At 36.4% G+C, this 72,089-nt stretch overlaps 4 protein-coding genes, 1 long non-coding RNA gene and 1 pseudogene across 5 annotated transcripts; 2 read left to right on the top strand and 4 right to left on the bottom strand.

Annotated features, from left to right (window-relative positions):
- Nucleotides 1–1,043: 1,043 nt before the first annotated feature.
- On the top strand, nt 1,044–6,402 carry LOC122279118 (annotated as a pseudogene).
- A 34,927-nt stretch (nt 6,403–41,329) lies between these two features.
- LOC122279121 lies at nt 41,330–42,714 on the bottom strand. The gene is made up of 3 exons (XR_006229481.1): nt 42,667–42,714; nt 42,043–42,585; nt 41,330–41,671 (listed from the first exon to the last, which is right to left on the bottom strand). It is a non-coding gene; the product is annotated as an uncharacterized LOC122279121 (long non-coding RNA).
- Nucleotides 42,715–45,766, bottom strand: LOC122278371. The gene is made up of 6 exons (XM_043088565.1): nt 45,311–45,766; nt 44,282–44,525; nt 43,926–44,173; nt 43,625–43,834; nt 42,856–42,948; nt 42,715–42,762 (listed from the first exon to the last, which is right to left on the bottom strand). Exons 2-6 carry the CDS (start codon nt 44,490–44,492, stop codon nt 42,715–42,717), a joined length of 810 nt encoding a protein of 269 aa, XP_042944499.1. The 5' UTR covers nt 44,493–44,525; nt 45,311–45,766.
- Nucleotides 45,767–47,622: 1,856 nt separating this feature from the next.
- Nucleotides 47,623–48,738, bottom strand: LOC122278370. Its single transcript, XM_043088564.1, has 2 exons — nt 48,158–48,738; nt 47,623–47,939 (listed from the first exon to the last, which is right to left on the bottom strand). Exon 1 carries the CDS (start codon nt 48,736–48,738, stop codon nt 48,181–48,183), a length of 558 nt encoding a protein of 185 aa, XP_042944498.1. The 3' UTR covers nt 47,623–47,939; nt 48,158–48,180.
- Nucleotides 48,739–49,539: 801 nt separating this feature from the next.
- On the bottom strand, nt 49,540–51,182 carry LOC122278369. The gene is made up of 2 exons (XM_043088563.1): nt 49,605–51,182; nt 49,540–49,554 (listed from the first exon to the last, which is right to left on the bottom strand). The coding sequence occupies exons 1-2, from the start codon at nt 51,180–51,182 to the stop codon at nt 49,540–49,542; spliced, it is 1,593 nt and encodes a 530-aa protein (XP_042944497.1).
- A 10,192-nt stretch (nt 51,183–61,374) lies between these two features.
- Nucleotides 61,375–62,185, top strand: LOC122278368 (VQ motif-containing protein 4-like). Its single transcript, XM_043088562.1, has one exon. The coding sequence runs from the start codon at nt 61,375–61,377 to the stop codon at nt 62,083–62,085; it is 711 nt and encodes a 236-aa protein (XP_042944496.1). The 3' UTR covers nt 62,086–62,185.
- Nucleotides 62,186–72,089: the final 9,904 nt, after the last annotated feature.

The raw sequence follows: 72,089 nt of genomic DNA, 5'->3' as shown, positions 1-72,089 counted from the left end.
ATTAAATTTAAAAATAAATTTAACCAAACAAATGCTCTTACACGCGTACTCTGACTTTTACTTCTTTTTTCTCATCCTTCGATTGCTTAGAAAGTGTTCATTCCCCTCCACTCCCATCCATTCTCCTTGCCCCACGTGACTATCCCCTCCATCTCCCCGACTTCCAGCTCCAACAAACAGGAAAAATGCTCAGACCGTCTCCTCTCCCCTTACCCAGTTTGACTTCTTCAAAGGCCAAACCAGCCCGTCGTTATCAAGGCCAAACTCGCCTCCAAGATTACCGAGAAGAAGATCAAGGATTTGTGGGTTCAAATGCTTGCGATTTGTGGATATCTCTTTGTTTTTGGAATTTGTTTGTGGCCGTTTTGGAAACAAAGTAAAAATTGTTTCGAAAACAATGATAAAAAATAAAAAAAATAAAAAAAAAATTGTAGATTTACCTGGAAAAAACCCTTTCCAAGTACTTTGAAGTAGCCGAACTGGGTGATGGGAGTGGAGACGGTCGGAGATGTAGCAGTAGTGCTCGGAGCTGGAGGTCGGGGAGATGGAGGGAATCGGTGGGGTAGTCATGCGGGGTAGGGAAAATGAATGAGAGGGCCGAACACACCGTTTGTAAATGAAGGAGAAAAAAAATAAATAAATAAAAGTTCTTGTACATGCTGTTAGCAATTGAAGAACAAAAAAATAGAAATGAAAATGATAGGCATCCCATTCTCTTCATTTTTCTCACTTTAATTTTTAATTTTTTGTTTTTTTTTTTTTTTACATAGTGATTAAGAAAATATTATTTAATAATATTTTAAATTTTTTTCATTTTTTAAAAATATTTAAAAGTATTAAAAAAATAATTTGAAAAAAAAATATTTAAAAGTGTTTTTTTTTTATATTTTTCATATCATTTTTAATACTTTTAAATATTTTTAAAAAATAATAAAATTTACAATATTATTAAACAATATTTTCTTAATCATAATATAAATAAAAAAATAATAATTAAGTAAGTCTAGCATCACCGAAAGGAAAATAGAGAAAATAAAAGTCAGAATAGAAATGTACCTGCGGAATCATTCAGCGGGAACCCAAAAGCAGGCTCCTGGCATTTTCCTTTAAAAAATGGGACCCGCACGAGCGTAACAGTCAGTACGTCCCGTAGTTCACGCTTCTCAACAAATAAAATGCGTGTATATTATTTCTTGAAATCGAAAAATGAAAGCTTCAAGTTGCCATTCCACGAAACACAAGGCACAGCATTCATTATGGTTTCTTCGAGATGGCTTTTCTTCCTCTCCGCCATTTTCATGCTCACTAATCTAGCCGTCGCTCAGTCTGATGAACCCTTGTACCATTTTTGTTTATATGAAAAGGGTAACTATACGGCTAACAGTACCTACGAGTCAAATCTCAATCAACTCCTCTCCTCCGATGTTTCCTCCGACACCGGTAGTAACTCTGGCTTCTACAATTTCTCGTATGGCCAAAACCCCAACCAAGTACATGCAATCGGGCTTTGTAGAGGCGATGTTGACTCAGAAGTCTGCCGCGATTGTCTCAACAGAACTAAGTCTCTTTTCCCAAAGCTCTGTCCCAATCAAAAGGAGGCAATTGTTGGGTACGACTACTGTATGTTTCGCTACTCAAATCGCTCAATTTATGGAGTCATGGAAACTTCTCCTCCATTCTTTCTGTGGAACCCGAATACTGTATTGGACAATTATGTGGAGAAATTCAATGGTGTTCTTTGGACCTTGATGGAAAACCTGACTAGTCAAGCTAAAGATGGTGGTTCTCTTCGCAAGTTTGCTGCAAATAACGCAAGCGCACCACAGTTTAAAACGTTATATGCACTTGTGCAGTGCACACCTGATTTGTCTATGGATGACTGCGAAGATTGCTTACGCGGGGCTAAGGAAGCCATCCCACAATGTTGTGATAGGAAGAGGGGTGGGAGAGTAGTTTGGCCCAGCTGTAATATCAGGTTTGAGACGTATCCCTTCTTGGACTTCACAACTGATGCGTCAGCACCACCAGCCAATAACGCTACTCCAACAGGTAATACAGAACTAGTTTTTCATATATATATATATATATTATACACACACAGATGAGCGGTTACCTCAATAAAATTGGTAAACCTTACTTGGGGTCAAGGGGTTATAATAGAAATCCCAAAACCAGGTTATTCAAGTACTATTAAAAAACATCAGCCGGAACATGCAATAGAGTACTTCTTAAAGTTAAAAATATTACAAATTAAAGTGTCAGAAGTTAATAATACTTGTACGATCTAAAGCAAAAAAGCTAACTATATGATTAACAACACTGTTTGTAATGCATTTCCTTCTTTATAGATATTATAAATATGATTAATACTAAACATAATATCATTTTTGAAGGATATGATGGATATCATCGCAAATATCAGCATAAACTCAAGGAGGTTGGAAATTATTATTAAATCAATTCACAACAAGAAGAGAATTAGTTTCCACAATAATCTACTAGTAGCATAAATAAGCTCCATCCTTAAAGCTGGTAATTTTGTAAAAATGTTAGTATCCAAACCAAGATAGCAGGAAAACTAGCTAGAATGGAACAATTATAAGACCGAATGACGCCCCCACAACCAGCAGGTGCAAGATTACCTTTAAAAATACCATTAGTGTTGAGCTTAAGGGACTCTATGGGAGGGGGCAACCATTTAACAAGGAAAATGTCTCTTAGACCGTACGATGGAAGGGGAGATGTGAAGATTAATAAGGATAGAACATTTAGAAGAAGAAATAAAAATATAAGGTTTTAGGAGCAAAGTTTTTAATTTCATTTCATTTTAATTGGAATGGCCAAAATTTTTAGTGCTAGAATAGTAACCGACATGGTTTACTCTGTTCCGTTTGGAGTCCAATTCTGATCGTTCTGAATCTTGTGGTCCATTTCGGCCGGATTCTAATATTTCGGCCAAAATCTAAATTTTGATCCGAAATTAATTAATATGAAAAGTCGATAAATATCTGAAAATAAGAGCAAACTTACAAAACCAATATCTTTTTTTCTTCTTCCTGCAAGACGCCGACATGTCACATCTCTAGTCTCTCAATTTCTACCCAACGCCTTCAGTAGTTCAGCCTGCCAAATCCAAATACATTGCGGAAAAAGCTAATCGGTATTAATTTTATATTTTTTAAAATTAATTATATATTATTTATTTTTTAAATTAATTTTTAAAAAATAAAATTAATATTAAATCGAATCAAACTCGAGACTGAGTCGATTCTACTAATTTGATTTAGTCCGATTTAATTTACCCATTTATGAGTTAGTTTTTTTTTTTTTTACACCCTAAGTACCTCCACTTGAATTGTTGACCAGATTTTTTCATTTTTGACGAGACATTGACTGGACTTACCGACTTACCGACTCACCCAAAACAAACTTGACCCCGTCCTCAATCATGTCCATCATTTTTTTTTTTTTTTTGGATGATTTTTATTAAATACCGTGTTACGTCCACCACTCTCAGTTATGGTTAGGTATAAGTGAATTTTTTTTTTATTATTTTTTATACATATCTTTTAATATTTTTAAATATGTTTTGAAAGAAATAAATTGTTAATATTATTATAAAATAATTCTTTAATTACGAAGTAAAAGATAAAATAAAATAAAAAAATATGAGCAGTAGCTCCCGTAGATCTACGTACAATTTTACTTTTATTAATTACATCAACAAAAGAAATTGCCCACTGTTTTTTTTTTCTTTTTCTTTACTCGATGTATTCTATATAACTTATAATACTTATATTATTATTTCTCGATGAATTTTCTAATTCAATATTGTTCAAAAATTCATATAATTTCGATTTGTACTTGTTCATTTTTTTTCAAATCCAAATATGCAACATACTTTAATTAAACAAAATAATAAAAAAATCAACTCTAGTCATTCATTTTAACAAAAATTAATATCAATTATATTTCCATTTCTTAAAAAAAAAAATCTTAAAAGTTACATAATTTTTAATTACCAAGCATGCCCAACAACTGTCACGCTTGCAACTATGAACTCCCTTCATCTATCTAGAAAAGAAGGCCACCGGTGATCCGATGTCATACTCTGCATGTTTGGTTTTAGAATTGTTGGTGCCTTAAGCTTTTCCCTCTTCTTTTCTTCCACTTCTATCATCCTTCATCACCCACGCACCTAGTCCAAACGCCCCCTTTGGGGCACATCTTCTTACATTCCAAAACTTTATTACTAATAACGTTTCTTTTCACAATTCAGCCTCGAAATCATTGAGTCAGAATTGATTGAAATTTGGTTTCTGCAGGAAAAGGGAGTAACTCTTCTCGAACTATCATTATAGTCGTGGCGATTGTTGTTTCCGTGGTGTTAATTTTCTGGATCTGCACCTGTATCTATTTAAGGATGAGGAAGCAAAGGAAGAAAGTTGAAAATAAGTTGAAAATTGGTTCGTTGTTTCCTAATTGTTGAGTATTTGGTTTGTCTTAAATATGGAAATCATAAGAAAACTTAAACACTAAGGAAACTAAGACACGTTTCACTTTTTGGCATATATATTCTGGTTTAGTTCTAGGCACTGCTGGTGAGAACAAGAATAACATCAAATTCTCTATTGTAACAATGAATTAAGCTAATGTTTTATGCACATAAATTGCTCATTGATCATTAAGCTATGGACTTATCTTTTCACAGTGGATGAAATTAACGATACTAAATCTTTGCAAATCGACTTCAACACGATTAGAGTTGCTACTAACAACTTTTCTGATGTAAACAAACTTGGACAAGGTGGATTTGGTACTGTTTACAAGGTAATTGAACAAGATGATCATATGATAAACTTGCTATGTCATGAATCTGTAACTTGAATTACTGGAGGACAGGGGTCATTTGACATGAACACATCTATTCAGGGCAAGTTTCCAAATGGACAAGAAATAGCTGTGAAAAGGCTTTCTAGGAGTTCGGAACAAGGCAATCAAGAATTTAAGAACGAGATCTTATTAGTTGCCAAGCTTCAGCACAGGAATTTAGTAAGGCTCCTAGGTTTCTGCTTTGAAGGAAATGAAAGGCTTCTTGTCTATGAGCTTATGCCGAATGCAAGCCTTGACCACTTCATATTTGGTATGATTACATTTTTTCAAGTTGCATGTATGTTCCAACATACTTGGATATATATTTATATGTATATATATTTGACCTACAAACTCCTATATATATATGCTTAATTGAATGTGTAGATCTAAGCAAGCGTTTACATTTGGATTGGAAAATTCGATACAAAATCATAATGGGCATTGCTCGAGGGCTTCAATATCTTCATGAAGATTCTCAATTTCGCATTATTCATCGTGATCTCAAAACTAGTAATATTTTGTTAGATGAAGAAATGAACTCGAAAATTTCAGATTTCGGTATGGCTAGACTGTTTACACTAGATCAAACTCAGGCTAATACAAGGAGAATTGTGGGGACCTAGTAAGTATATATGCTAATATTTTTTAAATATTTCTGTCTCCTATAAATTAATAGAAGGATTAATTACGAAGATTTTCAATCAATATCAACATTACCAATGTACGTCCTCATGTAGTGGATATATGGCTCCGGAGTATGCAATGCATGGACACTTTTCAGTGAAGTCTGATGTCTTTAGCTACGGTGTGTTAGTTTTGGAGATGGTGTGTGGGCAAAAGAACAATTATTTCCAAAATGGAGAGAATACAGAGAATCTTCTTAGCCATGTAAGCACTGTAATGTATTTTTTTTAGAATATTTCACTTTTGCATTAAACCGATTTTCTTTGTAATATATATTGTCTATGCCTCTGTAATATTATCTTATAGGCATGGAAAAACTGGAGAGACGGAACAGCTTCAAATCTTATAGATTCAACATTGAGGGTTTGTTCAACGACTGAAATAATGCGATGCATCCACATAGGATTGCTATGTGTTCAAGAGAACATGGCTGAGAGACCAACAATGGCTTTAGTCCTCCTAATGCTTAACAGTTATTCTACGGCTCTGTCCATACCCTCGCGACCTGCATTCTTAATGCATAGCATCGTTGAATCAGACATGTCGTTAAACCTATCATTCCAAGCTTCACAAAATGAGGGTTCAATGACTGACCCATATCCTCGCTAGGTAATTCTTGATCATGCCTTCAGAAAATAAGATCAATATTTGTTGTGTTGCTAGCTTGTAGTTAATTTCTATGTACAGGCTTAATTGAGATGTATGTACGTCAAATGAGAGATGCGGAGGCACCTTTGTCGAAGCTTCAGTAGATGCATGAGGACTCAATTATTGTTTTCTAGCTATCCTTGTTAGGATTTTACAGAAGTTGTAATTTAGAACGCAACTAAGATCTTTGATACTTCTATGATACACATGATTTGATCTAGATATTTAATTCCACGGTTACAAGCGCGTAAACATAGTTTGATCGATCAATGCATGTTAATGTAAACAGATAGGGGCAAAATTCTCTTTGGAGCAATAGTGGAACAAACGATGTTTGTGCATGCAATGTACTCATGATATCAATTGCAATTCATGAAGAGATAATGTTTTCTTCTACATTTCGATGAAGGAAGCCGAACAACATTGCAGAGTGAAGACATATTTCTTGGATATGTGTGCGTATATATATATATGAAATAATTCTATTTAAAACCTTTACTCCACACACTATCCAAATGACGTTATAATTTAATTTGAAAGATAACACACCAATATGTGATGTATCAATTTTGTCATTCTTTTTAACACCAATAGTGATTTGTCATCTTTGTCTTTCTATTTAAATAGAATGACAAAAATGACAAATCATATATTGATATGTCGTGTATGGGATTATAAGTAGCATTTCTCATTTTAAAATTTGAATTATTTAAATCAAACTATGTCACGTAGATGGTGTATAGTGTAAAAGCTCTCAAATTGCATTACGTACTGATTATATATATATATATATATTTGTCTAATTACTAATCAGTTTTTGTATCATTCATCGTAACTTCAAGTCTACTAATCATGCTTTGTTGGATGTGTTAGCCACTATGATGCAATTATGCTAGACAAGGAAAAAAAGAAAAGAAAAGAGATCTGCCACTCAAGACCAAGCTGGAATTGCTGAAATCATGGGATCTACTAAATGCGACATAATTAAGATTTAAGGGAAAAGATTGTACAATTTTCATTTATGTCTTGATATTGTAATCTTGTATTTAATTACCCATTACACAACAAGATGTATATATAACGATATTTAAATATGAAATGATATATAGTCTTTTTCTTCCAACTCTTCTCTATATGTTCTTATTCTTTCATGATCCAGAGCCACAAAGGCTAATATCACTATTCAAAATGTCAGATACATCCTCTATTGCCTCCTTTGTCATTCCTAATCTCACTCAGCTCATTTCCATTAAACTAGAGAACAACAACTATCGATTATGGGTTTCATAGTTCCTACCAGTGTTAAGAACCCATGATCTTATAGGAATTATAGATGGATATGAGCCATGTTCCACACAATTTCTTCCTTTTCAAGAAGGGTCTACACCCCTTCAAACCCAGCATATATTCTTTGGAATAAGACGGATCTATACCTTTTGAGTTGGATTAATGCAACACTAACTGAGAGTGTTCTTTCCACGATGTTTGGACTCAACACCTCACGCCAAGTTTGGATTTCCTTTACTTTTTTGTTTGCTTGTCACTCTAGGTCTCGAGTTACTCATTTAAAGAGACAACTTCAAACACTAAAACATGATTCTAAGTCCTGCACTCAATATCTGTAATTAACCAAATCTTGGGCAGATCAACTTGCAGCTGTTGGCAAGCCTGTGGATGATGAAGATTTAATCTCCTTCATCATTAGTGGTCTATGTCTATCATACACCCCTTTTGTTACCTCCTTTTCTTTTGCCACTCATACCAATCCGATGACTTTTGATGATTTTCAAGTAGAATTACTGAAATTTAGTAATCCTGCTTGAATCTCAATAAAAAAAATATACCACCCGAAACTAGTACCTTTGCTCTCTTTAGCAACAAAGCAACAAAAACTTCAATCCTCACAAATTTAAACAACCTACCAATTCAAAATCTTTCCCTCCAAAGCAATCAACCCAATAGCTTTCTAACAACCCTTCTAGCCAAGTTTCTACAACCAAATTTGCCTTCATATTTCAAAACAATACTCATACCCCTTATCAAATTTGTGGCAAAACTAATCATCAAGATTTTGACTGTTTTCACAGTATGGATTACTCTTTTCAAGAAAGACACTCTCCTTACTAAGCTAGCTGCCATGGTTGCCCAAACAAATGCCCAGTTTAAAGGAAATGACTATTGGTTTGTAGACAATGAAGAAAACCAACATATCATATAAAAGCCAAAATTCTAATCTCTCCCACACCATCTCTATCAAATTAACCCCAAAAAATTATTTGTTATGGAAAGTGCATCTTGTCCCTCATCTGTGATGACCCGCTTTTGAGTGTATTTTCGCTGAAATAATTGTTTTTATTTTAATTAATATATCAGTTATTTATTTTAATTTATTTGCGTTTTAAAATTGATTTTTAATTTAATTTAATTTATTTGAGGTTGTGTTTTATTTCTTTTAGTTGTTTTGTGGTTTTAATCTTTTTTGGTGGTTTGTTTCGTTTTCCCGGAGTGAGGACTGGACCTCATTTCTTTTCACATCTTTTTCCTTTTTTCTTTTTCCCTTCTCTTCTTTTTCCTTTCTTTTTCTTTTTTTCTTCTTTTTCTTTTTTCTTTTCTTTCTTCCTCGCGTCCGAACCCCCCCCCCCCCCGAGCTCTCTCTCTCTCCTCCCTCTCCCTCATGCCGGCGTCCCTTCAACAGCCCAGACCGCCGCCGTCCGGCCACCGTTTGACCCCCCACCGGTCCCATTCTCTTCCCCTCCCTCCGGTGCACCACCCCTCCAAAGCCCACCCCCAACCGGCCGGCCGTTTGGCCTGAAAAGCTCCAAGAAGGGCGCACGGATTTTGCTCCGATCTGCCGCCGTCGCTCCACCTCCGGCCACCACTTCTTCACCACTTCATCACCGACTCCTTGCCGTCCTAACCCACCCATTTCCGGCCCCCAACGACCACCGGAACAGCTCCTACGAGCTAGCTTTCCGTTTTGGGTAATCCGGCCATTTCCGGCAATTCCGCCGCCACCCACGGCCAACCACCACTTCCAATAGCTTCACAACCATCCCTAGACCATTCCCTATCAATCTCGTGTCCTAGTTTGTCCCCGTTCAAAAGTGGGTTTTTCAAACTCACGGCCACAGTGAATTTTCACTGTGACGTTGCTTTTCCGGCGCCGTTTGCGACGCCGCTTGTTTTCTAAAATTGCCATATAGCGCTGTAAGTATTTTTCAAACCCTATTTTCAGATTTTAATATATATTGTTCATTCAATTATTTACTGTTGTTGGTTGTTGATTCTGGACTGAGTCCGAGGAGTTTCGGGGGTCGGATGGATGGAGGACGGAGTTGCCTGTTTATTTGATTTATGATTGTTGGATTACTTTATTATGCATTGTTATGGCATTACATGGTGCATGCACGTGTGTTTGTGGATTTATGTGAAAAGCCTGTGTATTGGCGTAAGTGTATTGCGGGTGCGTGTGTATCACGAGCCCAAGCCGGGATGAGTTATTATCTCGGTGGAGCTCCTCTGGTCACTCGGGAGCGGAATAAACTGAGTGATGTCCCCTGAGTTGTCGAGAGCGATGACGGGAGCGGGGCTAGGGGATGCTTGGCTACGAACGCGCCGGGCGCGGAACCGGGCATCGCCCTACTCACCGACTCCGTGGCCCTTCGCTGGCGAGGGCTAGAGGATGCTTGGCTACGCACGCGCGGGGCGCAGAACTGGGCATCGCTTGTTAGGTGTCACATGCGTGGTGGTACTCTACGGTGTGACACTGGAGCCAGGGTGTGCGGATGACCCCTAGGGGAGGTCATGGTGCATACGGTTAAAATTGGATAATGGCTTGAGAGGCCAAATGGGACTTTTGGCGTGGTATTGGGCCAGATGGACTTCTGGCGAGATATTGGGCCGGATGGACTTCTGGCGAGATATTGGGCCAAATGGACTTTTGGCGGCCAAATGTGACTTTTGGCGTGTTTTTCGGAAAGGATATGTTTTTGGGCCAAATGGGTTTTTGGCGTGTGTGGAAAACTGGTGTTTTACGGGCTTTGTGCATTGGGCATGTTTCATGCATCTTGTTTGAGTTTTATGTGTTTTTATCTGGTAGTGTTTGGGTTTTACTTACCTGCGGTACCATTTGTGGTTCCGTAGCTTTTGGTGCAGAGTTAGAGGACGAAGAGGGGGAGGCTGAGCCCGAGGATGCGGCTCCGCCGGGTTGCTGATGCTATCCTTTATATTTGTTGAAACTGTATTTGTGTTTTGTAAGATTTTATCTATGTACGTTTTAAACAGCTTGTATTACGTTAAGAAAAATTCTGGTACTTAGTTATGACTTTCGTTATCCGCTGCGTGTTTCTCTGTACACATCTGTTGCCTTGCACACACTCGGCACCCGTCGATGGGATGGTGACCCGGGTTGTCACCATCCGGACGTCTCAATTTTCCCGTGTTCGGGCGTGGGGATTTGGGGACGTCACATCATCTTTGTGGCCAATTACTATACAAATACGTTGATGACTCCTGTCCTTCCTCTAACCCCGAGCTTGATGATGGCACCCCTAACCCAGATTATGATGCTTGGCTATAACAAGATCAACTAGTGATGTCTTCCCTTATCTCCTCTCTATTTGAACCTCTTGACATTTTTATCACATTCAAAAATCACGTTGAACTTCAATTCCAAGCAAAAATAAAACAATTTCAATCGGATTGGGTTGGCGAATTCCAAGCAAAGATCTCACAGCATTATTCATCGTATAACGTACCCCCATACACCTACTCAAAATGGCATCATCGAAAAAAAAAACATCGTCACATTGTAGACACCGGCTTAGCCCTGCTTGCTCATGCTTTGGTTCCTCTTCATTTTTGGCCATTTGCTTTAACTCATGCAATTTATTTAATAAACATTTTGCCATCTCCATCACTCAATAATTTTTCTCCCTATTTTCTACTTCACCACAAACATCCAGATTACAAAGCCTTACGAGTTTTCGTCTTTGAATGTTGGCCTCTCACAGCACCATACAACACTCACAAATTTAATTACCGCTCCCTTGCTCTCAGCCTAGCTCACAAGGGCTTTACATGTCACCACATTCCTACGGGCTGCTCTTATATGCCCAATGATGTGTAGTTTAATGAATTACACTTTCTATTTGCTCACACACTTAAGCCCAGGCCCACTCTCTTAACCACTCACATGGCCCCTCCTCTATTTCATCTAAACTCTCTAGTGGAAACCACTTCATCTCCTTCCTCTATCTTGGGCCCACCACCTTCTCCTACCTCCTTGCCAACGCCAATTACATAGAGTTCTCTCTTGTCTGATTCTCCACATCCTGCAGATCCAATGGTGACAAGGTCAAGCATAAAATCCCTTCGACCTCGCCATTTCACTAATGGTACAATATTAAAGTTTCCTCCTCCTCATGCACTCATCAGCGACATTACTAATATCCCTAAAACACCCTCAAGCTATACCATTTCACAATAGCACCCTAAATGGCGTTAGGCTATAGAAAATGAGTTTAATGCACTCCTTGCTAATCATACATGGTCCTTAGTTCCATCTTCACAAGCCTCCAACATTGTTATGTGTAAATGGGTGTTTTGCACCACACGGTTCGCCAATGGTTCAATTGAATGACAGAAAGCCCACCTCATTGCTAAAGGATTCCTTCAATAGTCCAGAATTGATTTTGAGGAGACATTTTGTCCCGTCGTGAAGACCACAACTATGTGCTTTGTTCTTGCACTTGCCGTACACTACAAGAGATATGATTTTTTGAGACAAAAAATTTTGTCTCAAAAAATGGAAATTTCATCCCTAAAAGTTTTAGGAGACGAAAAAATTTCGTCTCTATTTTGTGTCAAAAAGGCTATCTCAGAAAGTTTTCAGGGACGAAAATCAATTTTCATCTCCAAAAAGTATTTTTAGGGACGAAATTGGGCGGAACCGGTCGAAACCGTTCGAACGTAAAATTTTTTCTGAGACAAAAAAATGTCGTCTCAGAATCAAGTTCGAACGAAAATATTTTTGTTCGAACAACATGAAATGTTAATTTGAACCAATAACCATATCTGACCAAGTTCGCTCAAACAAACAATTTCGTAAGTGACTTTAGTTCGAAGAAAAATATTAACTGTTCGAACAAATAATCTATTTACATAAATCTTCTGTTCGAACGGACTATTAGAAATGAATTTATTCGAATGAGTATTTAATTGTTTGAACGAACGCATGGATTGTATTTCCCGGTAAGTTCGAATGGGTATATTTTTGTTCGAATGAAAATTTTTTGGTTTGAATGGATATTTTTTTGTTCGAATGGGAATTTTTTTGTTCGAATGGATATGTTTTTGTTCGAATGTATGCATAAATGGTAATTTACCATTCGAACGGTATTGATCAAACAAAATAAAATTGATACTAATACAAATTGTAATCTATATACATCAATTGTTCAAATGTTTACAAACATCATAAATATTAAAGACAATTAAAAAAACCAAATGAATTATGATTGTGGTGGTAGTGGTGATATAGGGTTTTGGGACATCATTAATTGAAATTGTTCAAACATTTTTTGGTTATTTAATTGTAGCCTTTCTTCTAATCTTGCTTCTAAATCTGCTGCTTGATCTAATCGGGTCAGCAACTCTTTTTCCTTCGATCTCAATCGTTATATGTCAAGTGCAGCTTCCTCTAATTTTTTAGTCTTGTCGTCATTCGATCTGGCTTTAGAAGATGATGAAGATGTTGAGGATGATTTCACGCAACGTCCTAAGCCCCTCAAATATCCAAATGTGATCCAAGAACTTGAGAAAAGATTTGAGCATCGTTGACAGATGATTCATCAGATGGATCCGCAATAGTGTCTTTAAGAGATATCATCTTGTCCTGGAAAAAGAAAAACATTAAAATTAGTATATGTAACAAAAATATATTTAGACAATGAAATTAAATAAACTTAAACTTACATAATTTGCCTCTGCCTCAGGATTGCTCCAAACACCATCACGATTTTTATGTGCTTTAGCATACAATTGGGTCAGATCATAATCAGTAGGATTTTCTTCTTGCTACAAAATGAAAATTAATATCATAATTTATACGAAAAAAGTGTATATATTAAGATTTAATGGAGACAATACGAAAAAATAATATCATATTTTATTTAAAAGATATGCAGTGATAAAATACCTTGTTCTGGCTCTGGTGATGTTGGCCCACCATTGTTGACAGGTGAATCACACGGGAGTTAGTAAGTGGTGGGAATGGCTCACGTGTTCTTTTGCGTTTAGGAGGCGTTTCTGTTTGAAATTATAATAAATGTATAAAATGAAGTATTAATCTATTTAATTAGACTACTTAAATATTTTTAATTATACATTATAATTCTTTAATTAAATATTATATAAGTGTATTCCATCATGTTAATCATCTTAATTAGAGTACTTAAATATTTTTAAATATTTAATTATAATTTTTTAATTAATTATTTTATAATTATATTTTAACTAATTAATATTTTGAATGTCGTCTCAGAATCATATATTTTAATTATATTTTATTAGAGTACATAAATATTTTCAATAATTCATTATAATTATTTAATTAAATATTTTATAAGAGTATTTAGAGTATTAATCTATTTAATTAGAGCATTTAAATATTTTCAAATATTTAATTATAATTTTTAATTAATTATTTTATAATTATATTTTAACTAATTAACATATTTAATTAGAGTACTTAAATATTTTCAATAATTCATTATAATTACTTAATTAAATATTTTATAAGAATATTTTGAGTATTAATCTATTTAATTAGAGTACTTGTGACGCCCCCAAAATCCCCACGCCCGAACACGGGAAAATTGAGACGTCCGGATGGTGACAACCCGGGTCACCATCCCATCGACGGGTGCCGAGTGTGTACAAGGCAACAGATGTGTACAGAGAAACACGCAGTGGATAACGAAAGTCATAACTAAGTACCAGAATTTTTCTTAACGTAATACAAGCTGTTTAAAACATACATAGATAAAATATTACAAAATACAAATACAGCTTTAACAAATATAAAAGATAGCATCAGCAACCCGGCGGAGCCGCATCCTCGGGCTCAGCCTCCTCCTCTTCGTCCTCTAACTCTGCACCAAAAGCTACGGAACCACGAATGGTACCGCAGGTAAGTAAAACCCAAACACTACCAGATAAAAACACATAAAACTCAAACAAGATGCATGAACCATGCCCAATGCACAAAGCCCATAAAACACCAGTTTTCCACACACGCCAAAAACCCATTTGGCCCAAAACATATCCTTTCCGAAAAACACGCCAAAAGTCACATTTGGCCGCCAGAAGTCCATTTGGCCCAATATCTCGCCAGAAGTCCATCTGGCCCACGCCAAAAGTCTCATTTGGCCTCATAAACCATTATCCAATTTTAACCGTATGCACCATGACCTCCCCTAGGAGTCATCCGCACACCCTGGCTCCAGTGTCACACCGTAGAGTACCACCACGCATGTGACACCTAACGAGCGATGCCCAGTTCCGTGCCCCGCGCGTGCGTAGCCAACCATCCTCTAGCCCTCGCCAGCGAAGGGCCACGGAGTCGGTGAGTAGGGCGATGCCCGGTTCCGCGCCCGGTGCGTTCGTAGCCAAGCATCCCCTAGCCCCGCTCCCGTCATCTCTCTCGACAACTCAGGGGACATCACTCAGTTTATTCCGCTCCCGAGTGACCAGAGGAGCTCCACCGAGATAATAACCCATCCCGGCTTGGGCTCGTGATACACACGCACCCGCAATACACTTACGCCAGTACACAGGCTTTTCACATAAAACCACAAACACACGTGAATGCACCATGTAATGCCATAACAATGCATAATAAAATAATCCAACAATCATAAATCAAATAAACAGGCAACTCCGTCCTCCATCCATCCGACCCCCGAAACTCCTCGGACTCAGTCCGGAATCAACAACCAACAACAGTAAATAATTGAATGAGCAATATATATTAAAATCTGAAAATAGAGTTTGGAAAATACTTACAGCGCTATATGGCAATTTTAGAAAACAAGCGGCGTTGCAAACGGCGGAAAAACAGCAACGTCACAGTGAAAATTCACTGTGGCCGTGGGTTTGAAAAACCCACTTTTGAACGGGGACAAACTAGGACACGAGATTGATAGGGAATGGTCTAGGGATGGTTGTGAAGCTATTGGAAGTGGTGGTTGGCCGTGGGTGGCGGCGGAATCGCCGGAAATGGCCGGATTACCCAAAACGGAAACTAAGCTCGTAGGAGCTGTTCCGGTGGTCGTTGGAGGCCGGAAATGGGTGGGTTAGGACGGCAAGGAGTCGGTGATGAAGTGGTGAAGAAGTGGTGGCCGGAGGTGGAGCGACGGCGGCGGATCGGAGCCAAAACCGTGCGGCTTTGTTGAGCTTTTTCCGGCCAAATGGCCGGCCGGTTGGGGGTGGGCTTTGGAGGGGTGGTGCACCGGAGGGAGAGGAAGAGAATGGGACCGGTGGGAGGCCGAACGGTGGCCGGACGGCGGCGGTAGGGGCTGGAGAAGGGGACGCCGGCGTGAGGGAGAGGGAGGAGAGAGAGAGAGCACAGGGGGGTTCAGGATCGGGGAGAGAGAAGAGAGAAAAAGAAAAAAAAGAAAAAAAAGAAAAAGAAGGAAAAAAGAAAAGAAGGGAAAAAGAAAAAAGGAAAAAGAGAAAAAAAAGGAAAATGATGTGAAAAGAGATGAGGTCCAATCCTCACTCCGGGAAAACGAAACAAACCGCCGAAAAAGATTAAAACCACAAAACAACTAAAAGAAATAAAACACAACCTCAAATAAATTAAATTAAATTAAAACCCAATTTTAAAACGCAAATAAATTAAAATAAAAACAATTATTTCAGCGAAAATACACTTAAAAGCGGGTCATCACAGTACTTAAATATTTTCACTAATACATTATAATTCTTTAATTAAATAATGTATAATTAGATTTTAAGTATTAATCTATTTAATTATAGTACTTAAATATTTACAATTATACATTATAATTACATTTTATAATTACATTATAAATATCTACGTAATTGGTACTGTTCGAACAAACACTCAAACTGTTCGAACGAAATTCTGGTTAAGTTAGATTCCGTTCGAACGGAGAAAATTCAATTTGAACGGTATTCACAGTGTTCGAATGGGACCAAGCCAGAAACCATTCACGAAACAGAACAAAAAACTAAACCACAAAACACAATTTTCCCATACACTACAGCATATTTCAATATAATACATTGAAAACTAAATTATTATCCCTAAATATGATTATTAAATAACTTAGAAAACTATAAAAACTTACCTCTAATTTTTACAATCTAATAAAAATATTAATCCACAATACCTATATGTATAAAACACATTAAACCGTTGTTCTATCCCAACAAATAAATGCAGCAAATATCAAGATACTTGTAAAAGAAAATCGGAATGAAAAATAACAAAAAAAAAAAAAACATATTGCCTCTTGTCCTTGTCTTTTCTCCCTCAAGAATCTCTTTTCTCTCACTTCTTTAAGCTCTCTCTCTATACAACACTCTCTCAAAGCCTCTGTCGCTCTCTCTCCCTCTCTCAAACTTCAATCCTAGTGAAAATGAAGTGAAATGATCGGTTTAATAATATGTAAATTTATGTTCGAACAGATTTTTTAGCAGTTCGAACGCGAAAATTCAAAAAGACCGCTAATTTTTCCACAATATTTTCCCATTCGAACTAATAATATAAGCGTTCGAACAAAAAAATAGAATATTCTCCAGCATATACCAATAATTTGGTGCGAATTTTCCCTCCAAACAAAAAAAATTCATTCGAACATATTTTATCTCTATTCAAACTCTTTTATATTCGTTCGAATAGATAATTCTAGAAATATATAAATATACACATAATATTTTCAATATTATTATTAGTATTTGTAAAAAATATATACACTATATAATATTAAGTGTCATTAATAGCATAATACTAAGTTTCTTACCAATCTATAATATTAAGTATTACTAACAGTATAATATTTTATTTAGTATCACTTATAGTGTTATACTTATAATTAGTATCACTATAAGTATAATAATAAGTATCACTAATAGTATAATACTAAGTGATATTATAGTATAGATAGCATAAATATATGAAAACTAATAGTACTATAATATTTTATAATATATTCTAAGTACTTGGTTTATTACTAATATACAAACTAAATATATTAGATATATGTATTTTGTACTTATATTTAATGCAATGTTTTACTATATACTTAGTATATTACTTTATAATGCAATGCTTTACACAATACTATTTTATACTCATCTAATGCATAATATATATACTATTATATATATACTAGTTACTTACAATATATATAAGTAACTAATTAAATACTCTATACTATATAATATAGATATCTAATATATATTATATATACTAGTCCAGAAATTTTTTATTAGTACTAATATTAGTATTATATACTAGTATTAGTAATATAAAACGTATTGTTTTACCTCTTGTACTTATATATATATATATATATATATATATATATATATATATTTTTATGAATTATTATATAATTCATTCAAACTTATACCCTTTTCGTTCGAACTTATACCATTTTCGTTCAAACGAAATTATGTTATATATACCGAGATAAAGTTTTTTCTCTGACCCCATTTTGTTGTTTTGGGGCTAAATGACACAAAAGTAGTCGGTAGAAATGATGGGGCTTTACTCCTAAATCATTTCTACCAATTAAAATCTTGGATTATGATGAAAAACTAGTTTGTAGATTCGGGACTGAGTCGACTCAACCATGTCTGTTTGGCTTAGTTCCGTTCGAATGAGCCTAAATTCCATTCGAATGAAATTCAAGACCATTCAAATGGAATATAAGTTCATTCGAATAGACTTTAACGTCATTCGAATGAAATTTTCGGCCATTCGAATTGAATTTTAATCATTCGAGTTAAAGATAATATTTGGCAACCCTTATTGTTATTTATATTGAGGGAATTCATTCAGCCTATCATGGAAAAGTTAAAGGACCTGGAAGGATGCTTACATACCTTACATGAGGATTTTGATTTACTTAATAAATAGATATTGTTAATTATTATTTTACTATTTTTATGTTATATAGAACGTCTAACTCTTTTTGGGATATAATTAATGTATGGTTTTTATTTTTAGTGTTTGCTAGCCTCTTTATTATTAATTATATTTTCTTCTCATTAAACTTAATGTTCACGATAATTAAAAAAAGAACAATATCTTTAAAATAATATTTATTTAACTAAAATATTTTTAAATTAATTATGACATATTTTTATATTTTTTAATATAAAAATATGTATTATTACAATTTTAACAATATATATTTTCAATTAAATAATACCGTTCAAACAAGGTAATACTCATTCGAACCAATTATTTTACATTCGAATAGATTAATTATCTGTTCGAATTAAATTTTATTAGTTCGAACGGTTAAGACTTTTGGAGACGGTCTAATTCGTCCCAGAATCTCCGGTTCGAACTAATATATATTAGTTCGAACGGATTTATAAGGTACTCCATATTTTGAGACATTTCGTCTCTGAAAAGTATTTTTAGGGAGGAAATTTATTCCGTCCCTAACAAATTTCGTTTCTAAAAATTAAATTTCTTGTAGTGGTAACCCATTGGTGGCCGATTCACCAATATGACGTGCAAAATGCTTTCCTGCATGGGCCATTACATGAGACTGTGTTCATGAGTAACCTCTTGGGTTTTCTCACCCTCAGTTTCCATCTCATGTTTGCATGTTGCATAAAGCTGTCTATGGGCTTCGACAATCACCTCGTGCATGGTACTCCCATCTAAGCTGTTGCTTGGTTGATCTTGGGATCCAAATCTCATTAGTTGATCCCTTACTATTATTACGCACAACTAAGTCCAGCAAAAGTGTTGTCCTTGTTTACGTCAATGACCAACTGATCACAGGTTCTTCAACTCACCATATATATGAGCTTATCACATATTTGCGAAGTGATTTTCCTATTACTGATCTCGGTAACTTACATTATTTTTTAGTGTTGAGGTAAGACCAAACTCTAATGGTTTGCTCCTAACATAGCAAAAGTATATACTTGATCTGCTCACGAGGACTAACATGCAACTGGCAAAACCCATTAAGTCCCCAATGGCTACAACAAAAAAATTGAGTGTATTCAGAGGCAATATTTTCGAAGACCCTAATCTGTATCGTAGCACTGTCGGCTCACTCCAATACCTCTCATTCACACGGTCTGATCTAGCTTATGTTGTTGGCAAGGTGTGCCAATATATGCATGTCCCTTGTGTACCTCACTGGCGAGCCGTTAAGTGCATTTTAAGGTACCTCAAAAATACATCAAACATTGGCTTACAAATTTCACTATCTTCTAGTTTTAATCTCATGGTTTTTCAGTTGCCAACTGGGTTGGGCGTCCCGAAGATTGGTGTTCCACAAGTGGTTTTTGTGTCTTCATTGGTGACAACTTAGTTTCTTGGTCTTCAAAGAAACAACCTATTATAGCCTGTTCTTTCACTGAGGTAGAATTTAAAGTTGTTGCCAACGCTACAACATAGGTAATTTGGCTTCAATGTCTTTGTCGTGATCTGGATGTTCATCTCAATTGTCCCCCTTTGATCTATTGTGATAATAAGGCTGCTACTTACCTCTCTTCAAATCTGGTTTTTCATGCCCGAAAAAAACATGTTGAGATTGATTTTCATTTCGTGTGTGATCAAGTTATCAATAAGTCTCTGCAAGTGGCTTTTATCTTCAGCAAATATTAAGTAGCCGATGTCCTCACAAAGCCATTCTCGACATCATGGTTTGCTACTATGTGTTTAAGTTTGGGCCTTCAACAAATGTCGCTTGACTTGAGGGGGGATGTTAAGGATAAAATTATCACAGTAGCAAAATCTAGCTTACAAGTACAGCCGAATAACTATAGTAAAATCATGTAACCAACCTCTACTGCATGAGCAGCATGCATCATTTGTAACAAACCACACCCTAGGTCTCGACACTACAAAAAAAGGCAAAATTGGTGGTGTTTATATGCGCGGCCGGTAGATATATAAATTTACTAGCACTTAATGTTTCCGCCGGTAAATTATTGAAATTCCTGACGTTTAAATTTTTACGCCGGTAATAATATATAGCTTTGGCGGTGTTTATAACAACGTGTCAATGCCGCCAATATGGTAATGATGCGCTGAAAATTAGTAGTTTCCCAGCATTTATATTGTTATGCCAGTAATAATATATGTTTTTGGTAGCGTTTAAACAAACGTCAATAATTTATTAATTATATGCTGTTATATTAACCGTGTTTGTCATCGTTTATAATTTACTGCCGGTAATAATATATAGCATCAGCGGCATTTCACCAAATGCCGACAATTAATAGAGTTTACGCCAGTAAAATATTAAGTTTTTCAACATTTATATCGTTTAAACAAATGCCGGCTATTGATTAATTTTACACTGGTAAATTAGTAGTTTCCCGGCGTTTATATTATTACGTTGGAAATAATTATATACATTGACGGCGTTTATAAAAGGGCAAAAATTGATCAATGAAATGCCAGTAATTTATAAATGCGCCGGTGTATATATTGTTACACCAGTATTAATAAATAACGTCAACGGTGAAAACTATTACAAATTTATTGGTAGTAAAATAAATAAAATAAAATAAAATAACTTACTTAAATGATATGAAAATACCCCCAAAATTGTGCATGTGTCGTACAATATTATTTTTGAAAAAAATAGAGTTTATTATTTAAAAATTAATCTTTTAATATGGATCTCATATTAATTCTTTTTTAAAAAAGAATGTGGTGTTTGGGAACTTTATGACAAAATATATTAAACATCATACTAAGATTCACAACTTCTAAAAAGAGTCGTAAAACTAATGCATAATCCAGTACTTCTCATTTTATAATCCATACTAATTCCAACTTAGCAAAACATAGCAAACGTCGATATATGGCAAAACCATAAATATAGTCTCAATTAAGGAAAAACGTGAATACCACCAGAATAGAGCAAATGTCGATATATGGCAAATACCATAAATATAGTCTCAATTATAGTCTCACTTATAATCCTGACTCTCAATCTTCGTCCTCGTCATTCTCTTCCTCTTCTTTATCTTCCTCTTGATCTTCTTCCTCTTCAACATTTTCCTTTTCTTCATCTTTCTCTTCCTCTTTATTCTCTTTTCGATTTTGTCCTGAAGCCTAAATATAAATTCAAATGAGGATCCAAAAATGTCAAAATAAAGTTGATTGATATCAACTAAACATATGTGGGGTGCTCACCTATGCATGCACAAATATGTTTACTAAGTTCTGTAATTCAGTTAATTCGTTCTGCATTTTCTCAAACTCTTCCTTTGATATACCATATTCTTGGTTTGAAGTCGATAGTAAATGTTGACAAGTTTGCCTTGTAGGAGTTGGCCCAAACCCCAAACTGCGCACACGTCCAGGCAGTTTTGGGCCCATAACTTTCGAATAAACATCATCTGCTACTCAAGTCAAGGTTCCTCTAGACCCCATTTCTATAGAATTTGTGTCATGTGTTAAAAGTTCCTCCATCTCAACCTGTAATAGATAACAAATAATACACATTATTCTTCATCTTATAAATCCTTTAAAATTAAAAAAGTAATAAATTTGAAAAGAAACATACCACTTTCTTTCTCGTGTCATCGTTGTAGTGTGTGCCATCCTTTTTCTTATGGGTCTTGACAAACAACTGAGCTCGAGTTAGCATTGCCCCCATTGATTTTTTCTACGTCCAATATTTTAAATTAAACACATATATCGAAAACAAAGAACTAACAAATATTCAACAATAAATAAATATTAATTAAATAAATACCACATCATGGGCATATCTTGCTAAACTTTTTGATCCTCCACTATGAACAACCACCTGCTTCTTACGACACTACTTGTTTTTATTACATTTTGACTACAACATCACAAATATTATGAGAATTATAATTAAAATAACTAGTTAGTTGACTTTATAAATCTATAATAGAAATGCATGCATTGTTACCATATATTCTGGATCGAACCAAAAATTGGCTAACTCTGCTGGTTGCTCTAAGGCCACTATATCGGGACTTGCCCTTGCCACAACTTGTGCTACAGAGGTGTCTTTTTCATTAAGTAACTTTTTCTTCAATTTATGCTTGTAGTCCTTCCATTTCTTCCCCAAGTCCTGTAGTATCCATTTTTTGAATACATCCAATTTGTCATCAGGAACTTTAAACTTGCCCTACAGTCAAAATAAATTTACACAAGTGAGTAAGTAGCTTTCTAACAAAATTTTCAAAATATACATTTTTAATTAATAATAATGTTTTAATATAAAAAATCATTCCTTTATAAGACCCCGCGCTTCCTCCTTTATGGTTTTAGGCACCGACCTTCAATTTTTGTAAATTATTAGAACCAACTTATTACTTCTCACTATCAGACCACCAAACCTTACCACCTTTGAGTCTTGCTTTTTGATGGGCTGACCAAGATTATTGAGCTCCATTTCAATTCGCTCCCCTTCTGGAAGATGCCAAATGTCATGAATAGAGTGCAATAGTCTCTTTACTCAATCTCCATTACTATCTGCAAAAATGGATTTAATTATATTGTTAGTATTTTGTAAATCTGCATTCATAGTGAAATAAATAATAAGTAAGAAAAATAAAAACATATCAACGACGACGAGAAAGCGATCTCCAATGTCAAAACACAAATCGACATTTTCTGCTTCGGAACTAGGTGCTATTGGTACAGATGTGCATGGCTCGATCTCTCTGCTCATCTCCGTATGTGTGGATAGTTGGCCTCCCATTTGGCATGATGTAGAAGGTTGGGTCCCTTGCTGTGAAGATAATGATGGTTGGGAAGAACAATCTATAGAAGGTGATGACTCCACCATCCTATCAATGGAAAGGGGTGGCCCATTGACAGAGGGTAATGAATGGGCTGCCCTATCAGATTGTGGCTCACGATGGACAGCTTGTAGTCTTGTAGATTGTCTTCGCAACTATGGTATGGTAGTCTTTGCCTTTTTTTTGACCCATTATACCTATACAAAAACAAATTTACAAATATGCAAATCAATATAAATAATAATATTTAGAGCGTGATATGAGATAGATTTATGTGATACGAAATATCATGTTAAATAGTCTAACATTATATATTTCTTAATCAACACTATTGAGGAGTTTCGATCATCATTCCATCTATGTCATTTCGTGTCCACACAACATCATCAATACCAGGTTCAATAGCTTCATGGTTGGAAGTGTTAATACAATATCCGTTGACTAAATATTTATCCTCATTGTTGTCAGTCACTTCCTCTTCACCAGTGTCATATATGTCTCTTGGTTTTGTCTTAACAACAACAACCCAATTTGGGCATCTTTCGTCTGCCACATAAAATACTTGAGATACTTGGGAAGATGAAACAAACAGATCATCAGTTATCTGACTATCAATGTGTACTAAATGAGAAAAATTTACAAGAGTAAAGTCAAACTCGTCCACCTTGAAACCTCTACCCGAGCAATGTCCTCCCAATCACATTTGAATAACACATATCGGGACCTATCATAATACATAACCTCAATTATGAGTGTTAATTGGCCATACCAAGTAGGGCCATCTTGATCAGTACACACACTAACACCACAATTCTGAGTTTTCTTCCAATTTTCATGATTCCTAGTGTGAAATTTTGTGCCATTAATGACAATTCGCTTAAATTCTTTGGCAACTTGCATGAGACCTTTAGAATGCATTACAACTCTATGGCCCAATTCACTTCTTCCATTGTCATCCATTTTCATTACCTCAAAGGTTGGATTATTAGCATTGATTAAAATGACGAAAACTAGCTATAGAGGCATAATAAATATTGTGATACAATATTGAATGGGGTGTAATCCATACATAATCTTGGAACCAATTACAAAATTGGTCTTCATGCCTCTTCTGTAGTTCGTCATTCGATAAATGATTCCCATCAACTGTATTCCTCATTATTTTCAAGTGCATCCTATATATGTTCACAACATCACAAATGTCTGTTATAATTACATAAATATAAATGAAATGTAATTTGATTCGTACATATTAAGCATTGCAACTCACCTGCGGAATGGAGTGAAATCGTCAAAGTTGAAGAGAATATAGCGATGTGCTTGGGTCCATGATGTAAAATCGAGGTGAACGTCAACAACTTTCCCTTTAGAATCATCTGGGTTTCTAGATGGTTTATTGAAAACCGTTCGAGCGGATTCTAAATAACAAGAACAAAACGTCAATAATTCCTCCAACAAATATCCTTTAGCAATGGAACCTTCTAGTGCAGCTTTGTTACGCACATGAAACTTAAGTCGGTGTAGGTACCTATCACATACATCATTAGATGACTTTTACTATTTTTAAAAAAATATGTTCTTACTTTAATAGATTTATGTGTTTTTAATTCAATAACTATAGCATACCTTTCAATGGGATACATCCATCGATAATGAACAGGTTTTCCAAGCTTACAATTTGCAACTAAATGTATGGTCAAGTGTACCATAACCATGAAAAATGATGGCAGAAATATCATTTCTAATTGGCACAATATGTAAGGTATTCTAAATTCCAATTGGTCCAAATTTTCAAGCCACAACGTTTTGGAACAAATTCCCATGAAGAATCCAGATAGCTTGATTAATGGTTCTATTACCTTCTTAGGTAATGACCCATGTAATGCAATTGGCAGGAGCTGTTGCATCAATATATAACAATCATGACTTTTCATGCTGACTATAGTATGGTGTTGAAGCTTGACACAACGTAAAACATTTGAAGAATAACTTTCTGATACTTTTCATTTTGTATAACCTTCAACAAGTCTTCTTTCTCTCTATTACCCATTGTAAAAATAGCTGGAGGCAAATATGTCTTCTCTGCAACTGTTATAACCGGATTAAGTTGTGGTCTCAAACCCAACTCTTGTAAGTCAAGGCGTGCCTTTATGCCATCTTTTGATTTTGTATCAATATTTAATAGTGTGCCAAAAATATTATCTACCACATTATTTTTAATGTGCATCACATCAAGATTATGACACAATAAATTATCTTTCTTGTAAGGCAAACTAAAGAAAATACTACGTTTTTTCCATGAGTGTTCCTTAATATTAGTCGACCCCAGAACTCTTTTTCTTTTACGATCTGTTCTATCATTGCAATTTAAATCATCTAATTGTTCCAAAATTTTAACAGGTGTTGGCTGATTGAGCTGAAATATTGCATATTTTAGCTATTTAAAACCAATGTATTTTAAATTCATCATGACATTATTATTGGTTTTAGATGGAAAAATAGTTAATAAGCATAAATACGAGTTGCGATTTTTAATTGATTAATATCATGTTTATGCTTAATTTTATAACTATGATTTAATGAGACAATATTTCCTCACATATATAGTTTATTTGTGATAATCTATTTTTCTTTTAATTTATTTTTTTGAGTGTTATTTTTATTTTCAGTTCAAATAAATCCAATTGGAACTGTTGATGATTTCTTGCTTCTGTTCTACATGGTGGAGATGGTGATGATCAGCCAAATCAAGAGAACGAAAATTTTGATGATGAAGATGAAGATAATGATGCTGATTTTGAGATAGAGCTAGAGTTTACTCCGCATCAAATAGATGGAGCAGAGGAATTATGAGATTGTCATTGAGGTTTCTCAGCTTGAAGCAACGATGAATGGGTTGAGGGAAGAAGTTGCAAAGAAGGCTTCGGTTGTTGAGACTTTGGAGAAGACTATAGCCGGAAAGGACGGAAAGATATCTGAAATGGAAAGAGATAGAGAAATTGAATAAGAGAATGACAAAGTGCAGCAACCTAGACCATGCACATGCCAAATGCAACTCACACGAAGCAAACATGCCAAAACCACACACAAGCATTTCATCATTCGGACATGAGGAGCCTGGAGCACGGAAGGGACCTGCAGAGTTTTTTTTATTTATTTCTTTTTCCAAGTGCTATGTTACTTTACTTAGGCTGGCACTTCACGGAGAGGCACAGGAGAAGAAAAGGTTCCGTTTGAGTTGAGAGAGGGAGAGACGTGTGAAGAAAACATGAGCAAACAAATAAAAAGCAAAAGCCAAAGAATAGGCGTGAGAGTGGGTGAGCATGGAATTTTAAAGTAATCTGATGATATGTATATATATATATAATGCTCGACAAAGATAGAAAAGGAAAGAAAACGGAAAGAGGAAGAAGTGCACCGGTGTGAAGAAAAAGTGAGAAGGGAATGAGTGTGCTGAACGTGGACCCTTTCATTAAAGAAAAGAAGTGAGATGTTGCCGAGTGAAGGTGAAAGGCTGGACGGAAAGGAAAGGTGAAGTGTGGTGAGGTGTGGGGTCGTCGGCTTGGTGCTTGGTGCTTTTCTTTTTCGTTCCACCGATGGAGAATATTCAAATTGGTGCTTATTTGGCTGGCATTCACGGAAGGAGTTGGAAAGCTTGAGTGGAGAGAGTGGTCCCTCCCTATCTTTTTCGTTGGAGTGGAGTGGAGAGAGTTTGAATTCTTTTTGGCTTTGAGTGGAGACCGAATGATGCTGCCCTTGAAGTGGAGAGGGACGGCTGGTGGTAGGACTTCTTGCTTTACTTTCAAGGTGGAGAGCAGAATTTTTAGTGGAGGAAACTTCTTGCTTTGCTTGAAAAAGGAGGGGTTCGGCTGGCTTTGCTTTAAACTGGGGGGGATGGAGGCAGAATTTTAGGGGAGAGCTCGGGCAGTAGGAGTTTAGTGGGAGTTTCTCTCGTAGGGGAGTTTAGTTTTTGAAGTTCTTATATTTTTCGTGTAGCTAGAAGGGCAGAATTCAGTTGTATACTTACTTTCTTATTTCTTCCGTTCAGACCTTGAGTAGGGCAGAGTTCAGTTGTTTACTTATTTCTTGCTTTCTTATTTCTTTCGTTCAGACTTTGAAGAGTTGGTTTCGGACAGAGTTCTAGTTTTTTTATTTAAGTTATTTTCTGTTTTAGAAGAAGCAGTTTTCAGTTTTGAGTTTTTGTTTTCTTGTTTTATTTTCTGTTTAGAAGCTAGTAGCAGCACCACGTAAAGTTTTAGTTTTTTTTGTTTACTTGTTTCACTTTCATTTTTGTTTACTTGTTTACTACTTCTCATATTTAGTTTTTATTCTTTTCGATTGTAGCGTTGAGCATTTCTTTTTCCTTTCTCTCGTTTGTGTTCATCGTTTGGAGTTTGCAAGTTTATTTTTCTTCATGCCATTTTCTTTTTTTTTAAGCTTGGGTTGTTTTAGATTTTTTTAATTTATTGCAAGAAGGATTTGGTAGAGAGCTTTTGTTTTTGTTTAAAGTTGGGTAATTTAATTGTTGCTTATTTATTTCATGTTATTTATTTTTATTGTTTCATTAAGTTTTTCATTTTAATAGTGATTACAATTGCTAAGGTTTAATTTGAGAATTTGTGATGAACCCTAGATTATTGGTTTTACGCACTTTTATTTTTCAATACATGTTTTGTCAATTACTTTCCAATCTAGTTTAATTCTTAATTTAGTTTTATTAATCTCTGAATTTAATCTGTTAGTCATTTATATTCCAATCTGACAATCACAATTCTAAAAAAAATATGAATCTAGTCCATGACTAGTAACCTCTTCCATCCATTGTACATATCATCCTCTTATTTTCTCTTTGTGAAGTTTTTCACATTTTTCAACAAGTTTAATTTTAAGTAACCTTTCCCTGTGGATTCGATCCTGTAAGATACTACAACGCCTGTATACTTGCAGGTAAAACTGCACTAGATTTTTGATTCATTAATTTGAGTCAAAAGTTTAGTCGCAATCATTGGCATAATAGGTGAAGGATCAATTTCTCGTGTGCCATCAAATGTTTTTGCCATCATTCTCCACCTATGATCACTTGTCAAGATTCGTCTATGCCCCATATAGGAAAAAAAATTTTCATGTTTCAGTCATATAGATCTTGTGTTACCCATACAATAAGGACATGCTAAACGACTTTTCGTACTCCACCCAGACAAATTACCATACATAGGAAAATCATTTATCATCCACATTAAAGCCGCACGGTGTAATGAACGATAGCATGAAACTTGATCGTTTCATGCACATCCAAGGAGGTAAATTGTAAGGTACCAACATAACTAGCCAGGTACTATAGGAAATGCTCATATTACCAAAATGATTAAAACCATCTGCAGATAAACCAAGCCTATTGTGGGGTTCAGAGGCAAAATCATCATGTTGTGAATCAAACGTCTTCCAAACCATGCCATCTATTGGATACCTTAGTACCCCATCATTATTGTGGCCTATAGCATCCCATTTCATTTGTGAAGAAGTCTTCAATGACATAAAAAGCCTTTGCAACCTTGTTTTTAACGGAAACCACTGTAATATTTTCGCTGAACTTCTTTTACCTTTTCTAGACCTATTATCCATAAACTCATTTTGCTTCCATTTTGACGCTTCATATACTATGCATGTTTCCAAATTCTCATTATCCTTCCAAAATAACATACAACCATTGGGACATACTAAGATCTTCTCGTATCCAAGACCTAACTCATTCATGTACTTCTTCACCTCGTACGAATTTTTAGGCAATGATGCTCCTGGTGGGAGCAACTCATTCACAAATTCAAGCAATCATGTGAATATGTTATTACTCAATCCACCCAAACACTTCATATTCCAGAGACGTATGATGGCACTAAACTTAGTATGTTTTGTGCACCTTTCATATAATGGCTCATTAGCATCTTTCAACATATTGTAAAATTTATTAACTCTTTCACTAGAACCTTGTCGATTTTCATTTTGCACTCTAGCTTCTCCAGCATCCACACCTATTTCAGGCCCACCCTCAACTATTTCAGGATCAAACATAGGGAAAACGTCATGTAACATGGTTGTCATCCCACTAGAGCCTTCATGTATTGGCTCATTATTATTTTAGGTATCAATAGTATGGTAAGATGTGTCCCCTATTCTCTCCCCATGAGCATGCCAAATGGTGTAACCTTGAGAAATTCCATAGCAAATCAAATGATCATATACCATGTTGGGCATGAACATCTTACGTAATCCACATTTTCTACATGGGCAATAAATCGATGAATTTGTAGCACAATTCTCGCATGCAAACTTCAAAAACTCATTGACACCATCGGCATACTCTTTTGTATGTCGAGGTTTTTTCATCTAACTTTTTTCCATAGCTTAACTAAATTTTAAATATGAAAATAGAATTGAATGAGAATGCAAGATCATCAATAACTTAAAACATAGTATGGAAAAAAAATTTAATTGTAAGAGTAAAGCATAAATTTTGAATGTATAAAACAAATATGGGACTTTTTATGCTTGTCTCAGGCATATCCTTCTTAGACCCAGTTAAGTTTAGCAAATTGACTAATAAAAGCAAACACCAATTTCTTTTATTACATCACAATAAGCATTACGGTATTTTAAACTAATCCATCACAATATATTGCTCTATTGACCAAAAAGGTGACATTAAACATTTTTAATATTTGAAATCATAGTTATGTATTGAATAATATATAAATATATATATGAAAATGCTATAACAGTCCATGGAGAAGAAAAATGAAAAGAAGAATTGCTTCTTTGTGTATCATATGTATGGGCAGATTCTAACATGGTTTTTAAGGGCCTTTTTTGTCACAGTTCAAACAGACAGTTGCAGTGTATCTTGGCAAGGAAACAATCATGCTCATCTACTTGCAAAACACAAACGGGTACTTATCAAGGAACTTTATCAAGGTTTGAATATTAACCAATCACCATATATTGAGAAGGTACTTAATAGCATATAATACAATAAACACAATCAAAACATCAGAACAGAGGCATGGTTAAAATGCAAACTGGTAGGAGCTAGAACTCAACAAATCAGGATCAAACTAGAAATAGTCCAGCACCTGTTCAGGATCAAACTAGAAATTAAAGGTAAAAAAAAAATACATAAAAATCCGGCTTTGAATTTAGATTGATCTTGGTTGAGAAAAGGGAAAAGGTGGTGCATGCTTTGGACCCAATTTATAGGTCGACCCAATGTCAAGCCACGTAGATATACTTCATATTAAGACGACCATACTGATACAATTAAAGCAATGAAAGTTTCCAAGATCGTCCAGAAACAAATTTTCCATTAAAAGAAATAATATCAAGTGTTGTACAACAAATAAGCTGCACAAACATAAATTAAAATAATCGATCAGAAAGTGTTGTTTAATCGCAACAACTTGCAAATGTAAACCAAGTGGTTTATGAAAAATACAAAAAAAAAATTAAAAAAATGTAGCAAGATGGAATTTTAAGAGTTCACCCAGTGGATTATTTCGTAAAACTACTGAGAATGCATGAAGCATCGATCAGCTTTTATAAAATCTACATGGTGGTCCAACAGGTATTATAAAATCTACATAATCTAATCAGACAGAGAACCGTAAATGGACCATTGTGACAGAGTGGTGGCCTATAGGCTGAAGGTAATTCTCACTCTACAGATAATGATCACGGTGATATGAAAAACAATATATTTCATTCAATTTTCTCTTGTATAAAGAAAAATTTCTATTGAATTTTTCGGATAACGTTCTAATAAATAAATCATCCTTTTTTTGTCTTCCAATTCAGGGTTGGCAACCAACTGAGGAAATATCAATTTTAATGCAGTATAATGAAAACAGTGATATGAAAAACTTGATGCTTAATGTTGGCATGCTACAGATAATCAATAATGACAATGTTGACATATATTTTTACTTTGACTTGACCAATACATCATGTAAACCGCATAGAAAAATAGGAGAAACTACCTTGACTGCTACAATGATAAACGTCGGAATGGAAATATGGTTGCACTTCCTTGATTGCTTTCTGGACTCAGGCCCGTCCCCTGACTATTCACCTGCTCTATTTTGAGGGTGCAATAGAAATATGGTTGCAACCACCTACTATGTTTTGAGGGTGCAAAATAGAGGATGTTTGATCTTCTTGATGGAGGAATGTGGTGGTGATGGCTGAGACTTAAGGGAATAATGATGGTGCGTAGAATGTTTGTCGTGTGGGAATGTTTCTGTGTGGAGGAGGAGATGTGATCAGGGGTGATGTGAAGGGGCACTAATTTGTGGAGGCATTGATGCGTGGGAACGTGATGGAAGATGATTGTGTGGAGCAATCAATTTTCGGCAACCCTAGGTATTTTAATGGGGAAGATAAAACGGTTGCTGAAAATTATACATGGGGTTACAATAATAAAGCCTAAAACTGATGAAGTTTTATTGAGTGAGTTTTAGATGAAGTTCTAGATGAAGCATATATACGGAAGAGTTATATTGAGTGAAATTTAGATGAAGTTTTCATCGAATTTTATTTTTCTTTAAATTGGCGAAAAAATTAGATTACAACAATAAAACCTAAAACTGATAAAGATTCAAAGATATTTAAAACTGGACTAAAGTTTAAAATTTGATAATTGATAAACGTCGGAAAACTAATAATTTAATGGTATAGATAAATTTTCGACATTTTTTTTAAACGCTACCAACCTACAATGCCACTTTGCTAGGCCTAGAGGCGCTTCAAATTCAAAACTTGGTTTACATTTTAATAAATTTGTACTTAGGGAAAATTTAAAAATCTTCTTTATTTTCTATAAGTAGATCTTAGTCGGCCAAATTTTAAAGGTTTATTTCCTCATAAAAGGCTGGCTTAATTTAGATTTGGACAAATAGACGCCGTGTTATTTTAAGGTTTAGTGGTCAAGTTGTATATATATATCTGTGTTATTTCAAGGTTTGTTTCTACATTAATCTACCTATACTTTATTATCTAAAACTACGAGTTAAGAGTTTGTTTAAGGTATAGTGGTCAAGTTCTATATATTTACTGTCGATGATCTTAAGCAATTTCTTGATCATTTGATCTACAAGTGACGTTAGCCTTGTACTCTGGCCAAACGGCCACAATTTGATTAGCCATATTGTTCGGTGTTAAAAAGCTTGTTTTGATAGTATGTTTATATCATTAATAGTATTATTATTATATCGATCACTATAATTAATAGTATCATAAGTGATATATTATTAGTATAACTAATACTATAGTGATTTATATAGTAATTTTTATTTTTATTTTATAAGAAAGCAAACAACTTAATTCATCATTAAAGAACTACAACAGGGCATCACGCTCAATGATATGTAAAACAATCTCATGGAAAGAGTTCCACCCAAATGTTGATGCCAAGAATTGTAATTAATATAAATTGTAAGACCATAAAGTATGTGTAAGAGCATCCTGATCACTGGCTTGGTCAAATTTATCTTCAAATTTGGCCAATATCAACACTTCTTTGCATTTACCTATTCCATCTAAATTCAATCCCCACATTGAATTAGCCGTTCATTCTTTTATTTTTATCACATTTTATAATTCTACCAATTTAATATTATTAATAATTATATTATAATTAAATTTATTTTACAGAAACATATTTGCAAAAGTCATTTAATCATTTGAAATGAGACAATGAGGATGACTGCAAGGAAGCTGATTGTCATGGGGTGAGTGGTAGAGTCACAAGCATCGTTTTTCTATAGCTTTTTTTTTTTTTTTTTTTTTGCAGATATTCTGTAATTCTTCTCTTTGTCTGATCTTACCCATAGAAGTTCTTTTTCCCTTAAAAGAATATCATGGTGCATACCAACCAAATGCTCCACATCAAGCCAGAGGTACCTATTTTTCAAACAACATCTAAACCTCTTCAGAACAACATTTTCTTTTCAACCAACGTATTTTGAATTTATGTTGAAATTTTCATATTGCCTTTGTCATTTCATTTTCTCTAATTTCTTTCAGCGGCCAAACAGATTCTAATTGAAATTGTTTGTCTTTTTTGGATAATGTTGTGGATGATTTGGATCACGAGTCTTGTGGGATCTATCTGGTCGCGAAGAAACTGTAGGACCTTTTCTTTCCCTTTGTTCTCCTGTCTTCCATACAAGGGTAACTCAAACTACGTACAGGAACTGAGTTTACAGCATATCTCAAGCCCGAGCTTTGACAAGATGAAAACTTTTATGTTGCCTTATTATTTATTTTCTTTACCTTTCTAGGCTGCGAAACAGATGCTTATTGAATTTTGTAGTCTTACTGGCGGATACGGTAGTGGAACATGGCATATAGGATCTATTCGGCTACAGAAAAACTATAGAAAAAGGAAATGAAGTAGGCCAACTATAGGATTTTCATATTAATTTGTCACAGTAAAATGGAAAAACATTTAAAAATTAAAGTGGGAATTTTCCTCTGTTATGAATTCAAATAGAATAGCACATAATGAGTTGTCTTGGCGTTCTATATTTGCAAATTCTTTGGCTGTTTGCCAACAAAATCTTGGTGTTCTAGAGCCGAAGATTGAATTTAATGGTGTTTTTGTCTTGGTAAAATTATTGGCTTTGTATGCTGATGAGGCTCTTGGATTAAGCAGTGGAGATAGTGGCAATGAGTAAGGTGCTCAAATTACTTATGCTAATTAGTCGGTGAAGCTGCCCATGGTACAAAACTAATGGATTGAGGAAGTTTGAATTTTGAATGTACATTTCTTTGTTTCCTGATGCTATTTCTAGATTGTGTTGCATCACATAGGCCATTGCTGCAGGCATATTCTGTTTTTTGGGATTTTGATCAGTAGGATATATACACTTACAAAGCCTTTTATTCTTGCCTATTAATGTTTGAATCTAGAATTTTATGCTTTCAGCTACTAGATTAGAAGCTCTCTAGCTTGAGGATCATATGATATTGAATATTACCCAAAGAAACATTTTGCAAAGCATCTTAAAACAAATAATGTTGTAGTTGATTAATTTTGCAATGCTTGATTTTGTCTGGTTAAACACGATTTCATGGGTATTGGTCTTTGTTTTTTTGGTCAAGAAGACTGATAAGATTGTTTTTTGGTTTTTGTTTTTGTTCCACCCAACCATTATACATATAACCTGCTACGCTTTATTTCTTTGACAGATATTACTCTCTCTATTCATTTAGTATAACTTTTTTGATCTTTTCCAGGCTCAACGTTTGCATGACAATTTCAAAGAACTATTGGATAAATATGAAGAAGAACTACCCAGGAAAGAAAATGGTTCTAAAGCTAATGAGAAACTCAATGTGAAGAAGAATTATCCATGAAGAACTTTCATGTGCTTTGATTTATAATTTTTTTTATTATATGAATAATGACCCATTATATTATATTTATTATTAATTGATATCTTATAATTTTTTTTTTATTCTGGGATATCATATTTATTGGTGCGTTCTAAATGTCGTTAATTAATACAATGCGCCGGTAATACATTCCTAGCGGTGTTTATATTAATGTCATTAATTTAAACAATGTGCCAGCAACAAATTAGTGGTGGCGTTTACAATAAGCCGCAGTCTAGAGAAAACAAACCGTGGTGTTATTCGGTACTGTTTACAAGGTAAGTGAACAATATGATCATATGATAAACTTGATATGTCATGAATCTGTAACTTGAATTATTGGAGGAGAGGAGGCGTCATTTGACATGAATACATCTACTCAAGGCAAGTTTCCAAATGGACAAGAAATATCTATGAAAAGGCTTTCTAGAAGTTCTGAATAGGTGATCAAGAATTTAAGAATGAGATCTTATTAGTTGCCAAGCTTTAGTATAGGAATTTAGCAAGGCTTCTATGTTTCTGCTTTGAAGGAAATGAAAGGCTTCTTGTCTATGAGCTTATGCCCTATGCAAGCCTTGACCACTTCAACTTTGGTATGATTACATTTTTTCAAGTTGCATTTATGTTTCAACACACTTGGATATATATATTTATATGTATATATATATATATATATATATATATATATTTGTCCAATAAACTCATATATATGCTTAATTGAATGTGTAGATCCAAGCAAGCGTTTACATTTGGATTGGAAAATTTGGTACAAAATCGTTTACATTTGGATTGGAAAATTTGATACAAAATCATAATGGGCATTGCTCGAGGGCTTCAATATGTTCACCGAAAATTCTCAATTTCGCATTATTCATCGTGATCTCAAAACTAGTAATATTTTGTTAGATGAAGAGATGAACCTGAAAATCTCAGATTTCAGTATGGCAAGATTGTTTACACTAGATCAAATTCAGGCTAATACAAGGAGAATTGTTGGGACATAGTAAGTATATATGCAAATATCTTGTAAATATTTATGTCCCCTATAAATTAATAAAAGGATTAATTACGAAGATTTTCAATCAATATCAACATTACTGATGTACGTTCTCATGCAATGGATATATGGCTCTAGAGTATGCAATGCATGGACACTTTTCAGTGAAGTCTGATGTCTTTAGCTACGGAGTGTTAGTTTTGGAGATGGTGTGTGGGTGAAAGAACAATTATTTCCAAAATTGAGAGAATATGGAGAATCTTCTTAGCCATGTAAGCACTACAACGTATTTTTTTTAGTATATTTCCCTTTTGCAAGAAACTGATTTTCTCTGTAATATATATTGTCTCTACCTCTGTAATATTATCTTACAGGCATGGAAAAACTAGAGAGAAGGAATGGCTTCAAATCTTATAGCTAGATTCAACATTGAGGGTTGGTTGAATGACTGAAATAATGTGATGCATCCACATAGGATTGCTACGTGTTCAAAAAAACATATTCGAGAGACCAACAATGGCTTCAGTCATCCTAATACTTAATAGTTACTCCATGACTCTGTCCATGCCCTCACAACCTACATTCTTAATGCACAATATCGTTGAATCAGACATGTCATCGAACCGATCATTCCAAGCTTCACAAAATGAGGCTTCAATGACTGACCCATATCCTCGCTAGCTAATTCTTGATCACGCCTTCGATAAAGAAGATCAATATTAATTGAGATGTATGTCCGTCAAAAGAGAGATGTAGAGGCACCTCTGTTGAAGCTTTAGCAGGTGCATAAGGACTCAATTAATATGTTTTCTAGCAATCCTCATTAGTATTTTACATGAGTTGTAATTTAGACTACAACTAAGATATTTGATACTTCTATTGTAATGCCTCAATCCCAGATTAGGTCTAGGGAGTTAGTTCCTGTCACTTAAAATCATTTCCCATAACACAATTATATATACTTCAAAGACTATAAAATATAAATGTATTTGTTCAACAGACACACTCACCTATATATATATATATATATATATATAAATGTTCAACCTCCACACCAAAGAATACCTCAACATAACAATTTAAAATTTTCATAAAGACTCAGAAATATATATCCATGTCTCAAAATATTCAAAATAACATAAAATAATAAATCTACTAAATAGGGCTCTCCCATAATTATTTGTACCCTTTAGCACTTATTATTTGTTTCCATCTCTCAAATCTTGCTAATGCTTCATACTCTTGATTTCCAGCTAAACCATCAAAATTATTTGAAAAATATTGTAAAGATAAGGAATGGGTTATCAACAACTCAGTAGAGAATATACACTAGTATGAAAACATGAGCATTTACAAAATTCAGAATGCAAAACAAAATATTTTAGTTTCCAAATGCAGAATCATAACATGTTATAAAAAATGTAAGAGCGAAAGTTCAGAAATATTCTTATTCAAAAGTTCTATGGCATAGTATAACTGAAATATTACATCATAATATAATTCCATGTTTAACCGCCGTGGTAGGGTTATGCAAATCCCAAAGGCCAACAGAGCAAAAATAGAATATGAAATCTTTCCTTTATTATTCTCGCAGTCCTGAGTGTGCACACAAGAAAGACTATACAAAAAATCACTTTATTTCCAAAATGAGTGCACTAGAAATAGAAAAATTGGTACCAACCCAAACAAAGGCCACAATTTTACACCCATGGTATGATCAGAACAGAACAAAAACAAAATGTTCAAGTCAAAAGTTTTCAGAGGTCACATCAATCATAACAGAGTATGGAAAAATTCAAAACAGAATAGATTCAGATCATCTTTATATAATCATGCACAAATTTTTATATTTGCTCTTTTTGCAAAATTAAAAAATAGAGCGCCAAAAATAACTCATGTCTATACTAGTCATGACAAAAAAATATTTTTCTCTTCTTATACAGATTTAATGAGTAATGCAGATAAAATGAACGAGGTTGTTTTCCGGTTTTCTTTTCATAACTAAACATGCATATTTTTCATAAAATCAACCTCAGTTTATTCTTTTTATGCAAAGTCTAGTATAAGAATCCTGCTTACCTAGATTTTTTAACTTTATATGAAGTTCCTCACAACTGTATCAAGGGAATATCAATCATCACCTATAAATTAGTTATGTAACTATTTAATGAAGCACGCGTTTTCTAATTAAAAACTAAAACTGTTAAATAACCTAGACTTCATTCAACTTATAATCACAACCCAAAATTTAATTAAACACGCACTTTCTAATTAACGTCCAAAATACTTAATTAATTAATAACCTAGAGTACGTACCTCATTTAGACTATAATCTTAACTTAAAAACATTATCACTCCCCAATTGTTAATATCCACATAATTCTGCCAAATAATTTGTGATTAAACTCAAATATCTGCAACTTCCAAACATTTAATTTCTCTTAGTTTTATTACATTAATATCATCATAATTAATAAACATTGGATCACTTACTAGGGGCATATATGTAATTTACCATCTAAGGCTGAGAGAGAGAGAGAGAGTCGCGTAGAGAGAGAAAGAGCCTTACCGAGGGAGCTTGCATGGTGCGACATGGAGGAACAGTGACAGTAGCTGGGCAACGTGGAGGAGGTTTGCTTTCCAGCAAGTAATAGCTGCCCAAGGCAGTGGTGGCAATGGCTGCACAGTGCAACCCTCGTGGTGGTTTGGCTGCTTGCGGAGGAGCCATATGTAGTGGAGGTACTTGCTCTGTTTTCATGCAGTAAATACTAAAATAGAGGCTCTTGGTGGTTTACAGGGGGTGCGTATTGGTTGTGCAAGGTCCTGGCTGCATGGTGTAGGATGGTGGCGCATGACGGGGCTTTGGGAAAAACTTGAGCAGAATAAGTGGTGGTTTCTACGATTGCTTGAGGCTTGGAGTAGCAGCAGAACGTGGAAGTTCTGGGTAGCGGCTTGATGCGACAAAGGAACAACTCACGATGGTGTTTATGAGGGGCAAAAAGTGTTCTGTTTTAGGTCATATAGAATAGAGGCTTTCGTGGCTCATGGTTCATGTGTTAGGGAAAGCTGGAGCTTTCTCTGCCGCTTGGTTTGGTCCGAAAGGTGGTAGCATAGTTCGCGTTGAGTTGTAATGGTTGGTTTCTTATTCTTTAAATGTGGGGCTTTCAACTTTGGTTTTGATGCTCTGAACGTGGAGGCCGGGAAGGGTGCGGCAGCCCAAGTTTTTGACGAGGAAGATGAACCTATGTGCATGAGGGATATATATGTGTATATATATATACTAGTAGAATTAAAACGTTCAAGAAAACGTTCAAGGGATGTTTGCCTAGTGGAGGCAAAATATAAATGTAAAACTTTCTCATGAAAGCAAATAATAGTATAAAAGAAAAATAAAGCAATTTTATTAAAACAACTGTATGTTTGAGAAATTGGAACATAACAAGTTGTCTTCTACAACAATAGTAGATTGTAGCACCCAAATACATAGACCATGGTCGAAAGCCTGATGTACAACCTTCACTGCTAAATCAACACAAAATGATAAAAATATATATATATATATATATTCATTACAATACAAGATAAAGGTTTTGGTATTAAAGTTGTAATAACTTAAAGCATAGGAAATTCCTTTATTTTAAGTAGATCTCCTTGTATACTATGCAAATAGTTATCAATTCACATTCAATTATATTTTTACTTATTACTTTAAAAATACAATCATGGGAAGTTTTATTTTGTTGGTGATTTTGTGCCTGTATACATGGAAGATCTGCAAAACCTAGTTACAACTGTGGCAGGTACTATTTTGAAAAGTAAAGAAGAGCTTTGGTGCCTAGAAAATAAACAAGCAAGTTGATTATTTCAACCTGATGGGAAACTGAAGCATCTCTCGTGAAGCATCTCTCTACAAGAGACAAGAGATGTAGCATCCAATTGCACTAAAAAAATTCAACAAAAACATGCTAAGATAGTAAAAACAAACTTTTTTATTGACGAGATTAAAAAAAAGGTTTAGTTTGTTCAATGTATGTTGACACCATGAATATACAACTCTCAATTACCATGCATAAAAAGCACCCAGATCTATCTGAAAATTATTTCCCATTATTCAAACTGCAGCGCCCAACAATACTAATTCAAAACCTTATGCTTTATTATAATCGTACCTGTTTGTATTGACCAACAGAGATCTCAAACTAAAGCCACCACTTCCAGTACCAGCTCGAGTGTATGCAGTCACTCCTGGAGAGACAGACATTGATGCCCCAAGAACATATAGAGCAAATGTCATTCCTGATATATTTGTAAGACCACTATCACTACAAGAAATTCAGCATTTTCCCGCAACGAATTTTGCCACAAATAGCAAGGAAAATTGCCGTATATCTCCAATACTGACAAAAACTGATGGTCGCACGTTTGTAGATAATAAACTTCCAATTGTACTATCAAATTCGGCAAAAGTGTAATTTGTCACAAATGTTGACTTATTACAGCAACTCCAATTGTTGCATATAAGAAAAAAAATTGCCAGGAATAAGCCTATTAGATCATTCACTATCGCATGAGATACTTACTTGCTAAGATGATACATTGTACAAAAAGACTTTTTTCGTTAAGATATTCTGTCAGTAGATGTGGAATACTACAAATAGTTAGTGCCATGTATAAAATATATTGGCAGTACATTGTCGCATGAGATACTTACTTGCTAAGATGATACAGTGCAAAGAAATATTTTTTTCGTTAAGAAATTCTGTCACTAATTGTGGAATACGACAAATATTTAGTGCCATGTATAGAATAAATTGGCAGTACATTGTGCCAATATAATTATATTCCCGCAAAGGTTCATCATCAAAACAAGCAGCTAGCAATGAGAATTGGTTGTTGTAAATTGGTTCTATTAACATTTTGGCACTGCTACTTTAATACAATTACGGCAATGGATAACATACTAAAACTTTTTTTCTTGGAACTGGTTTTTGTGGGAAATAATTTTATTGACCATCCAACTATGTCACTAAACAAGAAAGTCTGCAAAGCCGCGTAATGATTAATGTGTATTTCCAACAAAATCTTGTTTTGTTAATAAGCTATTGTCATGCAGATTTAGGCTAATATAAATCTATTTCTGCAAACATGCATCTTCAACACAAAATTTTTCGAACGAAGGCTTATTAACCATAAGATGTTTATTGAGGATGGGATATTGCTGGTAAAAGTCTCTTTCCACAAATCAGCATCACCAAAAATCTGGAAAGTGACCAAAATGTATAATAATTTCCACAATTAGATGGCGTAGGAAATTGAGATTTGCGACTATAGTGGGGCAGCATCACAAGCATTAGCCCAGTACGTACATAAATTTGTTGTAAATTTATCCCCTCTTGCAGTGGGGCGGCTTATAACATTGGACGTGTATAGAACGCTCTTGCTCGATCCTAATTATCATTATATCTATATTTTGGTTGCATTGTAGTCAACATTATTATTTATCTTTACATATTAGCCAAATCCATTCACATAATGATCAGTATGCATGTGCATGGATGGCCAATAAACCCCCAAGATCTGTTATCAATTCACACAATTTAAAGACAACAAATCTTGTATAAACACTACTGCATAAATGCCATCATCATAAAATCTGATCAGCAATATAAACTCTATCAACTCCAAATTTCTGCATTAAGTACTTCCAGATACACACATTTTATATATTACATCTGCTATCATTAAACATGATCCACATAAACCATATAGAGCTGATCTATCAGCCATATAAATATCATCCTAAAACAGAAATTTCCAACAGTTAGGCAACTTTCGAAAGCAGTTTATACATCTAGATTCAAGAGAGACTGACTTATACTTTGATAAGTTAGTGGACAATAGCAGGTGTGGTCTTGGCACAAAAAGCAAGTATTTGAACATTTCTGGAAGTGTCTCGGGCATGCAGCAATCCTTTGTCTCTAGCAGTAGTCCCTTTCAGTCCTTTGCTAATTGAGTCAAACAATGCTGCATAAAAATATCATGTTATCTAAAGCATTGCTATCATGGTATTAATAAAGTTTCCACAGAAATTCCTACATTGCAATTACAGCAGGAAGTAGCTTTAAAATTGCCGTAACTATCCACCTATATTACCATTTTCTGCAACTCATTTAATGATTGGTTCTTAGGTAGCCAATGCCAAAAAATATTGACAAACAAAATATGCTATCTTAAAGTCCCAAAAACAAACCCCATCTTGAAAATCTTGAAAGCTAGCTAATAAATAACTGCTCCAGATCTACCACTTGCACACACAGGACAACATACAGCTGCTACCAATAAGCTAAGTAAGAGAATTAACAGGGAACATGTTATTAAAGGGATGTATTATGCACCTGTCAATATGCAAAGGATGTAGAAGATGACTTCCCTATCACTGAAAATCCAAGCCACATCCTAAGTTGCTCAACAAAAGTTGGAACTCACCACAATCATCCCCATCTACTGTCTGATCAACCCTCAACAGCAGTTCAAAAAACATTTCAAAAGCAGGGATGATTTTGGAAAACTAGCGATGACTAGGCATCAATTGGAGTCTCGTGCTGAGACTCCCTCCGAGACTCATAACGAGACATCCGAGTGTTCATCACTTTCTCATAGTCTTTAAATTGGTTCTTGAATTCCAGTAAATCAGATCTCAGTGCTTCTAACTGGTTCTTGTACAAATTTGCTTCATTCTTGTTCTTCTCGTTCTCCTCAACAACGCGTTGATAATTCCTATTGTTCAGCAATGAAGGAGATGGTTCAGGTATAACAGAGTGGCCTAGACCCGTTGCATAACCTGGTCGATATCCTAAAACCTCCTTGAACACTGCATTAGCTGTTTCATCCATGTTCCCATCCAACTCAGTCTCATTCATCCGCTCAAGCATCAGATTCTACATCCATAGATAATGCACACCATTATATAATATTTTTGAAGTTTTAAATTAAATACTACTTGCGATTTGGAAACTTACATAATTTTGTTCTGCAGTGTTGGTGATAAATCCACCTTTCTTTTTTGACTAATGCACTTCTTTGTAAAAAGCTACCAAGTTCGGGGCTTGTTCATTCTTTATCATCAGAGGTGACTTTGTTAGGTACTGCAATCACATAGGCAAGAAAGAACACTTTGAAATTGATGCAAGATACTAGGTAGAACTTACAGTTTCCTCCATAACCCTAACGAAAGGCTTTCGGCCACTTGTATGGTTGATTCGCTGTTTTTTCCTATTTGTGCTATTTCTCTGTGACATTTTCTGCAATTTCCAGGAATTTTCACTGTTATGTTTAAATCATCATGCTATAAATAAATCCCTACTACTATCATAGTAATAAGAAATGATAACCATTGTGGTTTAAATAGAAGTGGTACTTAAAAGGACAAGAAGTTGTATAGTAAACAGAGTAATTTTCATACATTGCTCTATCTAGTCGTTAAAATCAAGATCCTTTAATGTATACGCATAAAATCAAACTGATAACCTACTTATGTTGTAACAAAGCCTGAAATTGTTATACATTGCAAATTACGTTGAACAAATAATGGTAGCAAATGGTTATCAGTTCAGCATTCAAATCACGAAGGATACATACTGCTGTTCTAGTAATAAAAACAGACTGATGAATTACAAAGAAAGAAATTTATATACATTAATATAAACCATTTAACAATTAAATTTCCTAACATTAATTCATTCCTCTATTTGCTAATACGCCCTACTGCTGCTCTAGTATCACAACATCCCTCTATGAATTGAGCTTTTAACAGAGAAACAACTCTAAATACATTACTAGCAAATAGAGCATTTTTGAAGATTGAGTCATTACTTCATCTTATCTATACAATTCTGCCTACTGCATTTTCTTTCGTATTCTTCAATAAACCATCATTTCAACTAACAAAGAAATAATGTACTACTATTTAATATTTACCATAAATGGTTCACCCGACCACAATCCACATAAGTAATCCCAAACGGGCTTCTCCACCCAGGTTGTCCCGCCAGAAAGTGCAGCTTCATGTGATGAATAGCCCAAGTATTGCTTGCGTAGAAGGTAGTGGAATGCATTGTATTTTCGATGGAGAGCATTTGTCACACACTCACGATGGGAACTTTGTGTCCAATCTAATATAAAGTCAGCCTATGAAACAATGCATTAGTGAAATATCATGCAGCAATAATAGTTTTACTAAAAAAGGATCTGACAAAACAGATAAATAAAACTTGTATACTCGAACACGGTCAATTAGCTCCTCTTTCTCCTCTTTAGATACTTGTTTCCAGCTTGCATAGCGCATGTTTGCATGAAGTCTAACAATCGTTGTCACTCGTCCAGAAAATATGTTGTAATTCTCACAACATGGACCTCTTTGTCCATCCTTAATATTCAGAGGTATTTTCCCAAATTTCCGAATGCGTTCAAAAAGCGTGTCTTTTGCTGGTCCCCGACCACGTTTTCGAGTTGGCAAAGCTTCATTATCTGAAATTGCAAAACATTATCTCTATTAGGTCTCTCATGACAAAAGATAATAAGCGGAATTTAAATTCTACCGTTATGAAATTACTTAGCTCGAATCTGTCAACTTACGTTCAGTGCTCACAACCCTTTCAGCCTCATTTGCTATAGCTTCCACTGTCTCATCACCACCAACATTTGGTGGTTGAGTTGAATCGTCCGAATGTACTTCGTGTTCCCTATCTTGTATATCACTCAAAAGTGGACGTTGTTGGACACGTATGCCTCCTGCTCTATGTATTCCACCTGGTCCGCGCCATCGTCCTCTTACCCATCTCACCATTGAAAATATATGTGTGAAATATATGTGCTGAACCTTATGACAATGAATGAAAAATGCATCAGACTGTGTATATTCTGTATTCAATCACAAGTAATTGAGACTATGTTACAGCTGAATTAACAAAACAGTTTCTGCAATGGTGTTTATTGTCAAAATCCCTTACCATAAACTCTACAAGATCATTGATAAATTTCTGATTGTGAAACGTGAAATTACTCAAGCATTGCAACATTTATTCTTATTGGTAGATTAACTTCCAGCATGGTTTTATTCATGCCCAGTTTTATACCAAATGTCAAAAAATTCCAACCTTTTCCCCTTTAGCCTGCCACAAAAAAATGTTCGTTAAACCACCTACTGGTAGTGACAGACTTTCTACTTCCAAGTCTTTCAATGTACTGCTAAGCACTTAAATTTAAGGCTGATACCTTCAGGTTGATTTGCATGGGTGAGTACGTAATAAAAAGCTTCAACCTTTTTACCTCCCACGAGCTAAGAAACATGTAGGCTTTTTAAACCAAAAAACACTACTCAACCTGGTCCTTCACCTAGTTGGAGCATCGATGTGTGGTCATACTTGATTCATGACCACACGAAGTAATACTACTCCATTGTTACAAGCAAAGGCTGTTTTTTCCCTAGCCACAATAGCACACAAACTATAATGAAAAATTAGGTGTTCCTATTACTATATGAAGAACCTGCCTTCTTAAAAATACTGATACCAGATTTCATTAACTTGCCTCAAGAAATCCAGTTTCCAACGTGAATAAGAGTAGGAGAGGGAATTTGCAAAGCTAGAAAGTTGGATTACTAACCTGGTGTGTATTCCTGGTTCTTTGTTACAGCCCACGTTGGAGTGCTTGAATAGCTTGTCTTCCTCTAAGGAACCTTCCAGATCACCTCCTTTCTGTCCCACTTTCCCTCCACTCTACTGAAAGTTGGACCTTTACTCTGATTGTGTATCTGTGGGATGATATTTACGTACACTGGTTAACCTGACCAATGTTAAGAACCTGTGGTATAGTTACTCAATTTCTTTATTCAGCCTTCAGATCATAAAACATAATATTCTCTCTCTTTGTCTAACCTGTGTTAGATTTTTGGGCTTAATTTGCCCGCGTGAAATATGTACTACTTCCCGCTCACAGTTTCTCTTTATTTTAATGGTAGCTAAAAGTTAACGAAATTTTATCATTTCATTTAATGTCCTTTTTTTTTCCCAGCAATTTATCAACAATTCAGCAGCGATATATATCCTGGCCTGATTTCTTTATGATCCATTCTAAATTAATCAATACGTTCCTCTTTAGTTTTGAATTGATTCTCTCAATGTTACGTTATCTTCTTTCTTTATTCACTATTAACATATGGATTATTTTAAAGAACTTTTTCGATAATTTCAATTTTCTATTCGTAAGTGCTCTCCAAATTCTTTCTTGGCATAGTATTTTAGGGAATGCCATGCATCTCCCATGTTCCATCTCTTCAAATTTTGAGTATATGCAACTATATTGTTTATTCACCTTGCAAGATGTATCCCACTCTTTATTCTCTATCTATTCTACTAATCATCACTTGATTGCTGTTCCTCTTTCATTATTATTTGTTTCTCTCACTTCACTTTATATTCTTTCTTTATATACCATTTGAAATTGATGATATTCTCAATACAACATACAGTCATTTACCAGCCAACTGATACCCATATTGCTCCCCAAATTATGGATGAATATGTGTGCATTGCTGGGAATTTCATGCATGATCCCACTGCATTGTCTATCACCAATATTATGAAGAATTTTTTTGTTACTCTTTATTCACCTTTCAAAATTAGACTGTATCTATTCTATTATTACCCTTTATGGTTTCTATGAATCACCAATATTCATAGAAACCATCTTTAAATTCTGTTGGTTTCCAAATCATTCACTTTAAATTCTGTCTTTACATACTATTAGAACCTGCTTATTTCAATACAATATCTTTTATAATTTTGGATTGCCTTACAATCGCTCTCCAAATTTGGGAAGTGTAACTGTACAATTGATCTTTGTCCTTTCACTTCCCACACTCCATGATCTTAAATATGTATATATTGAACCCTAAATTACATCTTATAATTGTCAGTAGGGAATGGGTTGCTGGGGCTCTTACAGTTATCAGAAGTTGAAATATGGTAGTATTCAGTTTTCAGCATGCTGACATCATATTTTTTAATCATTCACACTTGATTGACAGATCATGGAGTATTCATTCATATGTGTGAATGCTAGCATAAAACTTACGCCCATACGCCATTGTTGGAAATGACCCATAGACCTCATTTGCAACTACATTGCTCAACCCCAATATCGATATATCCATCAATTGTATATTTCTTCAATCTTAAAAACACTATCAGCTCGCCTTATATCATAATATGCTATACATCAGACTGTGTGGGAAAGTACTTCTAATTGAGCATAGAAGTATAATAAATTACATATAATCATGTGTTTATAGCCAATGTTGATTAGCATAAATTTTCAGTTTTCATTTATTTGATTGTCATCACCCCTGTATTGTTAATTCATATACCCTAAATATGATCGTTTAAATGTTTATCAGATTTATTGATCAGTTGGGCTTTAATTTTTCAGCATTTATAGGAGGCATGCATGTAGAAGGTTAAGGTAGTCACCTGGGGTAAATGATAGTTTATGTGTTCTTGTACTCCTGTTGACCTGTCAAACCATCTTAATTATATAAGAAACACATCAATACTGTATGGAAGTTTAACTTATAATAGTCAATACTGTATGCAAAGTCTTGCTAGAGACTGATGTAATCAGCAATACTGCCACAAATTCAAACTATTCCTTACTAAGACATGCTCATAAGTTTTCCCATAATAAATAAGAAAACAATCACACCCTGGGTATTTCATTGTAAATACCCAACTGGAAACCACCTTCGTTGAGGCCTGTGGCTGCCACCAAGTAGCTTCGTCTGCATATACATTGAATATATTGTTCAGTTTCTTTCGTATTCATGTATCGCTTGCCTTATTTTGCTGTGGATATATGCTCGTTCTACAGTAAAATATTATTCAAAAGTTCATATTTTAATTTTGAAAAGTAAACCACATATTATGGGGATTCAAGAAACAGTACACCATTAACTTTGCTGGTAAAGATGAACACTGGATGCCCAAATAAAAATGTATGCCCAGATCTTGTTATACATTCCTATGCTGGTTAGATGGTGAATTGTCTTTTTGTTTATGAAATAAGCTTCATATACAAACACTCTAGCTGAACATATATATAGTAGTATGAACATTTTGTAGTGCATTGAAACAATACTCAAAATAGCACTATCATGAGCATAGATGAGAACTTACACCAAGTTTGTCATCATGACCCCATTACCCCAACTCTAGTCCTTCACCTCCACATGCAAAACCTGCATAATGCTCAGAAAGTTGTATTAGTCTGACAATCATTCTATAGTTCATTTCCTTATCCTTGGTTCAATACATTATATTATCGTGTTATAATGTATGTAGCTTAATAAAGAAGTCAACATACACATTGTGACAACACATTTCATTAATAATAAATAATGACAAGAAGTCGCTGTTTCCGAAATACCAAATAAATACATGATTATGAAAAACATACCATCATCTGAAGCTGATTGACTTCTAATCGGCTTCTGCAATACTGTCTTCTTCGCTGTCCGCACTATTAGTGGAGGCATCGTCAACTCCCAGCTCATCATCAACTCCTTCGGCATCCTCGACGTATTCCTCGTGGTCAGGTAGTTCAGATGGTTGCTGTTCTAGCATGATCGAAGGGTCAAGCAGCAATGGTTCTTCATCTACCCTATTCAACGGGGTCATCAAGTCTAGGTCATTGCTTTGGGCATACGGCACGTTTGTCGGGATGTTTTCATCCTCCTGTAAAGCGTCATCCTCACCAGAATCGGCACCATCATCCGCCACCTCAGCTGCTGATACTAAAGGGATGTTGTATACATTTCTATTCGTTATCTTATGGACCACATACCAACTACCCGCCACACTCACGTCTTTTACATAAAACACTTGCTGCGCTTGGCAAGCAAGAGCAAAAGGCTCATCTTTATACCATGTTGTAGACGTGTTCAGGCTGGTTAGATGGTCCCCAACGCGAATCCCTCTTCGCTTATCACCAACATCCCACCAATCACAATGAAACAAATACACCTTATGCCAACCCATATATCATAATTCTATGATATCATTCAACACCCCATAGAAGTCTATGGGGTTTGATTGATGTTCACCTCGGACAACCAAACCGCTATTTTGCGTTCGCCGGTGCCTCTCTCGATCCTTTGTTTGAAACCTAATTCCATTCATTATGCAACCAGCGTATGACGCAACCCACTTGTCGGGACCACATGCAAGTGCATATATTTCATCTCGTACACTGGTTGGATCCATTGCACGCTTCTCTCGAATCTATTGTCCAAGCAAACAACAAATCCAATCATGCTTGCAAAATAGGAGATACAACTATAATTATATAATAATATCCTTGCTGTTGGTTTTTATTTTAGACAACGTGATTATAGTCAATTAAAGTTGACTATCTTTTATGTCGGATTCAAATGTAATGCACACCAACCGGGGTGCCTCTCATTAAAAGGTTGTTTGTACATTATGCAAGAGAAATACATACATGTTTCTTGAACCACCCGGGAAATTGAGCCTCGTGCCTGCGCGCAGTGTTGGTTGTGAGTTCCCTTGTAATCATGTTATAATGCTCACTGCAAAACAACGTCTTATAGTTACACGGTGTTTTGATGATGAGATGAACATTTCGGTAACTGCAAAGAATTCACCACTTACTCGAGGTAATGCTCGATCTCGCCACAATTATTTAGCACATACCAGTGGGCTCTTGCAAATAATTTCTCGGCAAGCATGTGAATGTTGGCTGCCCCGAGCGGACGTACCTTTTGTGAGAATACAGAAAAAAATTCTTCATTACTCTGTTCTGGAAGGTCTGCGTTTCTTTCAACCCGTTGATATCTGGTCTCAATGTCATTGAGATACATTGAGCAAAACGTCAAACACTCAACATGAACATATGCTTCGGCAATTGAGCCCTCTGGGCGGGCTTTGTTCTGGACGTAACGTTTGAACTTCCCTAGGTACCTCTCAAAAGGATACATCCACCTATATTGCACTGGTCCAGCAAGCAATGCCTCGTCCGATAAATGAATTGCGAGGTGCACCATTATATCAAAAAATGCAGGTGGGAAGATCATCTCAAGTTTACATAGTATGATAGAAATTTCTGCCTGAAGCCGATGTAATGATTCATAAGTCAATGTTCGAGCACACAATTCTTTGAAAAATGTACATAGCTCGATCAAAGCTAGCCGAATGTCCGGCCGCAGATAACCACCAATCACGACCGGAAGCAACCGTTGGAGGAAAATGTGGCAGTCATGACTTTTCATTCCTGAAATTTTTTCCTCACGAATATTCACACACCGGGCAATGTTAGAGGCGAAGCCATCTGGGAATTTAACTTGTGACACCCACTCACAGAAGGATTTTCTTTCATTTTGGTTTAGGGTGTAACATGCAAGACTCATTCGGCAACGATCGCCATCCGGACGTAAGTGTAATTCCTTCCTCAGTCCTAGATGTTCAAAATCCCTGCGAGAATTCGCAGTGTCCTTACTCTTTCCGTCAATACTCAGCAAGGTGCCCAACACACTATCACATATGTTTTTCTCAATATGCATTACATCTAGGTTATGCCTCAACTCTAATTCTTGCCAGTATGGGAGATCGAAGAAGATGCTTTTCTTTGTCCAGTTTAATTCTTGTGGTGCCCGTTTCCTCTTCCGTGAACTTTTCCCGAATTGCACATTCGGGACCATGGATAATGATTCAAATATAGCTTGGGCCGAAAGATTTGCTGGTTGAATCCGAACCTCGTTGGCACCATTGAAAGCACGTTTTTTCTTTCTCCAAGGGTGGTCCAAGGCCAACCATCGACGGTGGCCCATATAACAATGTTTACGCCCATACGCCAACCACATAGAATCGGTATCAACATTGCACACAGGACAAGCCAACTTCCCCTTCGTGCTCCACCCAGAAAGATTGGCATATGCAGGAAAGTCATTTATAGTCCAAAGTAAAGATGCATGTAATCGAAAAACATCAGAACTGAATGCATCATATGTCTCAATACCAACCTCCCATAATTCTTTCAACTCATCAACTAAAGGACGCAGGAAGACATCGATATCATTTCCTGGTGATTTAGGACCAGGTATCAAGCAGGTCAACATAAAGTATGGGTCTTTCATGCAAGACCAAGGTGGCAAGTTATAAGGTAGAAGTATTACTGGCCATATACTATAGGGCTTGCTCATGTTATTGAACGGGTTGAACCCATCACTCGCCAGTCCAAGACGGACATTACGAGAATCTTTGGCAAACCAATCATATTTCCTGTCAAAATCTTTCCAAACTTTGGAATCAGCTGGATGCCTCATACAGTTCGAATCATCGATACGGCCCTCTTTATGCCATCGCATGGCTTCTGCTGTCTTCTTCGATAGATAAAGGCGTTGCAACCTAGGCTTCAATAGAAAATAACGCATCACTTTCTGAGGTACCCGGTGTTTACTCGTCATTGAGATCCACCTAGATGCGTTGCATTTATGGCATTCATCTTTGTCTTCATCATCTTTCCAAAACAACATACAGTCATTTGGGCATACATGGATTTTGGTGTAACTAAATCCCAACCCACGCTCTAGCTAACGTGCATCATTATAGTCTTCAGGCAAGAGAGCAGTTGGGAATGCAGACTTCAATAGCTTTAGCACCATGTTAAATGACTTCACGTTCCAACCCCCAATTGTCTTGATGTGAAGCAACTTCACTATAAATGATAGCTTTGAGTAGGTTGTACACGAAGGATATAGTGGACGTCGTGCATCCTCGACGTACTGTTCAAACGTATGGTGTATAGAAGTCCCAACGTTGGACTGTGCATTATCATCATCACTGCCACTTGCATTTAAACCGGTAATATCATCCACGAAGGATCCCACCCGAATGTCATCTAACATCTCATCGACGTCATCAATGTACTCTCCAGTATCATCTCCATCATCCGGATCGTCTGACCGGTTGGCATGAAAAGGATCATCTTCTCCATGAAATATCCATTGAGTATAACTTCTATCAGTCCCTCTCAAAAATAGATGATCCCTCACAACAGTAAATGGCTGGAAGAAGTTATTACGACAGTCCTGACAGGGACACCTAATGGAGTCACTGGAAGGAGCAATGGATTGAGCCATTGATAAGAAATGATTAACTCCTTCAGCATATTCATGGGACCGCAATCTATCTTCAATATGCATCCAAGATTTATCCATTTAAATCTTGGTAGCACAAAAGTAGGCCACAATAACTTTGAACTTGATATAAGTTAATATGAAGTGGACTCCATTAAGACCCTGACAGAGTTAAATGGATAGAACAACTTTTAGCAATGTAGTTTGTTAGCATAGAATTGTATGAGAAGTTGAATGGGTGACGTAGTAGGAAAAATGCAGCTTGTTTCGCACTGCAGTACATACTAAAAACATACTGGAATGAGTAAGAATGGGGAGATATATAATTGAAAAAGCAGTGGTTCTACACAACACTACACCTAGAGGGGGGGTGAATAGGTGTAATCTAATTTTTATGGCCTTTTGAAAATTAATCAAACAAGCAGTTAATAAATAAATCAAATAACACAAATAATCAACACATGATTTTGTTCACGGAGTGGAAACTCATTTGAAGAACATCTTCAAAATCTAAAACCACTCCGGGTGTAAGACACCACCTCAAATCCACTATAGAAACTTTAGTTTGTTACAACCAATTTAGAGACACTCACAAAACCTTTGTAGTAGCTAAACTTGGCTTGCAACACCACGAGTGACCCACTCGATCTCTACACGCATGTAGTGTTGGAACTCCGACCTTCCTATAGCTTCCCACGAGAACTTCTCGATCTCTGCATCAACGGCAATTTCGGACTCTTCCGGCCAACAAAAATGTCCACTTCAATGGACTCAAGTAAGAGTTGATTTTGTATGTGTTGTGATGGAGAAATATTTATCCAAGAAAGAATCAACCAAATGGGGGAGAGGTTGCTCTAAGAAGTTCTTGGAGGCCCTTAGGGTTTTTGCTCTGATTCTCCACACATAGAACAGAAGCTAACATGTTCTATTTATAGTTCCCATCAAATGAGGCGTTCAAAACCCTACATTGTAAGTGATCTGGAACATTGGCTCGAGCGAAGTGTCGAGCGAAGGTCGAGCGCCGAAATCTGCCTGAGTTCGCTCGAGCGCCATGTCGAGCGAGTATCGAGCGGTTGACTCTGCCTGAGTTCGCTCGAGCTCAGTGTCGAGCGAGGGTCGAGCGACACACTCTGCCTGGGTTCGCTCGAGCTCAGTGTCGAGCGAGGGTCGAGCGGTTGAATCTGCCTGAGTTCGCTCGAGCCGTATGTCGAGCGAGGGTCGAGCGGTTGAATCTGCCTGAGTTCGCTCGAGCCGTATGTCGAGCGAGGGTCGAGCGGTTGAATCTGCCTGAGTTCGCTCGAGCCGTATGTCGAGCAATGGTCGAGCGGTTGAATCTGCCTGAGTTCGCTCGAGCGCTCTGTCGAGCGAGGGTCGAGCGAAGTTGCTTCTTTTGACCAATAATGAGCACACTTCAAGCCCACTTCAAGCCTTCCGCAACAACACTTGTTACAACACTATTTTACATAGGTTTTCACAAGAATATGCCAACACGCTCATTTTTCCCTCAACAATAATCATGCTTGCAGGCATGATTATATCTATTGGTACAACATTACTTATAGAAAGCATATGACTTATAACTAAGAAGCAAGCAGATTTCTTGCACAAGCATGTTATCTAGTGTCAACACATGTATACGCATCGGAGCTATAAATGAGTATTGTCTACTGTGTAATAATTAAATACTGCTCCCAATAAATTAGAGGGAGGGCGCGCAACGACATTAAAAAAGGCCTACCAATTGTGTAGTACATGCATGGCCCTATAAGAGAATTAACAAGTTTGTCACCTAGATGCTTGAATCATATCCTCAAAAGGAACAAATTTTCATACCCTACTAACTTGTGTGGATTATGCAATGTCACTTAAAAATCCATTAATGGATAATGAAAATGTCCCTAAGTGTATTTCTGAAATTGTATTACAATCTGCATTATATAGCATGTTTGAGCCAATAAAAATGGTTTTATTCCTGTCACCCTCTAGCAATCATAAAGTACTTCAATTCAGTTTTCAAAAAAATGCTATCTATAAAAGCAAGTATTCCGAATCATATGATGAAGATTCTACAACATAGGTATTCAGCATCTAGTACCAATCTGATCAGTAGCTCATATGTAAATACCAAACAGAAATATCCCTACTTAAGTAACTGTGTTTATGTAAAAGTGCAGGTTTATTTGGCTTATGATGTTGTGAAACTGATAAGCATTCCAAACTTTCAACTTGACTTTCAGAGATATTAGTTTACAGTCCACAACCAGAACTTGGGGATCATTGGGAAAACAATTCCAAATTCACCAAATGATTTTATCAAACATGCCACAAAACGTTCCGACGTCAACCACATAATTTTATCAAGATCATATGGCTCTTATAAAAGTGCACAATCCAGGACAGGAATGAAAGAGAAGGGCTGGACGTTGGAGAAGTAAAATTTTTATTATTGAGATGTATATTGACATTTACATATCAAAAACAAAATAAATTAGATAAAAAAACAAACTCGGGCTTCTACACATTTGAATGCAATTAAAAGTTCCAATGTTTAATTTCAGCAAGGCCTAGAAGTGCTTGCACTACATCCAACAAATGTTTAAGTTCTACCGGTAACTAGCATTGTACTAGGCAGTCATCAAGCATGATAAGAAAATCTATTCCAAAAAATTACTAGCAAAGGATGATACTATATATGCATAGAATCCCCACATCCAACTTCAATCACATGTGGTTTGCCAATGATGAAAAACATTCCATGGATTCATTGCCCTCAAATACATATCAGCACAAGCAAGCATTTACATACAAAGCTATGTCAGAACATAAGGCAATATTACATGATCCTTTAAAGCAAGCTGCAGGCCAACACCTTATTAACACCATTAATCGGCCTTAGTTTTGCAATGTATTTGTGTTAGATACCTTGGCAATCACATGAGTAATGCCAAAGTCCAAAAAGGATGCGATATTTGTGTGGGAGTGAAATCATGATTTTGGTGGCAACCAAGGATCTGTTTATGTGAAAGGAGTGCAATACTTCCAACCTGCTTTGATATAGAAACTTTATTTATATAGATTGCTGTTGTATATTTCTTACAACAGAGATGGGTTGACCCCATAACCAGACATGCATGCATCCCCAGCCATCTTAAATAATTATTAAGTACTCAAAACCATAAGAAAAACATAAGATAGAAAACAAAAGTCATGGAACCTGCATATGTTTCAGCTAGCAGAATGTTCATGGGCACTTTGGAGTTGCTGCACTCACTAGATGGCATCTTCCAAATTATTTTTTTTTGGAAGATACTCTAGGATGATGCCAATAAATAAAGCAATCATCAATTGAGATTGAGTCTAAAATTTATGCTCTAGCCTCTTCGTATAGCTCCAGATTCAACAAAAAACAGTCTCATATAAAGCAAGCAGGCAATTCATACAATGGTTATAGCTGCATATGTTGAATTACAAATGCCTACTGCAGAAATTTGAGACTTGGAACGAAGCAGGGAAACAAAGGAGCAAAGGGCCAATTGAAGCAAAGGAAATGAAGATATCTTCAAATTTCTGCAGTTATCCTTTTAAAACATACCATTTCGATAAAATCTAAACCATATAGAGGCTACACTGAACATTCCTCTAAAAAATGAATCTGTATAAACAGAGCTAAATTGGTTCTTCTTTCATATTTCAATAAAACCAAAACCATACTGATAATTTTTAAAAACTCTGCCACAGTTTCCTATAAGTTGTTTTGGTTCTGCCCTAACATTGCAAAACCATCCAACTTTCCTGTATGTAAATGGATATATATATATATACTCAATTAATTTATGAAAGGATCATGTCTGGTATAAGTTTCACCGATGTGAAAAAAAGCCTCTCACTAATAAGGGTCTGACAACACATAGGGTTTTAGTTCACCTATAATTAAGAAGATTAAACATCAAGGCTAGCTACTTGAATATATACTGACAAAAGCTGTTCGGGTATACAGACAACCATAAATTCTTTCTATGCCCATGCAGATTTAGTGGAATTAGTTTTGCTGCAACTAATTCACCCTATTGATTGGCATGCCAACAAGATGTTTTGGCTAATATAAACCGAGAAACCCACCTAAATCTAGGAGCAAATACTTCCTATCCCCTCATCATACATCTTAACAAAACTTAGACAAACAACTTATTACAGCAAAACAGGGGCGGCAATGGAAAATAATGCAGGAATTTTTACCTGACCGTATCATAGTTAGCCACTCCGATTTTCACACAAAAATCAGTTATGGCTGAATATAATTGATTTTTGTTTCGAAATTTAAGGGGTGGGGAGAACTGACTACTCACAGTAGGGGATCGAGAACCTCCCCAAACTACCGCTTGATAATCGGTAAAATGATTCCCAAGCCATCAACGCCGCTCACTATCAAGACGATTCAGATGATGCACTGCAGTTCAAAACCCAAGTCCAGAAGCATAGGATTCTCGATCTATGATAACTCTGGAATTCTCCATCGGCCGATGTGGTTTCGCCCAATTTTTGTGTATGCGTAACGAAGAGGGACCGATGAGAAGAGGGGAAAAATCGGGGCACTCAATCTCATCCTAATTTATATAACCCACTTTTAGCAGCGACCTTTACTCGTCACATTAAGATTGAGTCATCTTAATAATGGGGAATGCAAGGTGCGGCGACTGTATGTCGTTATAACACATACAAAACACACCGAAACTGACTTGTAACGTCAAAATCTTATCCAGCTAAAATTTGTTGCCGATAATATTGCTTTTTATTGACAGATTCTTTAACATTTTTCTGGAGACCATATTTTTGTGAATAAAAGTATGTATTATTGACAAGTTTTGATTTGCTGGAAAAATAATGGTAGCAAAAGGCTGAATTTGTTGTAGTGTATATTGTTAAGCTTAGTTAAGATTGATTGATATGCATGATTAATTGCATATTTATATGGATCATTGGATCATGACATACATTGAGGCTCCAGAAGAGCTCATGAAAACTGCACATATTTGAAATATAAATCTGAAACCCTTGCAGCTTCAAGGGGTAGATGATGAATGAAATTATTAGATCTGAAATTTCATCTCTTAAATAGAATTAGTATTTCAGATTCATATTATAGTTTTGTAAGAAGTGTGTATTATTAAAGGAGAAATAAAATGGAGCACATAAAACATCTACCAGAAGATAGAAACATAAATATGAATATTTGTGAAGTATTATTTTATTATCTCGAAGCAAAATTATAGAAATTTGAGGCTCTTCGCCTCATTCTTTAAACGCTCTTGTTCTTCAAAAATTTGCATACCCTTCTTATCTAAAGGAGTAGGCAATCGAAAAGAAGATTTAAGCAAGGATTTTAAATTTCTGTTCTCTTGCTTTAATGCTTCTATCTTCATATTGGACTCCAGAAGAAGCCGCTGAAGGATAGAAATATTCTCGTTGAGTTTGTCAACCCCACCAGTCTTGGAATGTAGTCGCTGAGAAAATGCGACAATGGTTGATGAGTATCGGGTACAGAGACTCACAAGCTCGTAGATAATTTCATCATATGACTTATTAATCAGATCATGATTGTATTGCATTATAGCACCTACGGTAGAAGCAGAAACAACTGGTGAACGAGGTACAGAATACCTCATATATTGGTTATGAGAAGATTACTGAGCCATTGCAGAGTGAGAATGCAAAAAGAGATTGCAGAGTAAGAATGCAAACTAAATTCAAAAAGGTGAAGAAGATAAGATGCAAAGGAAGATGAGCTGAATAATTCTTTTATAGAGGAAATTATGACAAAGCATCTCTCTATTACTTCACAGCATCTCTCATGAAACATCTCTCTACAAGAGACAAGAGATGTAGCATCATAATTCTGCGGCGCCTGATAGCTATAGAAGAGCGATGTAGTATCATAGCTACGGCGCCTAACAGTTACAGAAGAGCGATGTAGTATCATAGCTGCGGCGCCTGACAGCTATAGAAGACCTGTAAAAATCCTAAGGCGCCTAACAGTTACAGAAGAGCGATGTAGTATCATAGCTGCGGCGCCTGACAGCTATAGAAGACCTGTAAAAATCCTAAGGCGCCTAACAGTTACAGAAGAGCGATGTAGTATCATAGCTGCGGCGCCTGACAGCTATAGAAGACCTGTAAAAATCCTATGGATCATAGTTGTCTGGTCTAAAATAGAGGGCCACTGTTTTTGTTGAAAAAAAAAACAGAGAGAGAGGTTAACGGCTTAATTTTGATGAATTGTCTACTGACTATGTTATTTAGAAGAACATTTAAAGTATATCGCTTATGTTTTTCTAAGGCAATCGAGAGTTTACCATTGAAACCGAAGATCTTTGACATGGGTATGGCTGAAAAAATCCCGGAAGGTCGAATCCGCACCGTTTTCCACCAGAAAACCCTTCTAAGAGAGCAAAAAAGAGAAATCCAAAGAAGACAACGGCCAAAATCTCTTCGTACAGAGCTTTAAGGCAAGAGTTCGTGAGAGAAACAAAACTACCAGGACAAACAGAACTACCAAAACTATAAGGAAAACCCACATGCAATGTATTTGTGCTGAGAAGTGGATTCTCTCCCACCAAATGAAAACTAGGCATCCTTAAAGCGGTTTTTGATTTTGCTTTATAACATCATATTTAATACATTATGCTACCCGTTCATTATATTATCTTAATTATAAGTGCACTTATATGAATATAAAATAATTGAATAATATTTTTTCAAATAAGATAGAAAAGAACGTACCACAAAGTGAAGGACAAACAAAGGAAGAGTTTTGTTATATATAAATAAAATTACGTATTAATCTACATATCAATAATTATTCTTTAATATTTAAATTTTAAATTAATATTATTTTTAATAAAATTTACTTTTTGACAATTTCTCCCAGTCATGCATACCTAAAAATTTCTTTGACTATGTCCAGTTGGTGCGTTGTTGCCTTCCTATTCATGCATATATATATATATATAGATATATATACATATATATAATTTTCAAAATAATCGTTAATCGCAAATTTCAAGATGTAGGTCCCCCCAACTATTTTTGTAATCCCTCCTCTGTCTTAACATCTGCATCCACTCTTGATCCCTTCAACATTTGATTTCAACATTCTTTTGTATCGATGATCATACGATGAGTCTCGTATACCACATATTTCATATTTTTATTTTTTTAATTCTTTTTTAAATTTTTTTAGATTTATTTTTTAAAATTAATTTAATTTTTTCATTTATTATTCATATACTAAATATTTAATAAAAATAAAAAAAATTAAAAAAATAGATGATATGTAGTATATAGAATGATGGATTATTTAAAAATTTAATTGGTTAATGTGTCCCAAATACAACAACTTGCAGTTTTTTTTTTTTTTTCACTTAGTCTGTGAAGTGACTTTTTGCTTTTGAAAATGCTGCTACCTGACCTCCTTTCATTCAAAACATAAAAGACGAAAAAGAGGAAAGACTTCGTGAATCTATTTAATAAATGACAGATCATTTCAATTAGGGCTGCCCACTTGGGATACCCATACCCTGTTGCTTAATTGATATGGATTTGACACGAAATATTTAAATAATTAATAAATTCAAGATTAGATTTAATTAAACACGTTTCCGGTCAATAAAATATAACTCAAAGTATAGGGTTTGGACTCTGTTTTTGGGGTTCGAATAATTGAGTGGACCCCACTCGATTAGGAAACGTGCTTGTTGGAGATTAATTGCCCCCACTACTCATTTTTTTTATTTTCCATTCTTTAACCTGTCCCAAACGGCACAAATAAATAATCTTAAAATATCTTCACTAATGTACGACAGATTCACGTAACCTTATCCTGCCCAGAAAACAAAATGCAACCTTATCCTTTGATTTTTTTTCGCATTCAAATACAAGGATTACATTCACATTTTTAAAACCAAATGAAATCATTAACATATTAACTATTTTAAGGCATGTGATGGACACTTTTCTTAAAATAGATTCTTTTGTTTGTATTTATTTTAGACATGAGTGCAAGAGTTGGTGATGACTTAAAAAAAAACACAAATGTTTTAGCAAATAAGAGATCACATATATATTAATTATTTTCAGATGTTATCATATAGATTAAAATATTTTTTTTATAGTATCAGATAAGACCAAGCAGCAGTTCCTCTGAAATCAAAATTGAACTATTTGGTAGATCTAACCTTGATTTATTTCTCATATTTTATCATTTAAACGTGTTTTTGTCTATTTGTTTCTCTGCTTGTTTGTTTCTGTAGGGTAATATTATATCATATATATCATTTTCAAAATAACCGTCGATCGCAAATTTCAAGACGTAGGTCCCCCAACTATTTTTGTATACCTCCTCTGTCTCAACGTCTGCATAGCAGGGTCATCCTCCATGCCCAAATTCTTAAAAACCAAACTCACCTCTTCCTCATCCACCTCGAATGCATAAGCGTACGGGTCGCATCCCTGCACATTGTATAGCGTTTGTAAGTCTATCGTCTGCGATGCCGGCACCATCGACAAGTTCAGCAATCAACAACACCGCTATGCACCGCTCAACAGCAAATAAGAGAGGGATTTTCCGCCTCAAATCCATCGTAATAAGAAACCATGTAATCTTGTAAGTGAAGTAAAAGGAAAACAACAAATTAATTAAGCAATAATTAACATCACCATTTCGAAGTTAAAAACCAAGTATAAAGGAAGAAAATTACGATGAGATCTACAAAAATCATTGCTAACACAGAAAAATAATTGCTGAACTCCAAAAACTACAAATGATAAGTCAAGAACAAGAAACAGGATCTCTCAATTATTTTAGAAAGAATAGAACATCACTGACGAGGAGAAAAGAAAGCTATTATCTAAAGCATAGCCTAAAAGCATTAATACTCACCTGCATGTGATGACTAAGCAAACAATAAACACCACGCCTATTTACATCAAACATATCTAATTAAAATTCTTGTTACTCAAAATAACCATGAGTTGAATCATGTACATTTATGCTAGATTATTTTCATTTCCTTGCAGATCCGCGATGGAAGAAAAAACAAACAAAAGAGAAAAAGAACAGAGAAAAGGAGACTGAAAGAAAAATAAAAAATAATGATCAGTTGAAAGGGAAAAAGAAAAGTTAACAACGCTGACATCTAACACGATCTCTCAAAATATATGAAGATCTGTTCAGATCTAGAGGGAAAAAAAGGCAACACCAAAACATTTCTCACCAAACCCAAAAAAGTAACAGTCTCGTCTCATCTCTTTGCCCCATATTCTCTCTTCTTCTCCTTCTTCTTTAGAGCTCTCGCTCTCTCTCTCTCTCTCTCTCTCTCTCTCTCTCTCTCTCTCTCTCTCTCTCTCTCTCTCTCTCTCTCTCTCTCTCTCTCCCTCTCTCTCTCTCTCTCTCTCTCTCTCTCTCTCTCTCTCTCTCTCTCTCTCTCTCTCTCTCTGTGTTTTTGAAGCATCTTAGAGGGCATCGATGGACTCCAGCCCACGCCACCCCCCGACCCCACCACCACTACAACACCAACACCAACAACAACACCAACCTTTCAAACCCATCACCAGATCCGAATCTACCAACCCGTATCCGACCACCTTTGTCCAAGCCGACACCTTCTCTTTCAAACAAGTCGTCCAAATGCTCACCGGATCCTCCGAGACCTCCAGGCACGCCTCCTCACCCAAGCCCATGACCAACAACAGTCCTGTACCCGACTCTCCGTCAAAGACCCACATCCCACCTATAAAATCCATCATGCCCAAGAAGCAACAATCCGGGTTCAAGCTTTACGAGCGCCAAAGTTCCCTCAATAACCTCAAGATCAACCCCTTGATCCCTGTATTCGCTCGCAACAATTCTGGGTTCTCCCCCCGTAAGCCCGAGATCCTCTCCCCTAGCATTCTCGACTTCCCGGCGCTCACTCTCAGCCCCGTCACGTCGCTCATACACGACCCCTTTGACCGATCCGCTTACGTCTCCTTCCAAAGCAACATTAATGCCAATGTCAATGCTATGTTAGACAAGGAGGCTGAGGAAAAAGCAATCAAAGAGAAGGGTTTTTACCTGCACCCCTCTCCGGCGACGACGCCGAGGGAATCCGAGCCACGATTTTCTCTCGGTAGCCTCTCTCTTCTCCCTCAAGGCATGGCTCTCTGTTATAGTCGACGGTTTGAGAAGAAAGGTTGAGTCTTGGAGGTTTCGGGAAGGAACAAGACACTGAGACGATATGAGGTTGTATCAAACAATTAGAGGCCTCAAATGAATCAGCAAATAAAAAAAAGGATGAAGATTTCAAAAATCTACAGAAAATTTTGTTTCCTCGAAAAAAATTAAAGAAAAAACCTCTTATTTCTTCTCTTCAGGCTTGAGAGTCTCTTTCTCCTGAGGCTTCTTCTCTTCCTCAGCCTTTGGTTTGGGGATCGGAGAGATAATATTGACCTGCCTATGGCTTTTCCTCTGAAATCTCTCTCTAAGCTCTGTGGAGGCTATATACGACGAAGAAGAGGAACTGATAGAATTAATCTGGACCGTTAAAATGGCAAGAATCCGTAAAACTGTAGGATGGAAACCCAACGAAGATCATGTTAGCTTAACATCAATGGGTGAGGAGTTGAAAAGCAAAAAGACATGGAGTTGAAATTACCACGATCTTCAAGCCAATTGGAGTAATATTTTCTTTCTTCTGCAAACAAAAATCACAGATCATCAAATCCATAAACAAAATAATACATAAATTCAAAAACAGAGATAAGAGAGAAGAGAGAGACGAAGAGAAGAAGAATCGAGAAATGCAGCCGACTCTCTGACACAGTTGCAAAATACCAAAACATCCTTATTTTAACGGACACAAAGGAAGAAAATAAAAGGTTAAAAAAGTAATTATGCAATAAATACGGAAGAAAAAAATGGAATGTGTGAATTCACTACTCATTCCTGTAGAAGCGAGATAGGTACTTATTATTATAGAGAGATATAGGTAGCTAGAAATCATTTCTAGAGAATGAAAGAGGAGGAACAGACGTGCATTGATATGCCGGGTAGTTGGGCTGGGCCTTGGAATAAAATCCTAGGCTTTAACACATTTATTGAGCCCAAAATCAAATTATTCAATAAATCTCAAATGTGATTTATGAAATATTGCCTGTTAAACGTAGGTGCGAGAAGAAAATAAGTGAACTAGTAAATCAGATAGGACCAGATTGAATAGGTGGGTTTAGTGCAGTATCCATTTTATTTTTTTAAAAACTGGTCAAAATTAATTCATTTTTATTTTTTTTAAGGCTAGACCGGACCAGTTTATATATATATATATATATATATATATATATATATATCTTTAATTTTTTATATTTTATAGAATATTTTTTATATGATTTTTTACATTATATATAATTTTTATATATATTATATATAAAATAATTTTGTACTATATGATAAATTACTACTTAATATAATATTAAATTTTAAAATCCTACATAAAAAAGATATATTACCATTACAGTATATTGTATTAGTAGTTATACTAATATTGTATCACTATATTATAATATATCACTATAGTATATAATACAATCATAAAATATATTATAATATACTATAATATATTATCACTATATTATTATATACTATATAATATACCAGTAAAACCGGATCGAAACCGGTAAAATTGGAAATACCGATTTAGGAGTGTAACCAATGCGGTATCGGTTCTTCAAATTTCAAAATCGGTATATACTAACCCAATTATAAAAATATGTCTAAAGCCAAATCGAACCGGATCGATTACACCCCTAGTTAAACGTAATTTATGCCAAAAAAACATTCATATTCCACTAGAATAAACTTTGGGCCCATGGTCTAGTTAAAAATTGCTCATTAAATCTTAAGTGGACTTTCCATACATATTAATATCAATAAATTAATAGTACAAGGGCTTTTCTAGGGCTTGGTTGGGGCTGGGTGTTAGGCTCTCAGTGGTTTACATGCACAACTCAAATATTTGATACTTCTATGATACACATGATTCGATCTAGATATTTGATATTTCAAAAATGGCACCTACACGATGATTGAGAGGGGTTGTAAACTTTAATTCCATGGTCACAAGCGTGTAAACATAGTTTGATTGATCAATGCATGTTAATGTAGTCGGACATGTGCAATATTCTCTTTGGAGCAGTAGTGTGCAATATTCTCTTTGGAGCAGTAGTGGAACAAACATCTGTCGTGTAGTTTACTCATAATATTTGGAGAGGATAGAATATACACGACCCAAAAAGCCTACTAGGCCTAGCCCAAGAGGGAGGTCCCCCCACTAGACGACAAAAGAAGAGAGAGGAAGGAGAGACAAGCAAAATGAGAGTGTCAGGATAAGAGGAAAAACAAATAAAGGAAAAGTAAGGAGATGTCAGACAAGCAATGGAATGCGGCAATTTCATCACTCCCAAAGGGCACGCAAAAAGAGGGAGCATATAAAAGGAAGTAGCCAAACGATTTGAAGGGGGACTTCTTGGACGCTTTGACTGAAACTTCAGCTTCTTCAACCTCACGATGGGAGCTCCAGCAACAAGAGATTCTCAAACAAATATATTTGAGATCTCCACTATATAGAGAGTATGGGAGACAATGAGAGACTATAAATAAGCATATAATAGTGGACTCTCCTGTCCCTAGAAAAACTCCATGGATGTAGGCAATATGCTGAAACACATAAATCTTTGTCGATTTTTCTTTTATATTCTCACTATTTATTTTCCATTTACTGTCATGGATGAATGCACAACCGTACAGGATCACGCCTAGGGTTCCTGACTATACTGAACGAGGCCTAGATTGTTATAGCGGACCGGGAATGACTCTTTCTCCACTTCCAGATTGTTGTACGACTTTTGGTATTAACAGTTAGCGTCGTTCATGGGATCAAGTGACTTTTTACACTAGAAGTAGAAGAATGATGATTTTCTTGTGTGCTAAATCATCTAAGACTGAGATAATAAATTTTCTCAAATAATTATTCTTAGCCTCTTCACTTTTATTTTTATGAAAAATACTATTCATGTGAATAGGTGAGTATTTTCCCTCGCCTGGTTGATTAAGTGCATTGCAATTAAATCATTTTTACACACCTAGTGTGTAAGACAGGAAGTCCAAATTCCCTAGCCTCTTGAGCTGTGAGTACTGATGGCACGTGGCGCTTTGAGTGTACTGTACGCTTAAGTGCACAGTATCAATGTTGTGCACTTACACACAGTGCCATGCATGTGCATGTTATCCAACCTACACAAAGTACAAGGACTAGCAGGTGAACACTAGGCCCAGGTGGCTCTCGGCGCCCAACTGTGAGCATCGTTGACCCACCGACTGCCACGCATGCGCTGTCGATAGTTTTCGTTTTCCCCAAACAACCCTTCTCCACATGGGCCATGAGCTGTGCGCCTCGTGGGTGCACATCATTGTGCACCCAACAGACTCATGGCTTCCCTGCCATGAGCCTCATCGGCATCATCTGCTGCAACCAAGTGGTTTGCCAATTGTTTCTATTCCCCATTGAGGTAACCACTGACAGCAAGGATGTGCACACCATGCATGGTGGGCAACGAGTTTTTGCTACTGTGAACCTAACAGCCAACCATCTTCATGCAGGCTGACAAATCACCACCAATGGCAATGGCTCTTAGGGCTGTCAGTGATTTCTGTCACTGGCGATGTGAGCCTCAACTGCAACAAAGAAACACTTTGGCCACTCCCCATGGAGGCAGCCTAGCCACTCAAGTCCTATACACAAATTATTCGAGATTGAGATTCCTCGGCCAAGTCCCACCAACACAACGTAGAGGTGCTCACGACCTCCATGTGGATTGCTAGCATAGTTTGTCCCAGCCTGAGTGCTACTGGCACACCTCGATGCACGTTGGGCAACCATGGCCTTCGGTCATGTACCTTGTACATGCAAAAAGCTCACGACAAACCACCGTGAGCCTCTCAATCCCTCACGACTTAGATTGCCAGCATTATCCCTCATCTGAGGGGAGGTCCTCGACCACCATGGCTGACCCCTATGGCCCTACAGCCAAGCACCTAGCCCAGTGCATGAAATGTGCACTGGAGTCCATGGCAGAGGTATCTCCAAGGCCAGCCACTCCATGTCCATGCCACTTCATGGCCATGGACTTGTTGGGCATGACATTCCACGGCCTTGGACTTGTTGACCCTGCCATGGCTCGTCGACTAGCATACTCTTAGCCACCCCATGACCATGTAGCTGGGCCTCATTGCCCACTACACCACGGCCATGCAACTGGGCCTCATTGCCACTGCACCACTGCCATGTAGTTGGGTCTCATAGCCGCTGCACCACGACCATGTAGCCTGGTCTCATTGCCCACTTGCTTCTCAACCATGCCACTGGGTCTCCTTGCCTAGACTCAGCCATGCAAACTGCTCAGCCTGTGCATGTCCCAGTCACTGCTCATGAGCTAACAAGCGACCATGCACTTAGCCAACATCTCGGTAGCTCAGCTGCGGCCACCTCTCACTCTGGCATCTACTTCCTTAGCCATGGGCTACCCAAAATGAAAAATAATATATATATATATATATATAGAAAAAATTGAATCAAAAGAAAGAAAGGTAAGAGAAGAAGGCAACCAGCAACAGACAAATTCAGTCGAACAAAATCGACTTCAGCAGCTAAAACTCCCCAATTTGTCTCTCTCAAAATTTGTGTGAATTTTATTTCTGTTAACAAAATTGATTCTTATAGCTCGAAACACCGGCTACACAGCCTCCCCAAGGCACTACTCGGGGTCTCCAACAAAATTGATTTCTCAAAATTAACATACAAGCGGGCACTTCAGATCTTTGTCACCGCTGAAACATGGTGGCTCGCAGGCAACACCAAAGCAGCTTAAACTCCTGCTACAATCCAACAGGACAATTCAGGTGAGCGAACCTCTCACTTGTGATTGAAAATTCTTTAAACTAACTCATTAGGCTTTTGTAGCTCAGTTACGCACCCCAACTATCTGCAGTAATTCTTGAACTTCCAAAGACTAAAAGATCAGGGGAGCCAAGTTCTGTGTCTCTATAGGCTTACCTCATCCATTGCCTTAGTCTACAAGGTTAATGAGAAAACTAGGGGAGCCAAGCACCGTGTCTCCGTGGGCTTGCCTCATCCCTAGCCTCAGTTTACGAGGTTGGCGAGAAGACTAGGGGAGGCAAGCACTGTATCTCCACATGATTGCCTCATCCCTTGCCTCTATCTATGAGGTCAATGAGAAGATGAGGGGAGCCAAGCACCGTCTCCATGGGCTTACCCCAAGCCTTGCGTCAGTCTACAATGTCGAGAAGAAAACCAAGGGAGCCAAGCAATGTCTCCATGGGCTTGCCTCATCCCTTCCCTCAATCTACAAGGGTGGACGAGAAGAACAACGGGACGACATCTCCACTAGCGAACGCCGGGTGTACGCACTTGTGCCATAACTATTGCTAGTTGGACTCCTTCGGGTGTGAGCCTTTGGAGTTAACGAGCCTTTGAGGTCCACAATTGCCTTGCATAGGATACCTTTGGGAATGAGTTAACAGGTTCGACAACCGCCTAAGGTAGATCCAGGGGATCAACAAGCTCCCTGACCACTTTGCATGGGTGATCACCTGCAAACTCCAATACTGACAATAAAATGGAAACGTCAACAAGAGTTCACGATGGAAAAAGAAAATCTCTCCAATGACATCGAAAACAAAAATTTGGGTGAGTATATGCTTTTTGACAATAGCAGGCGGGTCCAGTCTTTCGGCTGCCTAGCTTACCACCATTTTCATAAAAAGTTAATATGTGAGAAAGGTTAGAGACCACTTGGCCTCCTAGTCACAGGTGCTCGAGTAGGTAGGTAATTCACTTGATTGCCCGATCACCCTCGTGCACATTTTACGTGGTTGAGTATACCTCCTGCTACACTAAGCTCTGCGATCGCCATTTACGCAATCGAGTATACCACCTGCCACATTGAGCTCCAAGCTAACATTTTGTGCAATCAAGTACACCTCCCGCCACATTCGAACTTCACGCTCTCATCTTACGCAGTCGAGTATACCACCAGCCATGTCTGAGCTCCGCGCTCGCATATAACCAAGAACCTACTCCCAAGATTTATTTCTCTACAGGTTTTGATGGATCATTTCGACTTCATATCTTATATTTAAATTCTCAAGGTCCTTTTTGGAGCAAATGGTCCTTAAGAATCACTGGCTTATGGTGATGATAAAATATACACGACACAAAAAGCCTACTAGGCCTAGCCCAAGGGGGAGGTCCCCCTACTAGAAGACAAAAGAATGGAGAGGAATGAGAGACAATGAGGGGACAAGCAAAAGGAGGGTCTCAAGATAAGAGAAAAAAAATGAAGAAACGGAAAGTAAAGGAGATGTCAAACATGCAAGGGAAGGCGGCAATTTTCATCACTCCAAGGGGCATACAAAAAGATGGGACATATAAAAGGAAATGGCTAGATGATTTAAAGCGGGACTTCTTGGACTCTTCAACTTGAACTTCAGCTTCTTCAACCTCATGACGGGAGCTCTAGCAACAAGAGATTCTCAAACAAATATATTTGAGATAGCCACTATATAGACAGTATGAGAGAACATGAGAGACTGTAAATAAGCATATGATAGTGGACTCTCCCATCTCTAAAAAACCCCCATGGACATTAGCAATATGCCAAACCACATAAATCTCTGTGTTTATCTCTCTTTTATATTCTCATTATTGATTTCTCATTAGCTACCATAGACAAACGTACAGCCACATCGGATCAAGTTAGGGGTTCCCGATTACATCGAACAAGGCCCAAATCTTCATAGCGGACTGGGAATGACTCTTTCTCTACTTCTAGATTGTTGTATGAATTTTGACATTAACAATATCAATCACAGTTCATGAAGAGAGAAAATTTTTTCTTCTACATGTCAATGAAGGAAGCCGATCAGCGTTGTAGAGTGAAGAAATACTTATTGTGTATGTGTATATATATATATGGTCGAACATGTGCACTTGGAATGATTTTGGTTTCATTCAATTTAACTTCAAGTCTAACTAGTACTCATGCTTTGTTACATGGAGAGATGAACTCAGAAAATTACAATCATGATACATCTTGATACTGGTCTCCCTTGTCGAGGTGTAGCTCTCTGATCTGTAGGCTTTTACAACTATTTGCCGGTTGAATGAATTAAGAAAATGGGACCGATGCAGTCCCTATAGTAGGGTCCTTAAATAAAACTCTTGTTTGAAAAAAAAAACAAAAACAAAAATGAGAGAGAGAGAGAGAGAGAGAGAGAGAGAGAGAGAGAGAGAGAGAGAGAGAGAGAGAGAGAGAGAGAGAGAGAGAGAGAGAGAGAGAGATGTATGCAAAAGGATGATACATACAATCATTTTCACCCCTAATTCTACTCTTAAGCCCTTTTTTCTCCAACACCACACACCAAGCTGAGTTGGATTTATTATTATTTTTTTCAAAACTTGCGTTTTACCCATCCCCTACATTACCCAGCCACCCCCCTTTCCTAATCCCAAATCATCTCACTCCAGAAAATACATTCAAATTTTCCCCCTCCCTTGCCAGGTGCCGCTGCTGACTCCGAGGCTCTCTCTCTCTCTCTCTCTCTCTCTCTCTCTCTCCTCTCTCTCTCTCTCTCTCTCTCTCTCTCTCTCTCTCTCTCTCTCTCTCTCTCTCTATGTGTGTGTACAAATCCCTTTCTTCTCCCTCTGTTTGTCGCCCTCACTCCCATCTCTCACCCTCGAGGTCAAACTTCCTCTCCTCACTTCCGTAGCCCTCTTACCCACACTTCTCTCTCACTTCTCTCCCGTAGCCCTCTCTCTCTCTAACCTTGATTAGTGACTCGAAGACGTGTACAACTAGTAATGCGTTTAGATTTTGCTCAACATATGTAAGAAATGCGAGAATATTAGGACTATACACTTTTGCTGTGTATTTTCCTTGCTTCCTATTTTGCATCTATTTCTTCTTGTTCATAATGCTTCATGGATTTTTTTTATAGGATAGAAAAATGGAATGGCTTTATAAAATCATGAATAAATTACTATTGTTTCTACTGGTGCATTAATGGTTCTCTGATAACTGAAGTACTTTCTTACTTCATTGATCTTTGCTTCATACTTTGCTTTTCATTCTGGAACACGTGGTTTCTAGGTTGAGCTTCTTTAGTTTGATGTATAGAAAAACTCAATATTTTAAGGTGGTCATTTCACTTTTTTTAGTGTAAGGTTCGGGATGCTAGAGGGATGTTCTTTATAGAGCATCATTAAGTTCATATGGTAATTGCATAGTGAATGACTACATTGGGTGCAATTTTAAATGCCAAAATGTTTGGCCGTCCTGTTATACTTAGCTAGGCATGCTAGACAATACATTCATAATGAACCCATTGTTGATTAATGGATGTTGTGAGGCATTGTTGAGAAAAAAAAAAAAAAATGAATGAGACACCCCAAACTCCCATGTATGAAAATACAGGAATCGAGAAATCGGGATGATGACAATACGGATAATGCATCCCGTCGATAAGTGCCAAGTGTGTGCACATGCAACACATATAAGACAAAAGACACATCAGATAAGTTAAGTCAATCAACTAAGTACCATAATTTTAAATATAGATTTACTTAAATAAAAGTGTTAAAAAAGAATTATCCAGTTATCCTGAAAAATATATTAAAACCAATATACATGAACCAAAATGGGAAACAAATCCCAATATATAAGCAAGTGATACCAAATCACTCCCCGATGGAGCCGCCTCTTCAGGGTTAGCCTCTTCATCATCTACATCAAAATCTACGATACTACGAAAATGGATGCAACCAACAGACATGCATGCATATGATGGATTATGCATAAGACCCAAAAATCATCATTTCCCAAAAAATGAATATTTCCAACACACACCAAAATCTCATTTTGGCCCAAAACATAACTAGTCCAATAAAACATCTGCCATTTTTCCAAAAAATTGCCCAACATAAAATCCACCATTTTTTCAGAAAATGGTATACATGAATCCACTTTATTAAGACCCGTCATTTTTCCAGAAAGTGACCCAAATATCCAATTTTACCGTATGCACCATGATCTTCCATCGGGAGCATCCACACACCCTAGCTCTCATCACCATACCGCATGTAACGACCACGCATGTGACTTCATAATGATCAATACCTAGCTCCGTGCCCAGTGCGTACCATGACCAGGCATCCTCTTGCCCCTGCCAATAGAGGGGCCACAGAGTCGACATGACAGTGTTACAGTATCATCCGAGCCTATTATCGCTTAGAGACAACCCAGGGGACATCATTCAGTATATTCTGCTCCCGAGTGACCAGAGGAGCTCCATCGAGATAATATTTCAGCTTGGGGTCGTGATACACTCGCACCTAAAAACCCTTTTTCATATGAAAATCCAGTTTTCAAATATCCACATGAACATGTATGCAATTATGCGAAAATCCTGTTTTCCTTTACAAACATGAACTTGTGTGCACTTATGCAATGTGTGATACGAAACAGATATCCAACAACCAACAAATCTCAACATCAACCAATCACACAAATAACTCCATTATCTAATCCATTTGACCCCTGACTACTCAGACTCAATTCGACACAACCAACCAACTCACAGTAAATAAGTGTTAGCGCAAAAATATAATTAAATCTCAAAATTTCTTTGGAAAATTACCTACAGCGCTATAATATAATTTTCAAAGGATCACAGAGGTGTAAGAGGCGGCAGTAAAGCAACATCACGGTGCAAAATGCACTATGGCCATGGGTCTCAAAATACCAAAATTTGAACGGAGACAAATGAAGACAAGGGAAAGATAGGATAGGGCTTAGGGGTGTTGGTGAAACCAAAAGTAGTGGTGGTTGGCAGTAGGCGGCGACGTAGGCGGCGGTTGGAGGCCAAAAGAGGCAAATTGGAGATGAAGCTCAAGGGACTTCAACAGTGATAGATCAGGGCTGAGGAAGGTGGTTTGGATTGCTGGAGGGCTGGTGGTGAAGTTGTGGTGGCCAATGGTGGAGCGCAGCGGCGCGGGAGCAAATTTGGGTAGCGGCTTGGAGGTGCGCGTGGGGGTGAATGGTGGCACGGGCTGGGCTGAAATTTAAGAGGGG

The sequence above is a fragment of the Carya illinoinensis genome, chromosome 10 (genome assembly GCF_018687715.1).
Source record: "Carya illinoinensis cultivar Pawnee chromosome 10, C.illinoinensisPawnee_v1, whole genome shotgun sequence".
NCBI lineage: Eukaryota > Viridiplantae > Streptophyta > Magnoliopsida > Fagales > Juglandaceae > Carya > Carya illinoinensis.
Note: the sequence above shows the minus strand (reverse complement) of the source record. Positions and strands in the feature narration are given on the sequence as shown.

Excerpts from the sequence above, each read along its gene's own strand:
- LOC122278370 (XM_043088564.1), bottom strand. The coding sequence starts at position 48,738 with ATGGGTTGGCATAAGGTGTATTTGTTTCATTGTGATTGGTGGGATGTT.
- LOC122278368 (XM_043088562.1), top strand. The coding sequence starts at position 61,375 with ATGGACTCCAGCCCACGCCACCCCCCGACCCCACCACCACTACAACAC.
- LOC122278369 (XM_043088563.1), bottom strand. The coding sequence starts at position 51,182 with ATGACGAGTAAACACCGGGTACCTCAGAAAGTGATGCGTTATTTTCTA.
- LOC122278371 (XM_043088565.1), bottom strand. The coding sequence starts at position 44,492 with ATGGTGAGATGGGTAAGAGGACGATGGCGCGGACCAGGTGGAATACAT. Across the intron at positions 42,949-43,624 it reads GGTCGGGTGAACCATTTATG|AAAATGTCACAGAGAAATAG; the intron begins GTAAATATTAAA and ends TGGAAATTGCAG. Across the intron at positions 42,763-42,855 it reads TTAGGGTTATGGAGGAAACT|AATGAACAAGCCCCGAACTT; the intron begins GTAAGTTCTACC and ends CTGATGATAAAG.